The following is a 72,089-nucleotide window of genomic DNA, read 5'->3' on the forward strand; positions in this document are numbered from 1 at the left end:
ATAATAAAATTGCAGACAAGGGGACATGGAAAAGGAAGATATTTTTTATTTTATAGCTTTGGGTACTGTTATAATACTGATTATACTCTGCTATATGCCGTTTTTGCTACCCCGATTTAAGCTCCGAGCAGACCATGCTACCAGCCCTACCCAGATTCCCATGGATCCACAGATAAAAAGCAACACCATACACATACACACATACACACATACAAACACACATACACACATACACACACACCAGTTAATCTTAAAATGCCTTTGCTAACTCAATGACTGAGCACTCCTAAACCTCCACTGCCATCCCACGCATAATGGGACAGAGTGGCTATTGGCTACTCCAACTGAAAACTCACATGGCTGGTTGGCTTTATCTCCTGACACTATTGTCTCTTTCTCACCCCCTAACTGCCACCCCATCCTCTCTACTCTTCCTGCATTGTCCTCCCAGGCAACTCTAAGTGTCCTGCCCCATCCTCAGTCATTGGTCATTAGTATCTATTGATCGATCAAGAACCAATTAGGGAACAGGACATTAACATCAGAACCACCCTCTACAATACTCCATAAATAATTTTAAATTAAGATTTTTAAATATATTTTTATTAGGTTTCTGGTTCTCTCTCTCTCTCTCTCTCTCTCTCTCTCTCGCTGGCATTTTTGTTGACATGGCACTTGGGGAGTTGATTGCATTTATCCATATGCAAATTTTATTATTTACATTATATTGCAATGTACACTATACATATAATATACAAAATATATCCTTTAGAACAGTTATGCATAAGACATGCATAATGGATTTATACTCTGAAGCTGTGATGTAATTAACTAGGAACTCATTATCCTAGGAATGTTTGGTGACAGTTTGCAGCACAAAGCTATTGTGCCACACACAATTGTCAGAGTGTCCTAGAAACCAGGTACTGCCACATTAACAAGGTTACTGGCACACAAGTACCACTTAGCATCAGTGCATAGTTGTAAGGAATTGAGGTTTTCCCCAGGCCGCCTTAATATAACTGGATTAATCACAGCTCAGATGAAAAGGACAGGAAGTGTGGTCTCCATAGAAACCCTGCTGTAATCTGTATAGTAAAGTGCTAAGACATCTGAGGACTTTAGAAGTGCAGCTCTTTCTGAATTTCCAGAGCCTATCTATACTCTTCTTTAAGCTGGCCTCCTCCTCAGTTGTCAGGGTTGCTCCACCACATTTGAGATTCCATTTTGTTCCAGGCTGAAGAGCTTGCTGAGGGAGATGTCATCCTTTATTCCATAGAGACCCTTAATCATTCTGGAAATGGTACATAAATCTAGATTCTTCATCATACTCTTGACCAAATCTGCCACATTAGTCAGGGTTTTCTAGAGTTACAAAACTTAAGGATGAATCTCTGAATCTATATATATGTATATATGATTATGCAAATAATCCATTATATATCCATATATAAAGGAAATTTATTGGAATGACTTACAGGCTGCAGTCTAACCAATCCAACAGTAGCTATCTATGACTGGAAAGTCCAAGAATCTAGTAGTTGTTCAGTCCCACAAAGCTGGGGGTTTCAGCAAGCCTTCTGTATATTCTAGAATCCCAAAGAAGTGGGTTCCAATGCCAGTGAAGGAATGGATGTGCTTAGCAAGGCAAGAGCAAGCAGACAAAGTATAAGAGCTTCCTTCTTCCACATCCTTATATAGACTTCCAGCAGAAAGTGTAGCCCAGATTAAATGTATGTCTTCCTGAATCAAGATCTTGATCAAAGCCTGTCTTCCTACCTTAAAGATCTGGACTAGACGTGAATTCACCTGCTTCAAATCAAGCAGAAATCTCAGGGGCGCCCTTCATTTCTGGGTTCTGGTTCATCCCAGATGAAGTCAAGTTGACAACCAAGACTAGCCATCGCATCTACTGTTTCAGTTTGACCACTTCACGGACACTGTCAACCACCTGTTTGCGAACCTCTTTCCACTGCTCCTTATTTGTGTCAGTGCCAAGTTCTTGGTTAAATTGTTCTGGGAGTAACATTTGTGTCAGTCCACACAAACACACTAAAGTCTCCGCACTCTCTAAGTCCCATCCATAACAGCTTGGCAGGTGAACTCCCAGCCTTTCTCCCCATCAAGTGATGGAACTGAGATAAATCCAAACTGCACCCACTTCTAATAGCTTGGTTTGGGGAAAAGCCACTTGTCTTTTACGCTGTGTAGGTCAAGATATCCAATGAGTTTAACCCAACAAGCAACTTTCAGTTCAGTTCGTACTTCAGATCTTAAAGGAGCTCACATCGCTCTGGACCAAATAGAGCTGGCTCCCTCTCTCTCTTGCTGCTGGGCTCCAGCTGTGGTAATTACCAGTTTAGAGTTCTCAGGCACACTTCAGTCTTTGCCAGGTGTTCTAGGGGTGTTCTGGTGATCGAAGGGAAAGACTGCTATGTTAGTGGTCCACCATCTTGCCCTCAGTTTGTTTTCCAGGATATCAAGTTCATCTGCCAGGTCCTTCGTCGTGCATGCCATCAGTATCTTCAGCCATAAACTGTGTGCCAGACACACCCATTGTGCACTTGGGTCCTTTGGTTTCTATGTCCACAATGGTGAGGGTTGGTGCTGTTGGAATGGCTGGCACTATCAGTATGTTTTGTTTTCTTTATTCGTCCTTTATACAATACATCCCAACTGCAACATTCCTTCTCTCTCCTCTCAGTTTCCACACACAGACCTCCCTTCACACCCAGATCCACTGTTCCTCTCTATTTCCCTTCAGAAAAGAGCAGGCCTTTCTGTGATATCAACTGGACATAGCATAACAAGATGCAATGGTTACAGGCACAAGCCCACTAGAAGAGGCAACCCAGGATGATGAAAAGGGTGTCATGAGCAGGCAAGAGTCAGAGACACTTCTACTGGTAGGAGTCCCACAAGAACACCAAGCTACCCAACCATAGCATGATGCTAGCTCCAGTTATGATAATGACCAGCAAAAACTGTAGTATGATTGAGAACTCTAAGGTGGTCATTTAGCACAAATATTTTTTTCTTTTTTTAATATTTTTATTTTCTATATTCTTTGTTTACATTCCAAATGATTTCCCCTTTCCCGGATCCCCCTCCCCATATGTCCCGTAAACCTTCTTTTCTCCATCCCTTCTCCAATCACCTCCCTCTTTTTTCTCTGTCCTTATATTCCCTTCCAATGCTAGATCAATCCTTTCCAGGATCAGGACCCTCTCCATACTTCTTCATGGGAGTCATTTGTTATGCAATTTGTGCCTTGGGTATTCAGGGCTTCTGGGCTAATTAATATGCACTTATCAGAGATTGCATTCCATGTGTATTCTTTTGTGATTGGGTTACCTCGCTTAGGATGATATTTCCCAGATCAAACCATTTGCCTAAAAATTTTGTGAATTCATTGTTTCTAATTGCTGAGTAGTATTCCATTGTGTAAATATACCACATTTTCTGTATCCATTCCTCCTTTGAGGGGCAACTGGGTTCTTTCCAGCTTCTGGCTATTATAAATAAGGCTGCTATGAACATAATGGAGCATGTGTCTTTATTGCATGCCGGGGAATCCTTTGGGTATATGCCCATGAGAGGTATAGCAGGGTCCTCTGGAAGTCTCATGTCCAGTTTTCTGAGGAACCTCCAGACTGATTTCCACAGTGGTTGTACCATCTCATTTAGCACAAATATTAAATAGGTACTTTTGAAATGGAAACTTCTAGTTCTTTGGAAAGTTAGTTATTCCAAATGATGTTTTGCTGGGGCACACAGGTGAAGGGATGTCTTCCTAAAGCAAACACATGAAAGACTGTTTTCCTGAAGCAGACCCAAGTGAGAGGATGTTTGGGTATAGCAGACATGTGACAGGATGATTGACAAAGATGCATAAATATGACCCCACAGACAGTGGAAGACAAGTGCTGAGCCTTGTTGATTTGCTCTGCCCTGATATTCTTCACTAAAGACACACATGTATTGGTTCAATTTACAAGTTGTTGAGCTCAACTTGTGATAATACCACCATTGTGAGAAACTCGCCCAAAAACTGCTCTCAAGGCTCCTGTAGCAGCTTGCTGCTTCTGCAGTCTCACCTCAGGCTGGCTGGTGAGCCTGGCAGCTTCTTCAGGATTGAATTATAGTTGCCAGTCTGTGTCTTACATCTGCTTGCTGAAAGGACTGGATTGTAGCTGCTGGTTCATGCCTGCTGTCTGCCTGCCTAGAGGACTGGTCTGTGGCTGCTGAATTCTATTTTGTGTTTGCTATGGGACTGAACTACTGCCCAAGAAAATCAAACTTGCCCCAAAGAACTGTTGCTCCTGTAGGTATAAAATTTTTGCAACCTACTTTTAATAAGGATTCAACCTCTCCTATAGCCCACCACCCAGCAGAGGTAGTGGAAGAGAAAAGTTTTCAAGATATGGGGGAAATGGACCTGTTCAGCAATAGCCTTCTGATAAGAGTTCATTAGAAGAAAAATAAGGCACAGTAGAGATGACTCAGTGGGTTAAAAGTGTTTGCCATGAAGCCTGATGACATGAGTTTAAAACCTGAAACCCATATAAAGGTGGCAAAAGAGAATCAACCCCACAAAGTTGTCCTCTGACATCTACATATGCACCATGACACACAGGAACCCTTCACACAACAGTAATAAATATTTTTTTTAAAAAAATGACAAGATATGGTGCTTTGCATAAAGAAATCAGCCACTGATCTAAATGTGTAATAGCATTTTAAGTATATTTTTAAATGTAAGTATATTTGGATTTCTAAATGTATTATATTAAGAGTATTTTGAATTAAGGAATGCAGCAGGAGAAAGAGACCACTGGCATAGAAGACTCAGCTTGATTCTATGCTTTGTGTTTTAAGAGGACTCTGGGAAGCAGTGTAATAGTCCTATTTTTCAAATCCCCTGTTGATATAAAAACAAAATTGCGTATCCAGTCCGTTAGTCTATGTCTTTTTATTGGGGAATTGAGTCCATTGATGTTAAGAGATATTAAAGAATAGTGATTATTATTTCCTGTCATTTTTTATGTTATCTTTTATATTTGATTGGTTATCTTCTTTTGGATTTGATGAAAGAAGGTTACTATCTTGTATTTTCCAGGGTGAAGTTTCCCTCCTTGTATTGGTGTTTTCCTCCTATTATCCTTTGTAGAGCTGGGTTTGTAGTAAGATATTGGGTAAACTTGGTTTTGTCATGGAATATCTTGGTTTCTCCATCTATGGACAGAGCAATAGTGTTAAAAACTGCATGGTATTGGCACAGAGACAGGCAAGTAGACCAATGGAATAGAATTGAAGACCCAGAAATGAATCCACACACCTATGGTCACTTGATCTTCGACAAAGGAGTAGAAAACATCCAGTGGAAAAAAGATAGTTGAACAAATGGTGCTGGTTCAACTGGAGGTCAGCATGCATGAGAATGTGAATTGATCCATTCTTATCTCCTTGTACTAAGCTCAACTCCAAGTGGATCAAAGTCCTCCACATAAAACCAGATACACTGAAACTAATAGAAAAGAAACTGGGGAAAACCCTTGAGGACATGGGCACGGGGGAAAAGTTCCTGAACAGAACACCAATAGCTTATGCTCTAAGATCAAGAATTGACAAATGGGATCTCATAAAATTACAAAGTTTCTATAAGGCAAAGGACACTGTCAAAAGGACAAAACAGCAACCAACAAATTGGGAAAAGATCTTCACCAACCCTACATCCGATAGAGGGCTAATATCCAATATATACAAAGAACTCAAGAAGTTAGACTCCAGGGAACCAAATAACCCTATTAAAAAATGGAGTACAGATCTAAACAAAGAATTTTCACCTGAAGAAATTCAGATGGCCGAGAAGCACCTTAAGAAATGCTCAACATCATTAGTCATTAGGGAAATGCAAATCAAAAGAACCCTGAGATTTCACCTCACACCAGTCAGAATGGCTAAGGTTAAAAACTCAGGAGACAGCAGGTGCTGGCGAGGATGTGGAGAAAGAGGAACACTCCTTCACTGCTGGTGGGATTGTAAGATGATACAACCACTATCATCAGTCTGACGGTTCCTAAGAAAACTGTACATGACACTTCCAGAGGACTCTGCTATACCTCTCCTGGGCATATACCCAGAGGATTCCCCAGCATGCAATAAGGACACATGCTCCACTATGTTCATAGCAGCCTTATTTATAATAGTCAGAAGCTGGAAAGAACCCAGATATCCCTCAGTGGAGGAATGGATACAGAAAATGTGGTATATATACACAATGGAGTACTATTCAGCAATTAAAAACAATGAATTCATGAATTTTTTAGGCAAATGTTTGGAACTGGAAAATATCATCCTAAGCGAGGTAACCCGATCACAAAAGAATACACATCATTGATAAGTTGATATTAATTAGCCCTGAAATTCTGAATACTGAAGATACAATTAGCACATCAAATGATTCCCATGAAGAAGGAAGAAGAGGGCCCTAATCCTGGAAAGGCTTGATCCAGCATTGTAGGGGAGTACCAGGACAGAGAAAAGGGAGGGGGAAAGATAGGAGAATGGATGGAGAGAAGAGGACTTATGGGACATATGGGGAGTGGGGAACTGGGAAAGGGGAAAGCTTTTGGAATGTAAACAAAGAATATTGAAAATAAAAATATAAAACACACACACACACACACACACACACACACACACAAAAACCAAAAAACAAAATTGCACTTCTCCCAGATTCCTTCTAGAACATTCTCATTGCCAATTCATACAAAAAGAGAAAGAGGAGAAAATGTCTTTATTTAATTGTTTTTTAATTTATAATATATTTCAGCATTTCCCCCTCCCCTTTCTTCATCCAAATCCTCACATATATTTCTTCATGCACACTTTCAAATTCATGGCCTCTTTCTTCATTAATTGTTACATGTGTATATGTGTGTGTACGTGTGTGTGTGTACGTGTGTGTGTATGTGTGTGTGTGTGTGTTCCTAAATACATTAAGTACAACCTGCTCAGTCTGTATACTGTTCCTTGTATGTCTATGCTTTCAGGGCTGACCATTTGGTATTAGATAACCAGTTGATATGCTCCTCCCTGAGGAAGACTATTTCTACAGCTCTCAGCATTCCTCAGCTGCCTGGAGCTCTTTGTGTAGGGTTGAGGCCTCATGGGTTCCTCATACCACAGCCATCCGCATCAGCATGTCTTTTGGTGGCCTCCTTGCTCAGCTCAGTTTTAGGCAGTCAGGTTGGCGAAACACTGTGGGTGTAGCCTCTGACATTCTTAAGAGATACAACCTCACAGCAAACTCTCTGGTCCTCTGGCTCTTAAATCTTTCCAGTCTCTCTTCCGCTCAGCCCTGCTCCCTGAGCCTCAGGTGGAGGAGTTGTATTGGTGATGTGTCTGTCAGTTGGTACCGGGCTCTGCCTTTTGATTGGTTGTGGTTTTTTGGTTGCAAAAAGCAGTTTCCTTGATGAGAGGTATACATTCTAAATATATTTGAAGACAGTTAGGGAGTATGCTGATTTAGGATAGTAGGGGTAGTGGTAGGTTTTAAGAGGAGAAAGTATGAATGATTGCTTGAATCTTCTGATCTTCTCTAACTTATAGAACCTCAGCAGCCAACATTTCAAAGAAGCCAATAACCCAAATGTCATCTGTTCTGAGATAAGAAGGACATTGTTACCAATATACTGGTAACATTTAATTCTTCAGGTTGTCAAGAGACTAAAACCTGAGCATATCAAGAGCTTAAGGTACTGTCAAGTTCTTTATTTCTTCAAACAATGTGTAACTTATGAATTTATATATATATATTCATGGATTATATAATATATACTATATAATATATGTAATCAGTTAACATGAAGAACTTAATTAGGAATATATATATATATAGTCATTATGAAGATATCAATTCAGAGGATTACACTTCTTCATGTAATAAGAAAACCCAACTGAAATATCTTACATAATAAAGCTATTTGTTGTCAGTCATGTCAAGAGTTTGAGGAAAGGCACTTTCAGAGCTGCTCCAGCCTTCAGCTCAGTTTCTTCAAGATTCAGCTGCTTTCTGTGCCCTCCTCCCCTGGCCTCAGCCCAGTCTTACCATCAGGACAATCCTGCTCATAATCTAGAAGCCCCTTGAAGACATGGCAATCTAAGATTTTAAAAAAAAGACGTTATTTCTGAATCTCTCTTTTAAGAGCAAAGAGAAACTTTCCCAGAGGTCCTTGGTGCACACTCACGGCCTTATTGGTTGGAATTGTGTCCTGTGTCTATGCTGGTATCAGTCAATCATGGACGAGAGGTTTACCATTGCTCTAGCTTACACCTACCATTATCCACTCTTTGGATTTCCTGGAAAGCATAAGTGGGAAAATCATACAATCAGAGTTCGGTTTGTTGCCAAGTTAGAGGATATAGTTTTTGATTTGAGTGTCTAAGCAATTTCCTAAGAGGCATGATGATAAAATACACTTTGACACTTTAAAAACTTGTAAATTTAATCAGTAGTTTTCAAATTTCCCAAGCCTTTTCATAATACCTAGCTCATCTAATATATCAAAAGACAAAACAGCGTTTGTGTTTTTCAGATAAAAGGTTGTCCGTTTACTTATCCACCTGTTTGTTCACTCAGATAAAAGTTTTGAGCATCTAAGTATTATACTCAAGACATAATATACTGTGAAGAATTCAGTAATCGCTAGGTTTTAATATCAAGTATTATTATTAGAGAAATGTTGAACTCTTAAAAACAATGAAATTGTTTTCATTTTGTTATGTAAAAGTGATTTTCAAATTAAATCCACACCAGAAAACCCACATGAATATTTCTAGCCTAAATTCACAAGTAATCCACTATTTATTTTTTTTAAAAAGTGACATAATTTTTAACTAGTGAAGATAATGTGTACAAGAAACTGTAGGCTTATTCAAATAATCCCAACTGAAAAATCTCAAAAATATACACGTATATATAAGAGCTACAATATGAAAAAATAAAACAGTTGTAGTGTGGGATATAAAAAGTTTGAGGCATCTGCACAGAAGTGCCTTCCTCTAATCCTTTCATATAGCAGTGAGTAAACACTAGAGACGATCTGCTGTCATCCCACCAGAAGGTTCAAGGGTCAAGCCAAGAATTAGCCCCAAACTTAGTATTCTATGGGGCACAATAACTCATAATTTCTCCCTGAGCTCTAAACCTGGAAGTTTGTTCTTGTATTACTAACCTGACCACACATGATAAACAACCCACTGAAAGAGGGCAGAGTTGAGGGGCAAGCAAGATTAAAACAAACAAAAAACAAAAAAAACCAAAAACCAAAACAAAAAAACAGGAGAGAAGTGCTCGCAGTAGTCAGGGCCACTTTCTTCCTGTTTTGTTCTCAGTGGTTTTCATCCTAGGTCACATCCTTTTGAGAATGAGAATGTGCCTCTCTCTGTAAAGCTCAGTAACCAAATGACAGAAAGATTGCAGTAGGCCCCGCACGAAGATAAGTACTCTCCGGTCACAAAGTCCTAAGAGGAGGCTGAGCAGACTTTAGTCTTTCTTATGCCCTCTTTAAAAGCCCTTGGGAAGGGAACCGAGTGAGTAACCGACAGAGCACCCCTACATGCTACGATAAGAAAAGTCTTGGAGGGCCTGAGGCTGTTCACCCAGACTCTAACTTGAACGCATGTGCAAAGCCAGGATACACCATTCTGAAAGAGGTGTGTCTGATATTATAGGCTGTTGGCATTTTAAATCTTAGGCATCTGACCTTTTGGTAGCGGGTTCCTATTCTTGGCTGCACAAATAAAGCTAAATCTTACATTGGACCCTATTTTTAAAATGCCCAGATGGAAAGGATGGGTGTGTGGCTCAGAGTGCCCCCATAGGCTGCACTGTTTCCAGAAAGAACTCTTTGTACCTTGGTTGGTAACCAACAGCTGTAGACAAACAGGGTGGAACAGTGATAAGGGATGACAAAGGTCAGGTCAGTGTCTTTCTGATCTGTGAAAAACTGACTTTAACAACTATCTGTGAAACACTAAGCTTTAGTTTGCACGTCCAGTGGGCAGCAGCAGGGGTTGGGGGTGAGGGTGTGCTCTCCTGGTCACCTATAAATAGTAGCTAAATTTAGATTGAAAAAGTCCTGGAAAGTGGTAGGAGGCCAGTCCCGAGACAGCTGCTTCTGGTCTCTGCTCCACCCACTCCACACTGGAGTGAAGGGTGGTCCATGTGGAAGGATTCACAGGGCAATCAATCTTGTTCATTACCTTGGACACAGGCCATACTTTCCCACCACCCTGCCTACTATGAGTAAAAATTTATTTTGTTTCCTTGGAGACTGCATGGATGTGTTGGTTGGATGAAAGAGAAAAGTGCAAAGAAAATGTAACAGTAATCACTGGGCTTTTAGCACTAATTTCCTGAGGACTCTGTCATCTTGAAAGAAATTTTCATCCCCTTTGCTGTAAGTTTCCTGTTTCTTCTCACCAGGATGGCTCTCTCTTGAGTGAAGACTATCCCTCATTCTCTGCTGATCTATGCCTTTTTTAAAATAAAGTTACTTGGACACTCACCACTCCCAAGACGTCTTTACACACACCCAGACTGATCCCTTCTAGATGGTGGCTGGCATTCAAAGACAAGCTCAAAGCTTAAAAATGGTGCCTTGGTTCTATCTCGTAGGTCAGCAAACCACAGCTTACAGGCCAAGTCTAGCCACAGTCTGACACTGCACAGGCCAGGAGCTTAAGAATGGATTGTCTATGTACATATGGCTAGGGTGACGGTGCAGCAATCCAAGGAATCGTAATATCTGACAAGAAAATTAAAGGAGAATCAAATACCAATATCCATAAATAAAGATTTGCTGAAATACAGCTAATCTCACTTATGTCTACAGTGGCAGACCGCAGTAGCTACAAGAAAATATGCAGTCACCAACCCTGATGTATGTACTACACATCCCTTTACAAAAAATAATAAGTTCAATTTCTGGTCAAAGAACATAAAGAAATTAAGCAAGAAATAACCTCAAAGAAAAAAAAAAACAAAGTAACAGTAGCTACATAATGCCTAAGTCCTATGGTCAGGACCAAGCAGCTCCCCTAAGGTGAATAGGGGATGGGGGTGAAGGGTTGTAAAATATACTCTGATTGGTCCGTGCAGAGAGAGGGACAACAGTGTTTCTCCTGTACCCAGTCCACTTTTCAGAGCTGGGGAAATGGCCATCAAAACGTTGTTGGATGAATGAAGGAGAAGACAGGACAGAAAGGCACAAGGCAAATGAAACACAAGTCGCACCCTGCTTGGAATGAAAAAGCATCCCCATGACAACCTCCAGCTAGCCTTGCTTCCTATAATCCATCTCACTGGTTCCCAGACGTTAGCAAAACCCTCACTTGGGAAGCCAATGTATCAAATGCTCAGTGTGTGCACAAGAAGTTGTAAATAAAAATGTCTGTATGAATCTGGTTAACTTTGCTGATGCTAATTCAGACCCACCTTCCTGACCCTCTTCCTCATTCACCAAATATACATCAATTTAGTCTGGACACTAAACTCAGATGTGGAAATTATCAAGGGAAAGGAAATCAAATGTAAAGTTCATAAATAAACCTCCCTTGTTCATCTCCCTCCCTCCCTCCCTCCCTCCCTTTCCCTCCCTCCCTCTCTCCCTCCCCCTCTCTCTGCTTGCAGGTGACACCCACACATATCCTTCAGCGTTGGCAGAGATGCTCACTCAGATAGCGACTGGAGTTCATGCTGCATATTCACATCTCATGTGTCACCGTCACCACGTAAAACCACAACTATAGGAAAACAGAGCTGTTTGCTGCTCTTCTGTCTCAACTGACATTTCCACCCAGCTCACAGCCTACCCTTTGGAGACAGAGGAGATTATCTGTCATTGATACCTTTGCATAATGAAGTATAAGTGAAATCTAAGCTACCCTGTACAACTTTTTATCCCCTTGAGTTTGTTTGTGGCCCTTCCGATCCTATCCAAGTTTAAACGGGCAAATGAAATAGGGCATGACCTTTGGGAAGCACATACTCTGGTCCTTGATTTTGCCCCAAGAATGAGGTCAGCTCAGAAAGTCTGACATATTCCTGGATACACAGACTTTAAATGTAAGTGGTTTCAAGCATTGGGTCCGATGTCAATCCTGAAATGAGCAAAAGGCACTTAAGCTAGTGTTTTACATTCTGTTCTGGACAGTAGTCTACAGTTTTAAGAACCATAAACCTATGACGAAAGAAAGAAAGAAAGAAAGAAAGAAAGAAAGAAAGAAAGAAAGAAAGAAAGAAAGAAAGAAAGAAAGAAAGAAAGAAAGAAAGAAAGAAAGAAAGAAAGAAAGAAAGAAAGAAAGGAGAGAGAAACCCCCACACACCCTACTTTCAGGATGCCAGAAGGGAAAAGGTAAGGAGATCCAGTCCCTCAGATGTATTCCTGAAGAACCAAGATACTAAGTACCATTGCCAGCACACCAATGGAGCCTCAGTTGAGCAGAACATAGAGCACACTACCAGCAAGTTTCTAAGGTGGTTCCCAGACCATCTGTAGCTGCCTTTTACTGTGAGGGGTCAGATTTCTCTTGCAATGAACCCAGGAGTTTCTTTAATCTGTCTCAACTATCTATCATCTCTGTTCCTGATAGAATGAGAGATGACAGAAGATTCTGCTTGAATAGGAATGTGGGTCTAGGGAGGTGACCCAGTCAGTAAGGGACTTGTCACACAAGCACAAGGATCTAAGTTTGGATCCATCCCAAACACTAATATAAAGAGCCAGGCTTTGTGGGGCTTGCCTGACATACTAGGGCTGGGAAGGTGGAGGCGGGAGCTTACTGCAGCTCACTGGCATGAGCTCTACATTAAGGGAGCAAGTTTCTCTCAAAGGTACTGTGCAGAATGATAGACAAAATATCCAACATCAGCATGTACATGCTCACACATGCGCTTATGCACACACACACACATACACACACACCACACATGTGTACACACACACACACACATTATTTTCCCCCACTGAAAAGGAAACTAACCTAGGCTGGGGATGCAGCTCAGTTGTTTGTCTACTTGCCTATATGAAGCCCTGAGATGAATCTCCAACAAAGTGCACTAAGGGCTGTTATTTGTTGACTGTAAATTTGCATTTTTGTGTGGTTAACGCATAATAGAGGGGCCTGTCTGGTGATATCATAAAATTTGCCTTGTTTCACCTTGAGGATGAGTTTGAAGGTACTTGAACTTTTTAATGGGTTATACAATTTTCCATTAGTACAATAAACACATCCTTACCAAGATCTATGGAGAGGTTTTTACATCTATCAATCTAGTACCTTTCCAGTTGATCTGATTTTCCTGTTGAAACATCCAGGAGACTAGCTGATTCCAGACTTTCTTAAGTAGTATCCTGGATGTGAGCTCATCTTTTGCAAGCTTTCAGTACATTTGCTAAACTTAACAAGTCTCATTTCAAGGAAACAGAGTCATTTAGAAATGAATCCATGGTGCACCTTTTCTACTCCAGGTCATCTTCAAAGGAAAACTTGAGGCCAAATAGAAACAGCCACATGGATTATGAAGTATCAGACAAGCTCTTGTGTCTGTGGTTCCAGGGTCTACTGCACATACAGGACTCTCTTGCCCCCTACTCCCCACCTCCACCCCTCTCTGGTGATGTGTGTGTTAAACACTAGTCTGGTATAAATTTTCAGCCTGCTTCAAATGCCACGAGTTTTATTTGTTTGTTCTTCTCTTATGCTGAAACTGTTGCAAGCCTTTCAAGCACCCACTTACGCCATGAGCAAGACAGGTAAAGAGACTGACATTTTCTGTCCAGATCATTGTTTGAGATCTATTTGGATCAGAACCAACAAAACATTTCTAGACTTCGCTGGGATAAAATCACTCCATAGAAAAGATCACCAATTTAGCTGTAGGGTGAGTTTTAAACTACAAAAGCCATATTTTCAGAAACCATAAGCTAAAGATAGGTTTAAAGCATTGACAAAACACTTCCCCCAGAAAACATGGGTTTTAAATGAAAAATCTCAGTGCCAGGCATGGAATATGTCCCTACAAATTATTAGTCAGGGAGACTGCTGAGGCCCACAGGGCAGCATAAGCTGCTGCTGCTACTGCTGCTGCTGCTGCTGCTGCTGCTGCTGCTGCTGCTGCTGCTGTTCCTGGCTGCCCACCTTAACTACATGGTAAAGGCCTATTGCTGAAGATACGGCAGACTTTGTTTACAGAACAGAGAAGTCAAGGTAGAACAGACCTGAGAATTTCTTTCCTGCTGGTAAACTTTCATAGAATTGAGAGGTGCTTTTCAGGCCACTGAGGGGTAGGCTGGAGATATAATCAATCTCACCTAGAACCTGACCCTGAAGGCTACAATATCAACCTGACAGAAAAGATTCGTCCACAGATGCAACAGTGGCAGGAAGGTTATGGGGTAACCAACCACTTTCTGATTAGATTTGAGCCCTACTCCATAGGCGGGTATTGATACCTGATATTGTGAACCTGGTCAAAAGTCCGTGGCTCATGGCTTATAGGTCATAGGTCATAATAGGGAACCCACTACTATTGTTTTACCGAATGGACAGGTAAGACTTCCTACTAAATATTTCTTTTTATATCCATAGATAAGTGCTGCTCTCAGCCTTGGCCTTGGTGCTTCTTTACTGCACTGGAAAGAAACTGGTCAAATGGGTGAGAATAAGTGACTTTTGTGTGTTCAAGCCCAAATGGGGGTCTATAGGAAGCAAGCTTTCCAACAAAGTCCAGGGGACATCATGGAAGAGGGAAATGAAAGAAAGTAGGAGCCAGAGAGTGTGGTGTGCTGTGAAGTGCTGTCTTCTAGACATGGCACAGCCATTACACTGTGGACTCACAGGAGCCGTGGATATCTGTACAAGACCTGTACAAGGTCAAGCTACCAAGACTGGACCACATTCCAGAAAGTGGCACTAACTGGATTATGTGGGTTATCAAAAAGAAAAGAAAAGGAAAGGAAAGGAAAGGAAAGGAAAGGAAAGGAAAGGAAAGGAAAGGAAAGGAAAGGAAAGGAAAGAAAAGAAAAGAAAAGAAAAGAAAAGAAAAGAAAAGAAAAGAAAAGAAAAGAACGAGAAAAGGGAGGACCTGAAAGTGAGAGGGGGACTGTGTTGAGGACTGTCCCGGGGACATGGTGACCAGGAGCTGGGTATGAGTGTTATCAGATAAATCGAACATATACATGAAATTGTCAACAAATACATCATTTTTATTTATTTTATGTGTATTTGTTTTGCCTAAATGTATGTCCGTTGAACCACATGAGTTTTTGGTGTCCATAGAGACCAAAAGGGAGCATCAAATGTGGGTGCTGGGAAACAAACCCTGGAAGACCTCTGGAAGAATAGCCCATGTCATGCTCTTAACCACTGAGCCAATACACATATTTTAAAAAGGATCCAAAAAATAAAAACAAAAAGGATATCAACAATCTATTAAGAGAGAATTTGAGAACTTTAAATGGAAAAATCAACTTATTCCTAGTTGGTTGTTTTTAGAATAACATTTTTTAGAATGACTAACTGTATTAATCTTTCAGGATACACAGAAGTTTCTAAGCTGTAAATGAAGTTGTATAAATTAGATGTCCTTCTACCAGAGTTCTCTGTGTCTGCTTTATCTCTTGTGTCTCTCATAAGAAGTGGAAAACAGAAGTGATCTTGCTTTCCTTCTCAGAGTGTGAGCAGATCATTTAGATTCACCATTAATTCATAAACCCATGTGAAATCCATCTATTCAGTGAATAAATATTTATTGCATGCTAAGCATTATTCTAGACATTGGGGATACAATAATAAAATCAAAGCAAATGGAGTTCTTTTTCTTTGGATATCCAGTGTAGATTAGGGAAAAAAGAGAGAGACAATAAACCAATAAATAAGAAGGCCATCTAGTAATAGAGTTATAGAGAAAATAAAATAAGGCATGGAGACAGGTGGTAGAGGCAATTAACCAGAGTTGAAAGTGACATTTGGGCAAATATGTCAAGGAAGTAAGAGCAAACTAGATATCTAGTTAGATATCTAGGGAATAACACTATAGACACACACACACACAAACCAGTATGAATTGTATGTATTAAATCCTGGTACAGGAACAAGCTTTTGATATTTGCATAAACATAATGGTACAAGAGAGATTCAAGCTTCAACTAACTTTGTAGATAGCATAAACTTACATGTCCCAAAAGAACCCACACCTCTGTGTTTTACTAGGGTTAATGGTGGTTATATGGACATGAACATTGTGATTTCTGATCCATCTCACGTAGTTGAATTTAACATTTTCAGGTGAGTATATAAGTCACATATAGTTCCTGCATAGCAGTACAGAAAGCTGGGGTGAAAGATCAGATATCCATTTACCATCAGTATGCCTATTAAAGTAGCCATGCAGATTAGTGGCTCACTTAGTTGACTGAATGATTGAAGGCTCAATCAAGTTATATCTGTCCCCCAGCAGTCACATCACAGAGAGCACACTGGGTAAATCCAGACTGAAATCTCCAAGAGATAAAACATTGGCCTACTGATAAACTGCTACTGGTGCCTAGCAAACCACACACAGCTTGTATTTCTTCCAAAGAAACATGTTTGAAAATCTGCAGAGAGATAGAGACAGAGAGACACAGAGAGAGGAACCCAAAGGTGTAAAAATGCTTGTCATACACTTTTTCAAATAGCGAAATCTCTCCCGATTCACTGTGAATGAATTCCTGTCCCAAGGAAAACAGTAAAGCATGAGTTTAAATACAAGTGCACGCTAGTGTGGTAATTCCATCATTGGATGTAGCTATAAGGTACACCAGGTCTCTTTAAAATTGTCATGCTCAGCCCCAAATGGGTGAGCTCACAAATTACAGACACACCTTTAATTCTAAGACTCTTACAATAATAGCAGCAAATGACATAGTTTTCTTCATGCACACTACATCTGAAACTGCAAAAGCTTTACTCTAAACCAGTGTTTTTAACCCATCTGTTGGTTCATACCGATAGCGGAAGGCTTCTGACACTTATGCTTTGGTTCTGTTCAGAGGAGACATGAAAGCTCTCAGGTGTGATTCATCTCCAGTAAACCTCCTTTTCCATTTAGAAAACAACGTTATTGATTGACAAAAAGACCACATCTTTCCATTTAAAAAAGAATTTGTTATTTTCTATTGCCCTTTCAATAAATTCTCGAGCTGTGTCATTTTCAAATATAATTTTATAACTTAGATTCAAGAACTCTGTGTCAGAGGCTGGCTGCTCCCACAAGTGCCAGGGCCACAGTCTTTATCACACAAGTACGGCTAATCTTGGTCTTCTCCGCTTTAATTAAAGGCACAGAATAGAAATCTGTGTAGAATTAAAAGATTCTATCTCTTCCTACTTCTCAGATTTAAAAAAAAAAAATACAAGTTTAAAAGACCTCTTTATACACCAAACAGTGGGGGGAGGGGAATGCCTCATGTTTGATTATAAGATAAACTTATTTCCAATTAGCTGGAAAATTATTGAAGCTGAGAGATTCTCATGAGTTTGGGCTTAAATTTATGCTACAAGCTGATCATAATTGTGCACTCCTTGTAATCCCAACACTTGGTAGGCAGAGGTGGGAGGATCACAGTAAGTTTCATTATGTCCATTTTACAGATGAGGAATCATAGTCTTGGATGAACAGTGACTTGCCTAAGGCCATTTAACTAGTAATGAGATTGTTTTTTTAAAAAACCAGGTCTTCATGCCTTTAAATCTCAGAATAATTAAAAGCACTATACAAATGGTGAAGACAGCTGTACAGCCATTCTTCAAGGTCCCCAGATACGTTCCAGTTGACCGAAACTGGAAGAAAAAAAAAGTCCACCTTCATTCCAGTATCAGGTCTTGCAGGTTCTTGAGAACTTTGAAGTCATCCCTAAAGACACACTCCAAAATAATTCTTCATGTCAATGAATCCCCGTGGAATGAAGCAGCTTAGCCCACAAAGTTCTGGAGTCCTGGGTCCTAGAACATATAAAATCCCTCTAAAGTTTAGAGTCTAGAGGAACTTATTCTGGGGCTCCCTATGGTGCCTTCTGGAAAATACCTACCTCTTTCGTACATGGCAAGAATTATGTCATTTCCTTCCTCAGAGGAAGCTCCCTGGAAGGCATCCTTGCCACCTTAACAAATACTAACACTACCCTTTTTGTTCACAGTATCATGACTGGCACTATATAGACACAATTTCTGATATCCACAAAGGACAACACATGGCCCAACTGTGGAAAGTTGAAACTTAAATGGTTTGACTACAAAAGGCTACTAAACAGATAATTCTTCATAGCATTCATGTGTGTGTGTGTATGTGTGTGTGTGTCTGTCTGTCTGTCTGTCTGTGTATATATATATATATATATAAGTATATATATGTATACATATATGTTTGTGTGTGTTTATTTTACATAAAGTGACCTTACTTCCTCTCACATTCTTCTTGGTGTGGGAAGGCTATTTAGTTCTGAAATCATGGTGTGACTATTAATAATACTGAATTCCCATGACAGGGAATGAGGAAACAGTCCCTGGGGGTGCTTTGAAGCTATCCCATGGGTCAATGTGATTAAAAATGGTCAGAAATCATTAATCTACATCTTTTTAAACTAACAGGAAAACACTGTTTAGGAGCTAAGTGGCTCATTTCATGAGTGAAAAGTGTTTTAATTATTTTTCAAATAGTTAAGTACTATACTATAACCTACTCCCACCCCAAACACCAACTTAGCCAAAGAGAAGGTTTTCCTATCCTTTCTTCTCTGTCCAAAACATCTTTGGCTATCACATCACATGACTGAAATGTGCTGGTAAGTGAGAAAGGGCGGGGCTCATCCAGGAGCCTGCAAATTGACTTTCCAGGGCTGAATGAATTCTCTCACTTTTTGATTTCTCTACTCTGACTTCCCCCAATCAAGTCAATAAATATATTAAGCTTGAGTTTGGGGCAATCCACACAGACTTTATCCTGCCATAGAAGCTTCTTTCATTCATTCCAGAGTCTCAAGATGATCATGATGTTAGATCTAGACACTCTAAAATAGTTGGCATTGGTGACCCAGTACAGGTCCAAAGTGGCCGGCTGAAGATGAGGCTGTCCTTTCCTATCCAGAGCAGTGATGGTGAGCAGGTAGACGGGTACCAGCCGGCGGGCTTCTGGATAGGGGTCCCTGTCAGGGGCGGTATGCAGCAAAGTCTCTCGCAGGGGCATAGGGCTGGTAATGTTTGCGCGTGGGCCCAAGCCTCCGGGGAGTCATGTTCATGTAGTCACTTTGAAGGAGCCTGTTCCTTCTGCTATTTGTCTGGAGGGGGGGAAGAAAAAAGAAAAAGATCAATATGGAAGGACTTAGAGATATTATTGGAGGGGTTCTAAGACTTTGGGGATAATTATTCAGATCATTAGCTCTCAAAGTTGTTGTCTGATCCAAAGGCCAAGAGCATATTTCAGAACATTTTCACTATTGATATTTAAACATATTATAAAGCCCTTCATTTCTGCACAGGTTAAAGTTTGCCACTTTAATTATTCATTAAGTAAGCTGTTTTTCTATAATTAAACAACAATGAAAACAAAAAACCAAACCACCACCAACAAAGAAAACTTTCCAATCCTTCAGGATCTTAAAATATAATTATAAATTTATATTAGCAATTCTATAAGTTTAGGTTATCAGAATCCAAATGAATGAGGGTTTATAGTTTTAACATCCATATCCCTATTTTCTATATGAATGTTTCTGCAAAAACAATAACACCCACTACTGTTCTCCCAGGCTAAGTAACCTCTGGAAGAAATTCTACCAGAAAGAGGAACGGTACTGAACCTGGAACTAGAGTTAAACTCACTTGGCATCTTGACCACGTTTTTTTTTTTGATAGTGGTCCAGGGGGATCATTGCCAGATCAATGTGATAGTATAGTTTGCATAATTGACAAAAGCAAAAAGCCATGTAGATGGTAGAGTCAGGATTCTCTGTTATGATAAAAGCAATCCCTACTTCTAAGCAGAAAATCCAGATGTGATGAATATGTACAACAGGTGTGAGACACAGGGATTCCTGAATAGATAATGAATGGAGATGACAGGCCTGGCCTCCTTTCCACTCCCACATGCCCAAGGCCCCAAAGTAAGCAAAGACGGCTGGGGATGCTACCCAGGCAAGCATTTTCTGTACTAACACTAACCTTTAGGGTCTCCTTTGCCAACCCCCAAAATGCTAACCCTTGCCAGTGGATACCCCAATGAAACTATCTTCATAGAGCTGGAAAGAGCAATTCTCAAATTCATCCGGAATAACAAAAAACCCAGGATAGCTAAAACTATTCTCAACAGTAAAAGAACTTCAGGGAGATTCAGTATCCCAGACCTCAAACTTTACTACAGAGCAATAGTGATAAAAAACTGCATGGTATTGGTACAATGTCAGGTAAGCAGATCAATGGAATAGGATTGAAAACCCAGAAATGAACCCACACACCTATGGTCACTTGATCTTCGACAAAGGAGCTGAAAGCATCCAGTGGAAAAAAGATAGTCTTTTCAACAAATGGTGCTGGTTCAATTGGAGGTCAGCATGCAGAAGAATGCGAATTGATCCATTCTTATCTCCTTGTACTAATCTCAACTCCAAATGGATCAAGGACCTCCACATAAAACCTGACACATTGAAACTAATAGAAAAGAAACTGGGGAAGACCCATGAGGACATGGGCACAGGGGAAAAGTTCCTGAATAGAGCACCAATAGCTTATGCTCTAAGATCAAGAATTGACAAATGGGACCTCATAAAACTACAAAGTTTCTGTAAGGCAAAGACACTGTCAAAAGGACAAAACATCAACCAACAGACTGGGAAAGGATCTTCACCAACCCTAAATCTGACAGAGGACTAATATCTAATATATACAAAGAACTCAAGAAGGTAGAACCCAGAGAACCAAATAACCCCATTAAAAAGTGGGGTACTGAGATAAACAAAGAATTTTCACATGAAGAACTTCGAAGGGCTGAGAAACACCTTAAGAAATGTTCAACATCATTAATCATTAGGGAAAGGCAAATCAAAACAACCCTGAGATTTCACCTCACACCAGTCAGAATGGCTAAGGTCAAAAACTCAGGAGACAGCAGGTACTGGTGAGGATGTGGAGAAATAGGAACACTCCTCCACTGCTGGTGGGATTGTAAGATGGTGCAACCACTTTGGAAATCAGTCTGGAGGTTCCTCAGAAAACTGGGCATGACACTTCCGGAGGACCCTGATATACCACTTCTGGGTATATACCCAGAGGATTCCCCAGCATGCAATAAGGACACATGCTCCGCTATGTTCATAGCAGCCCTATTTGTAGTAGCCAGAAGCTGGAAAGAACCCAGGTGTCCTTCAACGGAGGAATGGATACAAAACAAATGTGGTATATTTACACAATGGAGTACTGTTCAGCCATTAGAAAAAATGAATTCATGAAATTCTTAGACAAATGGATGGAGCTGGAGAACATCATACTAAGTGAGGTAACCCAGTCTCAAAAGATCAATCATAGTATGCACTCACTGATAAGTGGATATTAACCTAGAAACTGGGAATACCCAAGAAATAATCCACATATTAAATGATGTCCAAAAGAACGGAGGAGTGGCCCCTGGTTCTGGAAAGATTCAGTGCAAGAGTATAGGGGAATACCAGAACAGGGAAGTGGGAAGGAGTAGATGGAGGAACAGGGGGAGGAAGAGGGCTTATGGGACTTGTGGGGAGTGGGGACCCAGAAAAGGGGAAATCATTTGAAATGTAAATAAAGAATACATGGGGGGGGGAAGAAGGGTGTTGTGACTCTGAGGTTCTCCAAGTTACACACAAAGATAATGATAATCTGTTACAATCAACTCCCATGCTTACTCCAACACTATTATCAGACAGTGGGTTCAGCTGACTCTTTACCAATGGGATGGAAATATCTGGGATTCCAGTCCAGAGCCTATAGTGCTCATGTACACTCACAATGTGAATGCACAGAATACCTCCTGTGTCTGTGTATCTGTGTCCCTCACCAACCAATGCCTGTTAAAGATGTGTGACTTCAAGGCCACTCTATCCTTTGCCCTTCCTTCTACCTCTGGCTTGTTTCCTAGACAAAGAAGCAACACACAGGGTGCACATAAGCAATGTACTGAAATGGTCAAGAATGTAGCAGATTTAAAGACAGACGCTTCCTAAATACACATTATCTAGACATTGTGGGACACACTGGCAAAAAGCATGTTAAAAACAAAACAAAAACAAACAAAACAAAACAACAACAACAAAAAAAACCCCTCCTCTAAGCTAGAAAAGGGAACCAGTGTGACAGCTCAGCTGAGTGAACCAAGAATAAAGAATGACAGGTCATAGTCTGTGGCAACCTGACCAAGAAAAACCTTTTCTTTACTCAAATCATCAGGTCAAGCACAGAGACAGAAACTCAGCCTGGAACTTCCTACAGTAGCACGGCATAGATTCTCAGGACGCTCTGGAAACCAGTTAACTTTCACCAAGGCCACACTGCTGGCCAGTCAAAAATAGGATCCCAGAAAGTGGTTAAGCCCTAGGGATCCCTAAATGCCTAGTTCACCAAGATGCTTCTTGACCAAATAACAGAAAAAGATGAGATCATGATAAAGGTGCCATTGTTCTGTGAGGTGCAAAGTATTTTTATATCCCCATTTGCTCAGAGAGTACAAAGACCTGGATATGAGGGCCAAATAAGTGACATTCTTGTTAGATAACCTGGTTTGACTCCCAAAAGCCACAGATGAGCAGTACCGAGGCTGTGTAGTCACAGTGAGCATAGGAGATAAGTCAAAAACAGTTTTCCCAAGGCAGAGAGGACGAACCTTACCAGAAATTGTGGGGCTGCTGAAGAAAAGCACAAAACATCTCTGATGCGTGACTTGAAAGGTGAATTGTTTTAACTCACTGAAAGTGAGAAGCTGCCTTTGGGGTGATTTCAGTCACTCAGCACATTGGTGCCTCATTTTAGAAGCTGACTTCCTTGTTATATATTTACCATAAGTTTTAAAGCCGTGCCTGTGGGATCACTGAAAGCCAAAGCAGTTTCCCAAAGTACTTCCCACGAAGCTAGTAAATTCCTTGACCTAGGTCCATATATGACAAGGGAGCCTTCTTGGAAGAGTACCCAGAGGGCTATTGCACCTGGTCTTTAGATGAGGAAATTCAAGTTCTCACTTAGAGACTTGGAAAGCAAGAAAGTCTGTGCCTGATGATTAGAAAAACCAAGCTAAGGATTCTCAAATCATTGGCAGCCCCTGTACATCCAGAAGATAGCAGGAGTGCAGACTCCAAAGTCCAGAAGAATGAAAGTTCTCAGCTAATATCAGAGCCAGAACTTGGGGCAACAGTTTCTATACTAAAGCCTATGACACCATACCTATATTGGACAACTCTTGGAATTCCCAAGATGAAAAAATTCTCATGAGCAACAAGCTAACACTATGTTTCCCACTATGTAAAAAATCATAGATTAGTCAAAAGGCAGCCTGACAAATGTCCACCTGCCCTCAAGGCCTGTGAACTACAAGAATGTGTGGGGGAATAATAGAGAGACAACTTTGGATAAGAAAATAAAGAATTTAAATCTATGGGGAGAAGATACAACTTCATGACTTAGAGCTACATCTGTCCTGTCCCCTCACTAATGCAATAGTAAATAAGATGACATCACAAGGCATGACTTCCAGAAGTCCCTGACCATACGTCATCTCTTTAAACATATGAATTATGCTTTCAAATGGGTATTATATTTCAAACAGGCTTAGTTAGGTCCTTATTTGGGTTGTATGGCGGTTACCTATTTAGCAATGCAATAAGCATTCACTAAGTCCTAAGTGTACTTCATAGTAGATGGTGGAGAATAGCAAGAAAAGGAGTCTTTTCTTCTTGTGCAGCACACATTTCTCATTGAAGAAATTACCTGTATATTCACCCAACTTCTGGAAAAAAAGTAAGAGGCATGCGGAATCAATTCATAAGGCATTCTGTTCCTCATACACAAAGAGGTTTCTAAGAAAAGAATCCTTGCTAAGGTGGTACCATCTTAACAGTGAATGTGCTCATCAAAATGTGTTCAAAGAATATAAGAAAGATAGCTTAGTGATTAACAGCACAGGCCTCTCTTCCAGGGAACCGGTTCAACTCCCAGCACCCACAAGGTAGCTCACAAATATCTGTAACTCCAGTTTTAGAAAATCTGATGACCTCTTCTGGTTTCCAGTGGGTCCCAGACACACAAATGGTGCACAGACATACCCGCAAGCAAACACGCACATATGTTAAAATTTAAGATTTTAAAATATGCTCCAAAGCCAGGCATGGTGACCTATAATTTCAGCCCTCAAGAGGTTGAAGCAGGAAGATTCACATGAGTCAAGGTCAATTTGGATTGCATAGGAAGTTCCAGACCAATCTGGTCCACATGGTGAGACATTGTCTCAGAAAAATAAAACAAACAAAAAGTGTTCAAGCTTGGATCAAAAATTGAACATTGAAAATAGGTAAATATAAATATAAATATAAATATAAATATAAATATAAATATAAATATAAATAAGTATATATATATATATAACTTATTGCAGAAACATCTGCAGAGATTAGTAAGCTCTATTCACTGGGGAGGGCTCTGAACAGTCTCTCTCCCCTCACCCTTTCATAATGACAGCATCCAAGATGACCTCACACAGTGCAATTGCTTCAGAAGAGACAGAAAACAGGACTGACATAAACAGACCTGCTTTCTTCTGGTTTGAATGCACAATTTCAGCAGCCTACTTTCTCCTGATTTTTGACCCCAAGCCAAAGCATTGACTTCAGTTGCCTAATTCTGATGAGGATTAGAATTCATACTTTATGTATGTATTTAAGCTGCTTTATGTGCAATTGTTATGTTGCAAAATTAAGACTAAGAATGTTAATTCTCCATAATTGCCCATCCTAATCTTCCCATTTAGTTCTAATTCTGCCTGGCCACTTGGTGCGTTCTGGAAAACAGAATTCACATCAGATCACTACTACATATAAGTTGGACAGACTGAAAAACATCACCTGCTTTAACATTGTAGAAAAAAATACAGGCCAGATTCTTAATATAGTCAGAGTGCAGATGCAGAGAAGTTACATAAAAGCAGTGTTGCTCCTCTTACCCAGATAATACAGAGAGCCACAGTCACTAGCAAGCCATAAAAAAGCAGGACTCCAGCAACCACGACCAGTACCCAGAACAGCTTAGGAGATGCCGGAGCATGACAAAGATGTTTCTCTGAAAAACATAACAGAATGGGTTAAAGGACACAGAAACAGCAGCTGAGTACATTTCTGCTCTGCACATCAGAGAAGAATTTGAAAGTCCAAAACATACAGAATACAACCAGCTTAGATGATCAAGTCTTGTTATTTGGGACTTACTCAACCCCACTGCTGATACTTTGTCAGTCTACAAGACTAAGGTTACAAACACTGCTTTATAGCGCTACCCTGGTGGCAGTCACCAGACCTTGTTAGCATTGCATAATGCTAATGACAACTTTCAGTGACTTTAACCTGACCCCTAGCCCCTTTCCCCCATCAGGAGCTAATTTATCTAAACCCCAAACTCTTTGAAATGAGTAATGTTTTCAAACCCTAAGAAAAATCATTAGCTTAATATGGCAGTCAGAAAACTAGCCTGGAAAAATTTTAAAAGATAAATATCTGGCTAAAGCTCCAATGGATTATCTGATACTGAATGAGTCAGATTACATATTTGATATGAGAAAGGAAATGGGGAAAAAACTCCATGCAGTTCTATTGAAAATTACAGCTAAGCAGAATACTTCATAGTTCGTTGAGATGTGTAGACTTTGGGTCTGATTAATTTGGATACATGAATTTTTTTTATTTCCAAGTTCTTTATAATAAAGTTGTAATAAAATGCATAAATAAAAAGAATATTAACAACTCTCTAATCCATGAAGTTTTACTCCTGGCTACACATTAGAATTATCTGACAGAGTGTGAAAACATTTTCTAGTGCCCCTTCCTCAAGCAATATTGGTTAAGTCAGAAGCTCAAAGTTGAGTACAGGCATTTCTCAATTAGCCTACTTAGGTTCCATGATGTACAAATACAAACAGGGTTGAAATCTGGCAAGGACAGAACCCCTGACATCTTTTCCAGTTCTCCTTAATGTGTATATATATGTATATATTTTGGCTCCCAAAATAGTATATCTTTTTTTATCCTTTAACTTAATCCAATCAAAATATTTTGCCTGAGAATTATCGATATTAGGAATCTTAATTTGTGTATTAATTGCCTCTGTTTTTTGCCAGAACATAAATGCTACTCTGTCGTGTTAATATAATAATTCTTTTCTTGTTTGGTATTTAAGTTTTCTCAAGTACACCTTTGTTTTGGCACAAGAGAAAATGCATTATTGTAATTGTGCTAAAGTGAATATAAGATGGAGCATGTATTTTCTCATCTATCATTCTCATATACACAAAACCTACCCAACCTGCCTCAGTTCTTCCTGTTAATGCCAGTAGCTGTATTTGAGTTTGAGAACCCTATTATTTTTCTTCCCAGTGTTTACACAGAACATAATCTCATCATAAATATAATGTGCTTATTGCTGCTGATTCATGAGCACTGCCTAATTATATTGAGTTTGGGGCTACTAAAAAGTTGGATAGCTTACCCAAGATCATAAATTGCATGTCCCCCAAATTCCTAATCCAGCAACCTTTTTATGTTTTGGAAAATGGAAAGAAACTTAGTAGTGGAAGAACATGGATCACAGAAAAAGAGAATTAATTTGGTATACAACCCATTCTTCCTGAGTCCTGATGCATCAGACTGTGTTTCATTGTAGAGGATTCTATGCTCAATTTTATACTTGATCTTAACCAAAAAAAAAAAAAAGTCAATTTTTAATGACAAACTTATTCTGGGCATGATGTACTTGAATCCAGAATAATCTCATAGGTTCTATTCCCATAGACTCTAAAGTCTTCCCTCATCCTTCCATATCACCTCAGTGAGGAAAGGTAGATATTCCAGATAAGCTGGAGTAAAAGGAAACAGGTTTATGAGATTTGCCTTTGAGTCTAAGATCATGTGCAAGTGCCTCAGCTTCATTCATCCCAACCCTGCTTTCAGCACTGCACAACCGCCCTTTAGGTTACAGGAGTACAGTGTTACCTTTTATGTGAATAATAGTTCCATTGCTTTTCTCGTTGTCTAGATAAGGCGGAGGATACATGACCTCAATTTTGCAGAAGTAAATATCTGTATGATTAGCGTGCAGATTCCAGAGACGGAACGTCACTGTTTCGTTGTCGAAATTTCCATCACAGTTGAACCCCACATTTGATCGAAACTGGGCCTGATAGGTAAAATTCCCATTCCCGACACAGACTTCCACATCACTGTTCACGCCCTTGTAAAGAGATGCCCGGAACTCCTTTGCAAGAAGGTTGTAGGAATACCTGCAGCTGAGGCTGACTTCGTTGCTATCTACCACAAGCAGGGGGGATTGCTTCACCAAAATCTTGTTTTCTGAGGGGGGAAAACATTTAGTTAGGAGCATAAGAATAATAATTCCATTGCCCTGAGATCAAAGTGAATTGATTAGCCAACTGAACAGATCTCCAACAAAGTTAGTCCCTTGGCAGATAAAGATATATTAATAGTTCTTCTTGGAATGATGATTACACTGAAAGTTTTCAAGTTTATATTTCATTGATACTGGCATCCTTTTCTGAATGGGAAAACGGGAGAGTGCTTCCACCTGGATGGCAAAATGTGAGCTTCTGTGAGCACTGAGTACCCCAGCTAAGCACTAGAAATGTTTTAGTTGAGTTGAGATTCCTATGATGTTAATCAGGCCTTGGGTTGACTTCCTGAAGAAGTGATTGGCTTGGAGGCAGCTTGAAAGCCTGACACAGATGTCCAAATGATTTTTTTTCAACTCTGCAACAGATTTTTGTAAAAGTATTTCAAAGTCTCAAAACATTCTTGCTTTGCTTATTGACCAAACCAAGATTGGGGTCAAGGGGTAAGGACAGAGCTTGGCACCACAATTTGTAGCTTCAAGTGCTGCCTTAAATTCCTCTTCCAGAGCAAATTCAGATAAGAGCCTCCCAAGAAACCTGCATGCTTATTCCCTCGAATCAAGAAGAATTTTCTATCTTTATGCAACAATCAAAACTCTGGATGCCACCTAATTTAATTTCTCCCCTTAAAGGCAGAGAAAATGAAACTATGCTCTCAGTTCCTTTGGGGGAGGGGAAACAGTGCTCATATTGTTTCCAGTGCATCTCCATTTCCAGAACACAGAAGTACAGAAATAGATTCCTTTTTAAAAAGAAAGTATTACATTTTAAGTGTGTGTGTGTGTGTGTGTGTGTGTGTGAGTGTGAGTGTGAGTGTGTGTGTGTGTGTGTGTGTGTGTGTATGCAAGTGGAAGTCAGAGGTCAAGTTGCAGGAGAGTTCTCTCCCTCCACCCACGGATCAGGCTTGGTAACAGGTGCCTACCGTGTCTTTAGCTCTCTATATTTTTTTCTAAACAAACAAAACAAAACAGAAACAAAACCAGGGATTCACTGACTGTCTTGGGACTTACTACATAGACTAGGCTGGCCTAGAACTCACTAATTCACCTGCCTTTGCCTCCTGAGTGCTGGAATAAAAAGTGTGGGACACCATTCCTGTACCTTTGTTTAAAGAGAAAAAAATGACTGAATGAGGTCTAGAAACATGAATGGTTCATCTACAGTCATTGAGCAAATGGTGAACAAAATCAGAACTGAAACCAAAGGCCACAGCACCTAAATAGCTGACCGCTTAGGCATGGCGAGTCAACTTCGCAGATCAAAGACATAAAGGATGTAGGTATCCTCTATCTGACACATGACCTCAATTTTTCAGAAGTAAACAAATCTGCTGTCTATGGAAAAATTTAAAAAATAAATAAATAAAATAAAAATCAATTTTTGCTGGGGGAGCTTGCTAATAACTACCTATTTATAGTTTTTGTTGTGAGGCTACTGTGGAGCAATCTCTTCTGCCTGCCATTTCTAATTTTTAAAAGGTTATTTGTACCCACACCCAAGAGCTAGTTAGACTCAGAAGTTGTTAAAAATGAAATTTATCATTTAACCTGGGATTAAATCCATGTACACAGGTGTTTTGTTTGGTTTTGGTTTTGATTTTGGTTTGTTTGTTTGATGTATGTTTTCTTTCTTTTTTCTTTCTTTCTTTGCTTTAATAGAAGGTAAGTACACAGAACTAAATCTGTAATAGCTTTTGTCACCTATATAATTATCAGTATTTCTATACATATAGAACTTAAAAAGAAAACACATATCCACATCCTCTTACTCCCAGAAATTCTGATATGTTTGGTATAAGTTAAGATGTGGTTAGTGTTGATATTTGGGTTGGAATAACTTTACTGAAATGTAATTTACATATCATAAAGTTCACGTCTTTTTTTTAATTTTTTTTATTCAATATAATTTATTTACATTTCAAATGATTTCCCCTTTTCTAGCCCCCCACTCCCCGAAAGTCCCATAAGCCCCCTTCTCTTCCCCTGTCCTCCCACCCACCCCTTCCCACTTCCCCGTTCTGGTTTTGCCGAATACTGTTTCACTGAGTCTTTCCAGAACCAGGGGCCACTCCTCCTTTCTTCTTGTACCTCATTTGATGTGTGGATTATGTTTTGGGTATTCCAGTTTTCTAGGTTAATAACCACTTATTAGTGAGTGCATACCATGATTCACCTTTTGAGTCTGGGTTACCTCACTTAGTATGATGTTCTCTAGCTCCATCCATTTGCCTAAGAATTTCATGAATTCATTGTTTCTAATGGCTGAATAGTACTCCATTGTGTAGATGTACCACTTTTTTTGCATCCACTCTTCTGTCAAGGGATACCTGGGTTCTTTCCAGCATCTGGCAATTATAAATAGGGCTGCTATGAACATAGTAGAGCATGTATCCTTATTACATGGTGGGGAATCCTCTGGGTATATGCCCAGGAGTGGTATAGCAGGATCTTCTGGAAGTGAGGTGCCCAGTTTTCGGAGGAACCGCCAGACTGATTTCCAGAGTGGTTGTACCAATTTGCAACCCCACCAGCAGTGGAGGAGTATTCCTCTTTCTCCACACCCTCTCCAACACCTGCTGTCTCCTGAATTTTTAATCTTAGCCATTCTGACTGGTGTAAGATGAAATCTTAGGGTTGTTTTGATTTGCATTTCCCTAATGACTAATGAAGTTGAGCATTTTTTAAGATGCTCAACATATCATAAAGTTCACGTCTTTTTAAAAATACAATTAAGGGGTCTTTTTTTAATGCAATGGGAGTTGTAAATGGACCATAACTGTTTATAAAGTATTTTCATTACACAAAAAGGAAACTTCATGCTCATTAGCCATCATTTCCCATCATACTCTCCCTCCAGCCCCTGGCCACTTCTCTCCTTCTTGCCTCTATTCAGGACACTATATATGCTTGGAATCACAGTCTGTGCAGACTTTTGTATCTGGCACCTTTCACAGAGCAATTTTCTAGTTTCATGTGTGTTGCAATAAAGTATCAGAATTTTAGTTTATGACTATTCTGTTGTGCAGCTATAGTACATTTTGTTTTTACACTCAACATTTTTTGCCCATTATAAACAATGCTACTATGAAGATCTGTGTAGGGTAGAGAGGGAGGAAATAGAGGGGACAGGACAAGCCCCAGCATCCAAACGCCAATGTCCATTTAGTAACTCCTGTCTGATTCAGCAGATGACATCTTCCCAAGACTCACACATGAGAGTTAAAATTGATTTCCCACATGAATTCCTTGGGCAGTTCCCAGTCTAGTAAGGAAGAAGAATATATAAATAGCTAGTTTTGATTCAGTAGACAATAGTCTGCAAGTTGTGGGACCAGTTGACTTCCTAGACATAAAGACTGCTGGTCTGTGAGCTAAAGGATGATGCCTACATTGATTAACAAATGTTGACCGAGATCTCCTGCCAGTGATGGAGACCTAGAGAAGGCCTTTAAGCCAAAAAGCAGATGATGTGCACACCTTTTCATTTATTCAGATCACTCTAACCTAAGTGGAAGCAGTACTTTGGAAGATACAAGAGTGAGGGCATGGAGAGTGGGCAAGACTCGTCAGTCTTCTGGATCAGAGCTGAGAAAGACTAAACTGGCTTAGAAGTAATGGATGAAGTGTTTACAGGCTAACGATTACCCAACTTGACAGTGATTTAGGTGTGGTTAAAGAGAAAAGGAAGCATTTAAAATGACTTCCTCAGCCAAACAGAATACGACACAAATAGCTATTTTTCTTTTTACTCATTTCTACTTCGTTACCAGAATAGACAGATCCAAAAACAAAGGCAAGTTTGGACATCTGGGTATAAAGAAGACATGTTTTCAGCATTAGAGGTCATGACACAGGGTGGAAACTTTCAGAGGAAGAGACTGCAGTCATTCTCTGAAACGGTTTTTCTTCACAAGGAGTAATATAGTAACTCAAAGGTAGCTTTTCTTCTTCTCATCATAGGGCCTCTAAGTTCAAGTCTCAACATGGCTGAGGTTGTCTGATTTCTCCTGAGCCCGTTTGACCCCACCATTACAAACCAGGCATGTTCTCAACGAGAACTCCACAGGCCCTGTCTGTAAGCTGCTTTTGTGCTAGAGATGCAACCAACCACAGAAAACCCAAGGAAAGGGGAAATACTTCGTTTTGTGATTGTGCCAAATTTTGTTGGGAAGAGTTTGAAAACTGAAAAGGAGATGGATAATTTATCTGTTGATGTTCACATTTCTCTCTTCTGTGTCGACAGATAATTTTTAGATTAGCTGATGCTTCGAGAGGGATGCTGTATTCGAGGTAATTTCTTGTTTTGTGCTCCTATGTGGCTAACAGCTTCCTAGCTTAGGATTCCAGTTGATAAAACCTCCTTTTAAATGTTAATACAGCTGTTGGTGGTGTCTTACACCTTTAATCCCAGCACTTGGGAGTTGGATTTCTGAGCTTGAGGCCAGCCTGATCTACAGAGCAAGTTCCAGGTCAGCCAGGGCTACACAGAGAAACCCTGTCTTGAAAAAAAAATGTTAATGCAATTTCTAGATTTCCACCCCACCTTAATTTATTGCATGTGAAAAGCTATCTGACAGGACCTGAGAAGCTACATCTCCTCTGGAGACACACTAAATAAAATAGGTTTATTTATGGTATGAAAGAAAGATTACAGTTAACCTAAATGATAAATACCATGTGTGCTCACTGTGGTTTCTAGTGCATATGATACTTCTAGCTCCTTTTAATTTCCCTTAAAAATGGAGCCTGTGTGAGGAGACACACCCCTACCCTAGAGCAGTTTAGAGCAAAGACACAGATAAACCAAAGCATATGACAATGGTCAGCATGGCTATGGATTTTGGTTTGTTCTTTTGAGTTTCTTGGAATCCGTGTTATTTCAAATAATTTAAGGGAATACTATAAAATTTAAGGACATACCTAGACTTGAGAACAGTGGTTCTCAACCTGTGGATTATGACTACCTTGAAAGTCAAATATGAGATATCCTGCATCTCAGATATTTACATTGCAATTCTTAACAGTAGCAAAATTATACTTATGACACAGCAACAAAATAATTTGATGGTTGGGGGTCACCACAACATGAGGAACTGTATTAAAGGGTCACAACATTAGCAATGTTGAGAAGCACTGGCTTGGAAGGAACTAGAGATGCATTTAACTTTCCTATACCGGCTTCTGTTTGAAGATGTGTTGTTTTCTAAATCATGCTAGGAATGATCTTTCTTTCCCTCTGCAAATATTTGATTCTATTTTCCTTCTTGTGAGTGGTTTACCTAGGTTACACCCTCAAGAAACAGCGTTACTCTCCCAACTGCCTTCACTCAGTACAGTACAAGACTGTCTTGGCTGGCATGTGTCTACTAATCGGCAGGTTGTTTTGATGATGAATTTGTGCTTTGCTTTTCAAAGCCTTTCCTAGCAGCTAAACAAGCTAAAGCTGTGGAGACAGGAAGCAGCAACCTCAAGACTCTTTCCCTCACAAGTTTGTTCTACAATAGGTGACATGAAGACTAAGATCAGAGGTGAGAAGGCACCTATCTGCAGCCCATAGCAGTGCTGTGAGAGCCAGATTTCCCACTGATAGTCTGTGAAACTTGTGGTAGAGCTAGCTTCTGGAAGGTTGACAATTTATTGTGTTTCCAAGGCAATGGAATACTTACAAAAACAACTTCTTTCCTGCTCATCAATTCTAAGTGGGTCAATTACTACACTTAGGAACCAGACCAACCTCTGTATAGGTGCAATGGAAACTCATCTCTAAGGTGTAGCTCCCAACATCAAAGAACTTTGGCCTTAAAAGGATGCACACAACACACACACACACACACACACACACACACACACACACACACATCCCAGTTAAGCTAAATTGTATATTTACAAAGAATATGAAGCATAAAATACAATGTAGGGAACATAGTGACTTAAATCATGAAGCTGTAAAACAATTTTAAAGAGTCTAAGTTCAGTACAAATAAGCAACCTTTGAGACTTGAACCCAAACCTTCCAACAGATCTTGGTCTATTCCTTCCCCTCTGACACACTGCATCAACATTCTAACCTAATTTCAGTGGGTGGTTTTAGGTCCTCTAGAGGCTGGACTTAATGAAAGAGCTAGTACTGGGAGTTTCACATGAGAATCAAGGAGATTACTATTTAGGAGTCAGTAAGTTGAATGGTAAGAGGACTAGACCAAATCAAATTTCATTTTCTCCATCATTTTAGTGGAGTAACTGTATAGAAAGAAGAAAGAAAGAAAGAAAGAAAGAAAGAAAGAAAGAAAGAAAGAAAGAAAGAAAGAAAGAAAGAAAGAAAGAAAGAACTGAATTGGAAGGAACCTGAAGATTATCTACAGCCAATCCCTTGATGAGGCTACTGAAAACAAAAACAATAAATTACTTTTTTTTTCAAACAAGGTCAGACAAAATACTAAAGAGCCAATGTGTAATTTATTTGTGTAGGTGTAAGGTCTGATGCTTTCAATAATGAAGGAACAGAATTTTAAAAAAAAGAATAACTTTGTTCTTTCGACAAGACTAAGTCAGTTTTGTGCTCATATTTAAAGGAAATATGTTTCTAACTAGCTCTTCCTTGGCTGTGATTTTCCTTTCCATAGTCTCTGTTACCTGTTGTCAACCACAAACCCAAATCATTTCATGGGAAATTTCATGAACAATTCATAAATTTTGAATTGGCATCACTCTGAGTAGGATGATGAGGTCTAATATTATTCACATAAGATGTGAATTGCCTTTATTCAGTGGTTCTACAACGCATGGGCTACCATCACAATTACAAGTTAGTGGTGAAATGGCTCTCTGAGCTATCAGATCAACCACTGAAGTTATCTCACTGGTTTTGTTCAAATGACCTTTATTTTACTTAATGATGGCCTGCAGTGTATGAACAGTGATTCTGCCAAAACTTCTCTACTTAATAAAGAAAGAAAAAAATCAAATGCTGAGGTACTTAGTCAAATGCTGAGGTACTTAGGATGCACACTAAGGAGGGAAAGTCACACTAGTTTGCTGCTACACCTCTGTCTACAGAAGTTGCAGACAGTAGGCTTGGCAAAGATGGGAAAGACATTCATTTACAGAATTTTACTATCCAGGGTTTCAAGTGTCTACAGAGGATCTTAGAACATCTGCTCCACGGATAATGAGGGATAACTATACACAAAGAATTTGCACACAATTTGAGAGACCTATAGGTCATGGATGAATCTCAGATGAGACCTATAGACACTATTATCATATAAACTGTCTCTCATAAAGAATTTCTATTTCACAAGTAGTGGTTATCCATTGCAGCTCTTCTATTTCAGTTTAGCCCCATGTACAAAAAGATGTCAGTCAGCTCATAAAGATACTTTTCAGTCCAACTTTTAATGGGTGAATCCTTAACTAAAAAAAAATTACATTTTAAATCATGTTTAAATTTATAATATTCTATCTTTCCTTTTTATGTCATAAGCATCATAGTGAAATAAAATACGCCACTAAGGCTAGTGTGACTCAAGACTGAAGCATATACTGTCATGCTAAAAAAAGATATTAGAAAGATATAATACATACTTAATTAGAAATTGATTTTTCTTCTAGAAATTCTAATGGATTCTATTTATTCTCATCACAACATTTCTCTACATTTGAAAAAATGAAGTTCTAGCTTCCTAATTCTGGTGTTTTCTTTTGAAAATTCCAAGTGGACAGAATTTGATGTGTTAGTAACATATTAGGTAGGGGCGGGCCTATGTTTGGCTATATTGCACTCTTTTTTTGTCTTTTCTTTTTTTGTATTGTACTCTTGTATATGTAGCCAGTTTTGGAGACAGCATTGGTTGCCCTGGCAAAAAATGCCTGGGTCCTGACCACAGATCTGATTAAGTTACTACAACTTTCCTCTGAGCGTATTTCCTGTTTGGGACTAGGATATCCTTCACCTTCTAGCCCCCTAGCCACTTGTTTCCTTTCAGACTCTATGAGATACAGGTCCTCTGATGAGCCAACCTAGTACTTGTTCTGGAGCCTGTAAGTCAAACTAGGAGCTCAACATCCTGTGGCTCCAGTAACTAGTTTCAGAGTCATTTTCTCTCATTTTTCCATCAACTGTTTTCTTGCAATTCTCCTCATTATTAAAAGAAAGCAAGGTATAAGTAAAATCTTTTTTTAAAAATGAATTTGAACAATGTGATATACAGGCATGTATGTTGTCTCCTTCTGGATTCCAACTGAAAATACATGGCCTGTTCAGTCACTGGCACCAGTAGACAGGCTTCTTCATAAAAGATACACCATTCAAGCTGTGAGAGAGTAGGACCCAGCAGGAGCAGGGGACACCTGCGGCATACAGCAGCACAGCTGTGACCACTGTTAGATCTGAAGACAGGAGTTGCCAGAATCAGAAAGAAACAGAAGAGTAGCAGAGGCCATGTGACAAAACATGACTATAGCTGATTAAAATAAAACCAAGCCAACAGGCTAACCAGCATATTGTCCAAGACATATTGACATATTGTCTAAGACTATATGTCATAGCTATCAACTATATCAAGCACACTAAATCTTATTAATAGAATATAAGATTTCAAAACAAAACAAATATCATTCAACTCAAACAATTACAAATTGATTATAGGTGCCAATGAAAACAGAAATAGAAGCCTGATAAATAAATTTACTAAATGAGTTACTTTGGACCATTACTGGTCTAAGGCAAACCCTTAACTCTGATCTATATTATGACCTACAGTGCTTTGGATGACCACAGACTCTGAAAATCATATTAAAAAATTTAAAGGCAAGTTAAATTTTCAAAAAAAAAATCTATGGCCATTTTCTTTCATTTTCCATTAACTGCTTTCATGAAATTCTCATTTTTTATAAGAAATAAAGAATAAAGTCTCTCCCCACCCCATGGCTTTGAACAGTATACTATACATGCACAATAATGTAGATGACACTTGTCTTTGTTGCTTTAAAATAGTCCTGCCCTATATGCAACCATCAGAAAGTCACTCAGAGGTCAAAAAGTTTGGTTGCAAAAAAATCCCATCCGAGAACTGAGACATAAAGCATTCATTTCTAGGAGAGAAAAATTATTAGAATAATTAATTGTACACGCTCAAAACAATTTTTTTTTTGTTAGAAAATTGTTCTCTGTGATTCTGAATTCTTCCATGACCAAATCATTAATTCCACAAGTAAATAATGAGCTCTGGTTATTAGGTTCTTTTTGGATGGGAAGGTGTAAAAGAAACCCTACTGGGTACACAGTTATATTCCAAACCTATGGATGGTGCATCAACTCTATAGAGTCGTTGACAGTTGCAAGAAAAAGTTCACACATGGAATGACTCTGGAGCCTCCTATACAGAACAGCTGACTGTTTTAGACCTGTTTTAGAGTAAGGAAATGATCTTACTCAAGGGTTTATCAGAAAGTAGCAAGGAATTTTATTTATTTAAGGAAGAAATAGGTAATATGTTCACACCAATCATGCGGAGCCTTTGATGCCAAGAGAAGGCACTTGGATTTTTCCAGGGCTCTTTATATCTAAGATGAGAATGGAGCCCCACCTTCCCCTACTCCCCCCGGGAGAGGTCGCACAGTAGTATGAAGGAAGGATAAGGACAAACGAGAGCAGTGAGGCTGTTGCCATAACAGATGTGAGCTGGTGAGGCCTGAGCTGCAAAAGAATGAGCAAAGTATCAGTGAGCATGAGTGGACACTCATCCACGTCCCAGTGCCGACTAAGAGCAAGCACAGAGGCACCACTGACAGTGCAAGTTAATAAATGATCTCTGTCTGGAGAAAAGAAACTGATGGATTGGTTCATAAATGTTAGACTTAAGGGGTGGATAAGGCCTTCTACAGAGAAGATCAGGAGGAGACAAAAGGATAGGGCTGGAATTTTAAGAAGCCACAGGAGACTGAAATATCCTTAGGTCACCTGTGTTGAGGGTGAATGGTAATTTTAAGATGTCTAGAAAGCCATTGCCCACTCCTGTGTAATCCAGCCCCACCTCTTAGAGATGCCACTGTGAAACTCTTAAACACACAACCTCATAAACCTGAGAACAATGCCATCTACCATTCTGAGGATGACTAGGGTCCTCCCATTTTCTAGAAGTAGGACACTATGTCAGAGCAATTTGATTAAACAGAAGTGGTATCACAGTAAATACCACTGAGCCATTCAAAAATGTCAAACTGCATTATTCTAGGACCCAAAGAGTAGGTACCTTTAGTAACTTTCAACATAAATATAATGACCATAATTCAATTTTCAAATATGGAAAACACATTTATTAAAGAATTATTTACATGAGTATAATATTTTTAATCACTTCACTATACAAACTCCCAAATAAGATTACACAAATAAATTAAGTTACAGTGACTCCTTCAATCTGGCTACCCTGATATATTGTTTTCTATGTGTGCATTTTAATATAATGACCAGATCTTGGGGATCCCAAATCTTCATCATCTGAGCTCCCATTCAAAACATGTAAAAAAGACAGCAAAACATTTCTCTTATCTGTTCTACTTTCTGTAAATATTAAACATTTGAAGAGACTGCTCAGGGTTCCTGTGACATACACAGACTCTTCTGGGTAGGTGTCAGCACCTGGAATTTTGGAAATAATGACTGTTTTAGACCTGAACTTTACAGTGGAAAATAAGTATCAACAAAGGCAATATTGATTCCCCAAACCCTGCAGCCATTTAGAAGCACATAAGCATCTAAGATTCTAAACAACAGATCTAAGAGATTTCATATACATATACATATATGTGTGTATGCATATGTATATATATATACACACATCTATGTATGTATCTATGTATCTATGTGTATGTATATGTATGTGTGTGTATGTGTGTATATGTATGTATGTATAAAATACATTCTCGAATCCAATCCCTTCATGTGCCAAATGAGTAAGTTGATACACAGATAATATATGTCATGGTGTGACAAACTAAAACCCCTAACCACATCTCCCCATCTTGAGAAATCCTTAGATTTACGTTTTGAGTTGGGAGTGAAATAGAAAGTTTTTTTTTAAAAAAAAAATAATAATAATAAAGCAAACCAGTCTTGGTCTTCCAAAGATCAAGCAGCTACATCCTTATTCTAAAACCAAAACAAACCAAACAAACCAAAACCCCACAGAGAGATGCTAAGATTAACATCCCTAACTGGAAACTGGAAGCTTCCAGTTGGTTTGAACCTTGTGGCCCTGTTATCTCGGCCAGGAGCTGAGGTCAAGCCCACACACACTATGCACTTAGAGATTTGTCTTCTCTCTAATTTTCATGTCTCTCAAGAAGACTTCCCAACCTCCCTCTGAAGTCTGGGCTCTGTCTCCAGTGCTCACTCCAACTGCCTCCTAACCAGAGGAATTTCCTGGATTCTATTCAACTCAGTTTTCCTGATCCTTTTAACTAGTCTGCCATTAACATGCCTTCTGCTTCATTCCACAGATAACATTTCTAAATGATTTCTTCGGAATCACTTCAACTGCTTCATGAGACCCTGAAAATCAAGTTCCAGCACTGTTATCAGTTTTAAGCCCTTTGCTTTAACCTGGTCTGGTCGAATCCTACCTCCCTAGATGTACACGTCTGACTGACAAGAACATGGAACCATATTTGCAGTTTTGTTTCCTTACTAATTTCCTTCCTTCTCAGGTAACATAATCTTGGTCAGAACATGGGCCCTAGCTGTGGGATGCTAGGCAATATGTAAAAATGTGCAACTAGTTGTACCTGCTTAGTATTTCCATTTTCCCATCTATGAATTATGATATAATTATTATAATTTCTTAATGGGCTTTAGGGGGAGATTGAATGCCTTAAACAATGGAAAAGCAAGTAGAACAATATCTACAACATAAGTGCAAACTAAATATTAGCTGGCAATTTTCATCAATAGCACCACCCATTAGCATCCTACCTACCAGCAGCATCCATTTCAATTCCCAACTCTTCGTAAAGACTTACCATCCTACAAGAATTTGTTGTTGGGAGTGGGAAGTTAAGGCAAAGTGTCACACTCTAGCCAGGCTGGCATAAAATGTACTGTGTAACCCAGACTAGCCCACAACTCCTGGTAATCCTCCTGCCTCCAATTCCTGAGTACTGGGATTTGGGACTACAGCATGAGCTCCACACCAGCTCCGACATTAATTTTGACAGAGTGCTTGTTTGATACTTCTTCATTTCTGAAACATTGCAAGTTTATTTTCTTTTTGAACAAATATTTGATTAACTCCTATATGCTTCCAGCATTTGTGCTCAACACCTGGTTTAAATGAGCAACTGAGACAAGAGCCTCTTCCCAAGGAGCTAATCGTCTGGTATGCAAAACAGATGTTATCAATTCTTAATCACAATTTTGAGAACTCTGAAGAAGTCCCATGTTTTGATATTCAAGGTCTCAAAGAAGACCTTCAAGTGATAAGTAAAAGGGTATCCAAGACTATAAGGGTAGTGCATGCAAAGTCATTGAAGCATCATTTAGCACCATGAGGTAAGGTAGGGAAATGCCCAACTGTCATCATGTGGCTGTTTTCAGATGTTGTATTCTATTACAAAGCTTCTCAACTAAATCGCTGAGTCCATGAAAACAAGAAAACTCAACTAATGATGCAAGCAGGTCTGGTTTGCTTCTTGTCCTTGCCTTCTGTTTCCTCAGTGCCAGAACCGGTATCATTGTTAGGATGAGGAGCATGTCAATAAATCAGATGTCTACATGAACAGGTAGATGATGAAGAGATTTAAGTGTTTTGATCCTACATTATAGGGCCGATTATGAGCCAACAACATGATTCAGAAGCTGTGGAAAGGATTTCAAGATTAAATTAGAAACTAATGTGAACCATAAGCAATTCTGAATGACATCGTTAACCTGGTTACCTTGCCAACCAGCATCCTAGAGATAACGATGATGGTGGCAAGATGACAGTAATCATGATGTGGAGATAAAAGAGCTAGAAGTTAAGCAAAAAACTCTCCACCACTTCGAAGTGTCTCTTACTCATGAAGAACACAAATACAATTTGCATAATGGTACAAAGACAAAACCATGGTACCAATGACATTAGCAATGAATCACTAAGGTCAGAGAAAACACTCCCTTCCTGAGTCTCTGCTAAGAAACTGGAGACTTCTTGATCCCACCCAGCAAACCTCTCTTCTATAGCTTAGAGTTGGTAAACTTAGAGTCACAAGCAAAAAACAAAAAAGAAAACCTACTTTGTGAATGCTTTCCCCTGAGGCCTTAATCCCCACCCCACCCCCACCTCCTATCCCCCACTCCCCTCTGCCACCTGCTCCCCCAGCTTCAGGGACTAATTGCTGCTCACCATCTCCTGCTAAAAGCTCTGGGCATGTTGAGCATTTGTTGTTTTGACCTTCTTCTTTGAATGGTTAACTAGTTGATTAGGTAGGTGGGTCGGTGATGGCGGCACTAAAACCACATCACCGCTCAAAGAGAGTCCAAAGAAAGCCTCACTGACTTAGAGAACCAGACACCCCTCCAGTGAGTCACAAAAGCCCCCAGGTGTCATTTCTCTCCAAATTTGACTAAATTCTCAACAGAAAAGTTCCAACATCTATGAATAAATTTCTTAAGGAAAGAGGCAAACTATAATTTAGTTGAGAGGAGAGAAGAAAGGGATTTATCCCTGCCAACTGCCTGCTTTGAGGTAACTGCTTTCTGGGAGTTCCATGCCTCTAGTCTCAGACAAGTGAACCCTGTTGTCCCCAACAATGTTTGTGCAAGTAATCAAAAAGAACAATGACCTTAGACAAATGAAATGAAACTTGCTTCTGGGAATTTAGTGGCATAGTATTTTTTTTTCCAACTTGGTCAAGGTCAGCATACTGTCAACAAGAAATACTTGAAGGAAGATAACCACACATGGCAATCACAGTAATTACAGGGAATTTCTTCACTCATGAAAATAGAAAGGGGAAGACATTAAAAAGAAGAGTCCAGAGCTAAAGGAAGGGAGGCGATGAGAGCCCTTCCCCCATAGCAGAAGTTTGCACGCCTGCTCTTCACAGTAACGATCGCAGATTCATTTCTTCTGATCTGCCTATGGCGATGACTCATTCTACTTCTTGGAACTGATAAATCAATATTAATTTTAAAAGTCCTTGCTATTAAAGTCTCTGCTAGATGAGTTGCCTTTAAAAGAGGGTGGTTGAGAGGTAGCTAAAAAGATAAGTGTATTAATTCAGAGCATGGAAGTGAACCAAATTCTTAGCAAATTCCGTATTTTGGAAGTACCAATCAAACATACTTCAAATGACAGAATGCCTGGTGAGTTTTTAACAGTCAGAAAAGCTGGCTGCAGTGCATCAGAATCAGGGCAAATACGGTGGTCTGCTGATTACGTTACAACCTCAGTACTCATCTTTTTTTTAAAATCTTACTTTGCAAGCCCAGCCTGGGAGCGACACTTAACCATGAGAAGCCAATTATTTCTTTCTGTGCGTCTACCACAGAGAAAGTCATTTGTCAAAGACTGAGCAAGAATAAAGTTTTTAATTACTCTGCTTTGCAGATATAGCTTTTTATTAAATGCCAATCATTTTTTCTATGCCTCTCTATGGAAAAGGAGTTGGGGGGGAGGGGAAATACAGACTAATTGGAGAACTCATTCATGCTCAACCGGGCCACTTTGACATGCTCTATCCACTGTGATTTGGGGAGAAATTAAAAGAACTGCTCTCATGGAAAAGTAAACAGGTATTTCCTGAGTTTGGTCTCTAGACTACATGGTCAGTTTGCTGAAAAATTAACAAAAGGCTAGAAAATATATATAACCAATGACGTATGTTATCTACCCCCTCCTACTATCAGCCACAAATGATTATGCTCTCGGGAACCTGCAGCTATGAGCTGGACTCACACTCCAAAACCCAACAGAATCCTGTCTTTTAAGATCTCCAGAACACTATTATACAACATGCATACAAAATGCATAACTTTAGAGAGGAAATATCTAAAACACAGCTTCCTAACCCTTCCTTCATCATACTTCTTTAACTGAGCCATAATAAACCTTCTTCTGTAACACACAAGACATGAGAATCAGGTTACACTTAAGTATCGTCAAGTAAGTGTATTCATGTATGCTGTGAGCCAATGAGTCAAAATTATTCAATTAATGAATCTAAAGGCCTGCCCCTAACACACAGGCAGTTACATGTCTCATGTAGCCCAGGTTAGCTTCATACTTGTTATGTAGCCAAGGATAAATTTGATCATTCTGATCCTCCTGCCTCCACTAGATTATAGGAATGTGCTATCATGCCTGGTTTATGCTGTGCTAGGATCAAAGCCAGGGTTTCATGTATGTTAGACAAGTATTATGCCAACTGTACTACATCCCCAGCCAAGACAATAACATTTGACCAGGGAATTTCCTTGTGGGAGGTGGACATGAAGAGAGAAATGAGAAGCACACAAAAGACTTTACATCCTTCTCCATGGGGCACACATCTTTGCATTTGCCATTATCTTCCTTTTCTTTAACTTCTTTCTCTTCAGCTTTCTACTTCTACCCCATCCTACTTCGTCAATGGCCATTTGGCATCAAATCCTAAGAGACAGTAGGAAAATGAATTGGTGTCTATGAAGCAAAACCTGTCTCAAGGTAAATAAAACCAACGATCTGCAAGTGCGTGAACTTGCCAGCTTCTCTTTTAGCTATCTCCTTGTAAAGGTTCTAAAAGGGGAAAAGTACAAAGCTTTGAGCCCAACCCAAAGAGTTGCAAAAGAAAATACATGAGTTTATAACAAATGGTTGTACACAGAGGACATCAGAAAAGCATTTTGCGTAAAATCACTAATGTTGAATAACTTTCAATAAGGGCAAGGCTTTATTATCTAGTAAACGAAGATGTCTTAAGTATCCCTTTAAAAGAAAGTTAGGATCCCTTAAACATGATATACAGAAACCTTTTAACGATTGTTTAGCTGTGAATGTGTATTACCAGATACAGAGACCTGCATCCTCTGAAGAAATTATTGAATTTCTCTTCTATAGATGCTTTCCTTTCAATGGTCTCTTCATTTGAAATGGAGTTTATACAATAAATAGCTCTTACTTGTGAGAACCAAAGGATGTTCATAGTAAGAGTTTTCTAGTTGATAAATATATAGTCTTCTTGCCATTGCTATTGGGGATTTGAAGGATTTTAACCTAAATAAATATATTTCAACAAATAGTAAAAGGAAACATACTAGCATCTGTACCAGCATTTGTGCTTACTACAGGATTCTTCTTGGCACTACCCTGAATTCAAGTAGATGTAGTACTTACATGAATGCCATGCTTAAGAGCCAAGCATGAACTAAGACCTTCACAATGACCATTTCAGTTTATTTCACAATGAAATCGAGGTGGTACTCATTTAGGGTCCCATTTTACAGAGATTTAGATTGTTTAAATACTGGTCCAAAGTCCACTTGAGAATTGAGATATGAGCACAGGCAAACTAATTCAAAACCTTCAGAACTTACCTACTTACTTACTTATCACAGTTTTCTAGGATGTAAAAAGTAAAATCCTGACCTGGGCAGTGGTGTCACACGCCTTTAATCCTGGCACTCAGGAGGCAGAGACAGGTGAATCTCTGAATTTAAGGACAGCCTGGTCTACAAAATGAGTTCCAGGTCAGTCAAGGCTACACAAAGAAACCCTATCTCAGAAAAAAAGAATAAATAAATAAATAAAATTCTGAATGCAAAAGTTCTTGGGACTAGTTATTAAATAAAATATTATTTCTAAGCTTTATGAGAATTAGCTAGTTTGTAAATAGTAGCTTGTCAAATTAGTGCAAAACTTTAAATGTGTTCAAATTTCACAGATCACTATAGTTTTGAAATAAACCATGCTGGTCACAAGAACACAAATTAAAAAAAAAAACTTACAGAAGAAATGAGATCAAAATTGTTTACCTGTTACTTGAACTGAGGAGAAGAAGTTGAGAGCCAAGAACAGCACCCCGAGTGTCATTGTCATGACGAGGGTCAGGACTGCAGCCCCTCCTCTGTGAGCACGGCAGAGTGTGGTGTGAATTGAAGTTGCAACTGCCAAGGTCTATGACTCTCTGCCATCCAGGGCCACTTTACAGGGCACATGATCAAGGGACTCAAACCACAAGGCTTCGTGACTTTCACACAGGATATTACATTGTTTTTGATGACTTGACTTTTACTTCTTTTAGCGACCAGTCCCTGTGTGTGTGTGTGTGTGTGTGTGTGTGTGTGCACTGAAGAGTGTCAACCGCCAGATAATGTGCTCAGGAGAGTTAATGCTGATGAGTATCAGCACTGTGAAATATGGGTGCTTGGGATCCAGCAACAACAAAAGCAGACAAAGAGGCATTCTAAGGAAGAGAGAAAAACCTCTCACAGAAGAGAAACTCTCACAGACAAGTCCAAAACACAAGGCTGTGTGGGAAGTTGGGAGATTTCTATGTAAGTTTTTAAATTCTACATAAATGTTATGAAATTGATGTTTGGAATAGTCTTAAGGTAATCCTATGGAATGCATGTACAACTCACTTCTACCAATTTTGAAAACAACTTCCAAGTACACACTTGGCAAGCACCCAGACATCTGAGCAGCTGCAGGAATTTCCAGAGCAAAGAGGAAGTCACGAAAACACCATATTTTCTTAGGGAAACAGGAGACAAACAAAATACTCCATGTTCCCTATGTCCCTCAAAGAACCATTCAAGAAGCAGACCATTGAAAGATGCAGTGCAGAGACATCCCAGGGCCTCTGGAACCAGCTCTCCACACCTCTCCCCGCCTCCCTGGCCTTCTGTAGACAGGGCTAGCCCACCAGCATGGCCAGCTCCACATTCCTCTCCTGGAGCCTTCCTTGCTCGCCCTGGTCAGCGTCTGTACTCAGCAGCTTCCCTGATATTCTGGGTTTTATATACGCTATAAACATCCTAGTTTGTGGTCATGTGTATCTCATACACATTAGCTTTCTCAAAATGTTCTTGGTGATTTGCTTTCCTTTCCTGATAATCTGAGCTTTGGGAAACCAGCCTCATTTGTGATTTTGTATTTATTTTAAAGAATGATTTATATTGTTTTCTATTCTGACTACAAAAGTATGAGCTATATTGCATATGTCAAAAATTTAGTAAAAGAAATATAAGCATAAAGTCAAGGTTGACCTATATTCTTACCAAATTGTAAAAATACTTAGCATTTGGACCATTACTTTGCATGTTGTTTTGTTTGTAGTTTTCAATAGAAATGTTATCATTTGTTAATTTCTAAAGCATCCACTTGTGATATAAGTATTTTTGTTAAGTTTTAGCTCGTATATAAAATTTAACTATTAAAAGTATTAATCAAACACCATATGATGTTTTATAGCCATATATTTTTAAATGTTTAAATCAGATTGAGCATTGCTTCTTCACATATTTATTATCACTGTGTGTGTATGCGCACGCATACAGGGGTTTGTGCCTGCGTATGTGAAAGCCAGAGATAGATGCCAGGTGTCTTCTAAAGTCACTCTTCACCCTATTTGTTAAGAAAAAGTCACTCACTGAACCTGGATTTCACAGTTGCCTAGATTGGTTATAGAGCAAGCCCAGGAATCTACCTATCTTGTCCCTTCCTCCATCATAGCACTGGTGTATAAACCCATGCCATACTTTACATGGGACCTAGAGAGCTGACTTCAGGTCACCAGGCTTACATGGAAAATGTTTTAAGAATTAGCCATCTTCCAGCCCTATTTATTAATTTTTATGATCAAAATATTTAAACTTTTTCTAGCTATACGTGTGTGTGTGTGTGTGTGTGTGTGTGTGTGTTTTCCCACTCTATCCTGTAGTAACATACTAAAATGTCTTGCTTTTATTAATACCTGTGGCTTAATACCCATTAATCAACTTTCCTCTCCTCTTCTTTCCCCAGCCTTTGGTTACCACTTTTCTACTCTCAGTTATCTTTAAACAGGGTCTCTATATGTAGCCCAGGCTGACCTCAAACTTGTAATCCTCTTGACACAACCTAATGAATGCTAGTATTATAGATGTGAACTATAATACCTGATTCTACTCTCCGGTTCTAAGCAATCAATGTTTTTGTTTTGTTTTATTTTGTTTTGTGTGTTTCATCTTCAATTGGATTAAATTATGTGATACTTGTCTTTCTATGGCTGACTTATCTCTCAACAGCAGTATACAGAATAAAAAAAGATTTTCACAAAATCCATATCTGACAGAAGGCAAACATCCAAAATATTTAAAGAACTCAAGAAACTAGACATCAACAAACTAAATAATTTAATTTTAAAGTGGGGTACAGGTCTAAACAGAGAATTCTCAACAGAGGAATTTCAAATGGGTGGGAAATACTTAGAAATGTTCAATATCCTTTGCCATCCATGAAATGCTAATCAAAACAACTCTGAGATTTTCTGCTATACCTGTCAGAATGGCTAAGATCAAACACACAAGTGACAGCTCATGCTAGCTAAGGTGTTTAACAAGGGGGAACATTCCTACGTTGCTGGTGGGAGTGCAAACTTGTATAAGCACTTTGGAAATCAATATGGCAATTTCTCAGAAAATTGGGAATCTACCTAGCTCAAGACTCAGCCATACCACTCCCGAGCATGTAACTAAGGGACACTCCTCCATTCTACCACAAGGGCACTTGCTCAACTGTGTTCATACAACTATATTAGTAATAACCAGAACCTGGAAACAACTTAGATGTCCCTCAACCAAATTATAGATTTTTTTAAATGTGGCACATATTCACAATGGGCTATACTCAGTTGTTAAAAAAATAACATCACAAAATTTGCAGGCAAATGAAAGGAACTAGTAATTATCATCCTGTGTGAGGGAACCCACACCCCGGGAAGGCAAACATGGTATATACTCACTTATAAGTGGATATTATTAGCTAAAAGTAAAATACAATCATGCCACAATCCACAGACCCAGAGAGGCTAAGTAACAAAGAGTGCTTAATGGAGGGGAGGGACGACACAGAATATTCCTGGAAAGGAGAAATAGAATGGATTTCCCAGATGAGGATGAGAACAGGAGGGATTGGGTGGTTGAGGGTGGATGGAATGAGAAAATACCGGGAGAGACAACTCGGAAAGGAGAGGGGCATTTGGGGAATGAGTTAGAAACCTAGTGCAATGGAAACTATATGGAATCTACAAGGGTTTCACTAGCAAAGACTCTTAGTAATGGGAGACACGGAAGCTACAGCCATCCTTAGCAATGAGGCAGGGCCTCTGGTGGAGGGATTTGGGGCATCAACCCAACCATACAACCTCTGACCTACCATGTCATGCCTGCATGATATGCTGGCACTGGAGCTAGCACAGTCATCATCAGAGAGACCAGAGAGACGTCATCCAATAACTGATGGGAAAGGATACAGATACCCACAGTCAAACATTAGGAGGAGCTCAGGGAGCTCTGCAAAGGAAGGGGAGTGGGAAAGATTGGAGGAGCCAGAGGGGTCAGGGGCACAAGAATGCAGCCCACAGAATCAACGGACTGGGACCCAAGTGAACTAACTCACAGAGATCAGGAATCCTGTATGGGTCTGACCTAGGTCCTCTGCATATATGTTATAGTTGTATTGCTCTATGTTCTTGTGGGATTCCTAACAGTGGGATCTAGGAATATCTCTGACTCTTTTGCTTGCTTTTGGGACCTTTTTCTTCCTACTGTGTTGCCCTGTCCAGCCTTAATGTGATGGCATGTGCCTGGTCTTATTTTAGCTTGTTATGCCATATTTGGTTGATGTCCCTGGAAGGCCTGCTCTTTTCTGAGGGGTGGGGGTGGAGTGAGGTCCAGGAGAAAGGGGAGAGAGTAGGGGAGTGTAGCTGGACACTTGACTACTTTATGGGTTTTTTTCTTCCACCCTTCTACACACCTTTCCTACTCTTTCAACTCATTAGCACTAGATAGGAGAGAAACAAGGATAGAGGTGAAAGGGGCTGATATTATCATTGGACTACTTCCTGCTGATTAGGGGCATTAGGGGCATTGAGTTCCTTGGGGTAAGTTTGATATTTGCAGTCAAGATACCTAATTATTTCTTCTTCTTCTTCTTCTTCTTCTTCTTCTTCTTCTTCTTCTTCTTCTTCTTCTTCTTCTTCTTCTTCTTCTTCTTCTTTCTTCCTTCTCCTCCTCCTCCTCCTTTTTCCTTTTTTGCACATAACTACTTTAAAAAATCACAACCAACAGCCTTACCTCTTGGGTCCATAGCATTTATATAACCTCTGAAAAGTCCCCAGAATTCCAAACATCACACACTCACAGAAATTAGCTTCAGCTGGCAAAGTCATGCCCCTACTAGAGCACAAGGCAAATCATAGTCAGCTGCTGTGGGCAGTCTGAAGCAGCCCCTATAACATAGGCCTGGGATTAAAATGAATACATAGTCTTAAAATATTTCAGTATTTTTTTTAAGAAACCAAAATTCTCACTGTAGGAGAGAGACTGAGAAGAGAAGGAGGGAAAACTGCAATTGAGATGTAATAGATGAGAGAAGAATAAATAAAAAGGAAAAATTCTAAAACAATAAGTTTATGTTGTAAATTATTTGTATGTGTACATGTGAGTGCAAATGCCCAAGGAATTGAGAAGGGGATGTCAGAGCCTTTGGAGCCCAAGTGGGTGCAGAGAATTGAAGCGAAAGCAGCAAGCACTCCTAACCACTGAGCAATCTCTCCAGCCTCTTGACTTACTTCTCTTAATGTAAAGACCGCCATTTCTGACCACACATCTGCATCTCCTTCTTTTTCATTGCAGAGTCTATTCAGACCGTGTGCTCCTCAACCATTCATGAATGAACAGACTCTTAGGTTACCCCCGTGTCTTGTCTGTTGTGAGTAGTGGTGAGGTGTACATTGGACTGGAGATAGCGCCTCTACTTCTGATTGAATTTCCCTTGGATGTACTCTCCCATTAGCAGAACAGTCGAATCATGTGGTGACTCCTTTCCCCAACCAACATTTCAAATCCTCACCAACAGTTACCACTCTTCTTTTCAGCAATATCTGTTCTCACTCTACAGATAAGATACCTCACTAATAATGCTTTGATTTGCATTTTCCTGATAATTAATGATGTTGAGCATTTTCCTGTATTTGTTGTCTATTTGTGATGGCATCTTTTGAGAAATGTCTATCAAAGCTAAAAACTCAATTTTACTTGAGTTATTTACAATTTATCCATTGGGTTTCAGAGTTCTTTATATATTTGAGATGTCAACCCTTTATCAGATAGATATTTTGCAAATATTTTATTTTTTAATGTTTTCAGTCCTTTAAAGATTTATTAAACCGGTATACTACATCTATTATAAACAACTTATAACTTCTCATTCTTTTTTAAATATAATGTTTTTGCTTTTTTAAAAATTGGATATTTTATTTGCTTACATTTCAAATGTTGTCCCCTTTCCTTGTTTTTCCTCTGCAAATTCCCTATCCCATCCCCCCTCCCCCTGCTTCTATACGGGTGCTCCCCCACCCACCCATCCACCTACCCACCCACTCCCACCTTACTGCCCTAGCATTCCTCTACACTGGGGCATCAAGCCTTCACAGGACCAAGGGCCTCTTCTCTCATTGATGCCAGATAAGACCCCTTCAGCTCCTTCAGTCCTTCCACTAGCTCCTCCATTGGGGTCCCTGTGCTCAGTTTCATGACTGACTGAGAGCATCCACATCTGTATTGGTCAGGATCTGGCAGAGCCTCTCAGGAGACAACTGTATCAGGCTCCTGTCAGTAGTGTGGAGACCACTTCTTGGTCTCCATAATCGTGTCTGGGTTTGATGTATGCATGTAGGATGAATCCCCAATTGAGGCAGTCTCTGGATGGCCTTTCCTTCCGTATCTGCTCCACTCTTTGTCCCTGTATTTACTTTAGACAGGACCAATTCTGGGTTAAAATTTTGGATGGCCCCATCCCTCAACTGGAGGGGCAGCAGCATGCCTAACCTCTAGATATGGTCTCCACAGGTTCTCCCTCCCCTTTGTAGGGTATTTCAGCTAATGTCATCCTGTGGGGTCTGGGAGGTTCTTGCTTTCCTAGCATCTGAGACTTTCTGTTTGCTACCCCTAGTTCCCCATACCCCATTGCTCTACACCTCTGTTCAATTTCTTGACACTCTGAACATCTTATCCATCTCCTCTCATACCTAATTCTGCCCCTCTTTTCCCCCTCCCACTCCTCTCTTTCTCCCAAGTTCCTCCTATTTTCTGCTTCCTTTGACTGTATTATTTGTCCTTCTAAGTAGGACTGAAGCATCCACTCTTTGGACTTCCTTCCTCTTGAGCTTCATGTGGTCCATGAGTTGTATGGTGGGTATTCCATAGTCTTTGCCTAATATCCACTTATCAGTAAGTACATACCATATGTGTTCTTTTGTGACTGAGTTACCTCTCTCAAGATGATATTTTCTAGATCCATCCATTTCCCTGCAAATTTTATAAAGTTACTGTTTTTAGCTGCTGAGTAGTACTCCATTGTGTAAATATACCACATTTTCTGTATCCATTCCTCTGTTGAGGGACATCTGGGTTGTTCTAAAAAGTCTTTCTTATTTCTTCCTTGACCAAGTTATAATTGAATAGAGCATCATTCAGCTTCCATGTGTATGTGGGCTTTTTGTTGTTTTTGTTGTTACTGAAGACCAGCCTTAGTCTATGGTGATCTGATATGGGATTATTTCAATCTTCTTGTATCTGTTGAGGCCTATTTTGTGACCAATTATATGGTCAGTTTCAGATAAGATACCATGAGGTGTTGAGAAGGTATATTCTTTTGTTTTAGGATGAAATGTTCTATAGATATCTGTTAAACCCATTTGGTTCATAACTTCTGTTAGTTTCACTGTGTCTCTGTTTAGTTTCTGTTACCATGATCCATCCATTGATGACAGTGGGGTGTTGAAGTCTCCTACTATTATTGTATGGGGTGCAATGTGTGCTTTGAGCTTTAGTAAAGTACCCTTGCATATGGAGCATAGATATTCAAAATTGAGGGCTCATCTTGGTAGATTTTTCCTTTGACCAGTATGAAGAGTCCTTCCTTATCTTTTTTGATAGTTTTTAGTTGAAAGTTGACTTTATTCACTATTAGAATGGCTACACCAACTTCTTTCTTGGGACCATTTGCTTGGAAAACTGTTTTCCAACCTTTTACTCTGAGATAGTGTCTGTCTTTGTTTCCTGTATGCAGCAAAATTCTGGGTCCTGTTTATGTATCCAGTCTGTTAGTCTATGTCTTTTTATTGGGGAATTGAATCCATTGATGTTAAGAGATATTGAGGAATAGTGACTGTTGCTTCTTGTTATCTTTTTTATGTTATTTTTATGATTGTATGGCTATCTTCTTTGGGGTTTGTTGAAAGAAAATTACTTTCTTGCTTTTTCTGGGCTATAGTTTCCCTCCTTGTGTTGGAATTGTCCATCTATTATCCTTTGTAGGGCTGGATTTATGGAACGATATTGTGTAAATTTGCTTATGTCATGGAATATTTTGGTTTCTCCATCTATGGTAATTGAGAGTTTTGCTGAGTATAGTAGTCTGGGCTGGTATTTGTGTTCTCTTAGGGTCTGTAAGACATCTACCCAGTATCTTCTAGCTTTCATAGTCTCTGGTGAGAAGTCTGGTATAATTCTGATAGGTCTGCCTTTATATGTTACTTGACTTTTTTTCCCTTACTGCTTTTAATATTCTTTCTCTGTTTTGTGCATTTGGTGTTTTGACTATTATGTGATGGGAGAAATTTCTCTTCTGGTCCAATCTATTTGGAGTTCTGTAGGCTTCTTGTATGTTCATGGGCATCTCTTTCTTTAGGTTAGGAAGGTTTTCTTCTATAATTTTGTTGAAGATATTTACTGGCCCTTTGAGTTGGGAATCTTCACCCTCTTCTATACTTATTATCCTTAGGTTTGGTCTTTTCATTGTGTCCTGGATTTCCTGGATGTTTAAGGTTAAGAGATTTTTGTATTTTGCATTTTCTTTGACTGTTGTGTCAATGCTTTCTATGGTATCTCCAGCACCTGAGATTCTCTCTTCTACCGCTTGTATTCTGTTGGGGATGCTTGTATCTATGACTCCTGTTCTCTTTCTTAGGTTTTCTATCTCCAGGGTTGTCTCCCTTTGTGATTTCTTTATTGTTTCTATTTCCACTTTTAGATCGTGGATGATTTTGTTCAATTCTCTCACCTGTTTGGATGTGTTTTCCTGTAATTCTTTAAGGAATTTTGGTGTTTCCTCTTTAAGGGCTTCTACCTGTTTACCTGTGTTCTCCTTTGTTTCTTTAAGGGAGCCCTTTTATGTCCTTCTTAAAGTCCTCTATCATCGGGCAGCGGCGGCAGCGGCGGCAGCGGCAGCAGCGGCAGCAGTGGCTGCTCCAGCTGAAGGGCCATCAGCAGTGGAACCAAGGCGTCACAGGGACCAGTTAGGCCCTGCGCCCACGACCACTGACCTTCGCTGACCAGCCGGGCAGCAAGCAGCTGCAGTTGTGCGGCGCCTTTCCTGCACGGAGGCCACTTCAGAACTCGGCCTCCCACCAGTCAGGAGAGAAGCATCCATCTTGGATCCGTACTCCAGGAATTGGACAGACTGAGGTACACAAACATAATCCGAGGCCAACACCGCGGTGGTCTGAGCCCGACGGGCGTTGGCCTGCACCCAGGCCCTGGGCGGGTCGGGGGGCCATCGGGGTGCCAACCCAACCAGGAGGTTTTTTGCCCAGGCCTGCGAGCGCGCCGCCGCCATTTTGCCTGCAGGACGACAGAGAGCTCAGGCGGGCAGACCTGTAACAGGCATAGCCTAAGGCTAACAAAGCGGGGGTCCAGGCCCCAAAAGGCACAGGACTGACCCCAAGAACTGGGCGGCTTGGTGGGCCATCTGTGAGTCAACCCGCCCAGGTGATTGTTAGCAAAGCAGACTCTCCCGGCGCTTTCAGGGAGCGCGGGCGCGCACGCCCGCCATCCTAGTCACCTGGCAAACCCAATTATCAGTCATAGCCCCAGGGGAACTTTGCTCGGACCTTGGCCTCCCAGGCTTTTGCCTGGACTCAGGGACTGGGCGGCCAGGCTAACTTTGTGTGCGACAGCCCGGTTGGCAGATCGGCTGCCCAGCTGAGTGAGCGGAACACAGGGGAGGTCACAGTAGCATACACGGTCGGCACTCCCTGGGAGTGCACACGGGCTCCATCTGCTCCACAGACACAATCTGGGGCAAGGCCTCAGGCAGAAGCCCCTAGCTCTACTCTCTCCGCTTCCGGATCCAGATCAGTCTGGGCGGCAGCATTACATCTCCAAGTCCTGCAAGTGGCTAGCTGGGCTTCCGGGCGGCCAGCTGGGAGAAGTCAGTGTGCTCCAGTGAATCCAGCGGGCCCCAGCGGGAGCCTTCGGGTGCCTGCTTTGGGATCTGAACAGCCTGGGCAGCAGCACACTGTCTACAAGCAGTGCAGGAGGTAAGCTGTGCACCAGAGGCCAACTGGGAAGGGGCAGCTTGCACTGGTGAGTCCAGCACTGACAAGATAAACTAACACCAGTGAGATCTAGATGGCAAAAGGCAAACGCAGGAACGTCACTAACAGAAATCAAGGCAATATGGCAACATCTGAACCCAATTCTCCTCTACCAACATGTCCTGGATACCCCATCACACCAGTAAAACAAGATTTGGATTTAAAATCACTGGTCATGATGCTGGTACAGGAACACATGAAGGTCATACATAAAGAAATTCAGGAGAAAATGGATCAAAAGTTAGAAGCCCTTGCAAGGGAAACACAAAAATCATTGAAAGAAATCCAGGAGAATACAAAAGCCAACAAGGAGGAAATGCAAAAAACACTTAAAGAAATACAGGAGAACTTTGCTCAACAGGCTGAGGTCATGAAAGACGAAACACAAAAATCTCTTAAAGAAATACAGGAGAACTTTGGTCAACAGGCTGAACTCATGAAAGAGGAAACACAAAAATCTCTTAAAGAATTACAGGAAAACACAAACATGCAAGTGAAGGAGCTAAGCAAAACCATCCAGGATCTAAAATCAGAAGTAGAAACAACTAAGAAAACTCAAAGGGAGACAACTTTGGAGATAGAAAGCCTTGGGAAGAAATCAGGGGACAGAGATACAAATATCAACAACAGAATACAAGAGATAGAAGAAAGAATCTCAGATGCTGAAGATTCCATAGAAACCATGGACTCAACAGTTAAAGAAAATGCAAAATGCAAAAAGCTTGTAACCCAAAATATCCAGGAAATCCAGGACACAATGAGAAGACCAAACCTAAGGATTATAGGCATAGATGAAAGTGAAGATTTACAACTTAAAGGGCCAGCAAATATCTTCAATAAAATTATGGAAGAAAACTTCCCTAACCTAAAGAGAGAGATGCCCATGAATATACAAGAAGCCTACAGAACTCCAAACAGACTGGACCAGAACAGAAATACTTCCCGTCACATAATAATCAAAACACCAAATGTTCTAAACAAAGAAAGAATACTAAAGGCAGTAAGAGAAAAAGGCCAAGTAACATATAAAGGAAGACCTATCAGAATCACAGCAGACTTTTCACCTGAGACTATGAAGGCTAGAAGGTCCTGAGCAGATCTCATGCAGACTCTAAGAGAACACAAATGCCAACCAAAACTACTATATCCAGCAAAACTCTCAATCACCATAGATGGAGAAACTAAGATATTTCATGACAAAACCAAGTTTACCCAATATCTATCCACAAACCCGGCCCTAAAAAGGATAATAGGAGGACAACACCAATACAAGGAGGGAAACTTCACCCTGGAAAAAGCAAGATAGTAACCTTTCATCAAACCCAAAAGAAGTTAAGCATTCAAATTTAAAAAATAACGTCAAAAATGATAGGAAGTAACAATCACTATTCCTTAATATCTCTTAACATCAATGGACTTAATGCCCCAATAAAAAGACACAGACTAACTGAATGGATACGTAAACAGGACCCTACATTTTGCTGCTTACAGGAAACACACCTCAGGGTCAAAGACAAACACTACCTTAGAGTAAAAGGCTGGAAGACAATTTTACAAGCAAATGGTCTCAGGAAACAAGCTGGAGTAGCCATTTTAATATCAGATAAAATTGACTTTCAACCCAAAGTCATCAAAAGAGACCCCGAGGGACACTTCTTGCTGGTCAAAGGAAAAATACAAAAAGAAGAACTGTCAATCCTGAACATCTATGCCCCAAATGCAAGGGCACCCTCTTTCGTAAAAGAAACTTTATTAAAACTCAAAGCACACATTGCACCTAACACAATAATTGTGGGTGACTTCAACACTGCACTTTCCTCAATGGACCGATCAGGAAAACAGAAACTAAACAGGGACACAATGAAACTAATTGAAGCTTTGGACCAATTAGATTTAACAGATATATATAGAACATTCTATCCTAAAACAAAAGAATATACCTTTTTCTCAGCACCTCATGGTACCTTCTCCAAAATCGACCATATAATTGGTCACAAGACAGACCTCAACAAATATAAGAAGATCGAACTAATCCCATGCCTCCTATCTGATCACTATGGAGTAAAAGTGGTCTTCAATAGCAACAGAAACAACAGAAAGCCCACATACACGTGGAAACTGAACAATACTCTACTCAATGATACCTTGGTCAAGGAAGAAATAAAGAAAGAAATTAAAGACTTTTTAGAACACAATGAAAATGAAAACACAACATACCCAAATCTATGGGACACAATGAAAGCAGTGCTAAGAGGAAAACTCATAGCCCTGAGTGCCTCCAAAAAGAAAATGGAGAGAGCATACATTACCAGCTTAATGACACACCTGAAAGCCCTGGAACAAAAAGAAGCTATTTCGCCCAGGAGGAGTAGAAGGCAGGAAATCATCAAACTCAGGGCCGAAATCAATCAAGTAGAAACAAAGAGAACCATACAAAAAATCAACAATACCAGGAGCTGGTTCTTTGAGAAAATCAACAAGATAGATAAACCCTTAGCCAGAATGACCAAAGGGCACAGAGAAAGTATCCAAATTAACAAACTTAGAAATGAAAAGGGAGATATAACAACGGAAACTGAGGAAATCCAAAAAATCATCAGATCCTACTACAAGAGCCTATACTCAACACAACTGGAGAATCTGGAGGAAATGGACAATTTCCTTGACAGATACCAAATACCAAAATTAAATCAGGACCAACTAGACCATCTAAACAGTCCCATAATGCCTAAAGAAATAGAAGGAGTCATAGAAAGTCTTCCAACCAAAAAAAGCACAGGACCAGATGGCTTCAGTGCAGAATTCTACCAGACCTTCAAAGAAGAGTTAACACCAATACTCTTCAAACTATTCCACAAAATAGAAACAGAAGGAACACTACCCAATTCCTTCTACGAAGCCACAATTACGCTGATACCAAAGCCACACAAAGATCCAACAAAGAAAGAGAACTTCAGACCAATTTCCCTTATGAACATCGATGCAAAAATACTCAATAAAATTCTTGCCAACCGAATCCAAGAACACATCAAAACGATCATCCACCATGATCAAGTAGGCTTTATCCCGGGAATGCAGGGTTGGTTCAATATACGGAAATCCATCAATACAATCCACTACATAAACAAACTCAAAGAACAAAACCACATGGTCATTTCATTGGATGCTGAAAAAGCATTTGACAAAATTCAGCATCCCTTCATGCTTAAAGTCTTGGAGAGAACAGGAATTCAAGGCCCATACCTAAACATAGTAAAAGCAATATACAGCAAACCGGTAGCCAGCATCAAACTAAATGGAGAGAAACTTGAAGCAATCCCACTGAAATCAGGGACCAGACAAGGCTGCCCCCTTTCTCCTTATCTTTTCAATATTGTACTTGAGGTACTAGCTCGGGCAATTCGACAACATAAGGAGGTCAAAGGGATACAAATTGGAAAGGAAGAAGTCAAACTATCATTATTTGCAGACGACATGATCGTCTACCTAAGTGACCCAAAGAACTCCACTAGAGAGCTCCTACAGCTGATAAACAACTTCAGCAAAGTGGCAGGTTATAAAGTCAACTCAAGCAAATCAGTGGCCTTCCTATACTCAAAGGATAAGCAGGCTGAGAAAGAAATTAGGGAAATGACCCCCTTCACAATAGCCACAAACAGTATAAAGTATCTTGGGGTGACTCTTACCAAACATGTGAAAGATCTGTATGACAAGAACTTCAAGACTCTGAAGAAGGAAATGGAAGAAGACCTCAAAAAATGGGAAAACCTCCCATGCTCATGGATCGGTAGAATCAATATAGTTAAAATGGCCATTTTGCCTAAAGCACTATACAGATTCAATGCAATACCCATCAAAATCCCAACTCAATTCTTCACAGAGTTAGAAAGAGCAATTATCAAATTCATCTGGAACAACAAAAAACCCAGGATAGCTAAAACTATTCTCAGCAACAAAAGGAAATCTGGGGGAATCAGTATCCCTGACCTCAAGCAATACTACAGAGCAATAGTGTTAAAAACTGCATGGTATTGGTACAGTGACAGGCAGGAGGATCAATGGAACAGGATTGAAGATCCAGAAATGAACCCACACACCTATGGCCACTTGATCCTCGACAAAGAGGCTGAAAACATCCAATGGAAAAAAGATAGCCTTTTCAACAAATGGTGCTGGTTCAACTGGAGGTCAGCATGCAGAAGAATGCGAATTGATCCATCCTTGTCTCCTTGTACTAAGCTCAAATCCAAATGGATCAAGGACCTCCACATAAAGCCAGACACTCTGAAGCTAATAGAAAAGAAATTGGGGAAGACCCTTGAGGACATCGGTACAGGGAGAAAGTTTCTGAACAGAACACCAATAGCGTATGCTCTAAGAGCAAGAATTGACAAATGGGACCTCATAAAATTACAAAGTTTCTGTAAGGCAAAGGACACCATCAAGAGGACAGATCGGCAACCAACAAATTGGGAAAAGATCTTCACCAATACTACATCAGATAGAGGGCTAATATCCAATATATATAAAGAACTCAAGAAGTTAGACTCCAAAAAACCAAACAACCCTATTAAAAAATGGGGTACAGAGTTAAACAAAGAATTCTCACCTGAAGAACTTCGGATGGCAGAGAAGCATCTTAAAAAATGCTCAACTTCATTAGTCATTAGGGAAATGCAAATCAAAACAACCCTAAGATTTCATCTTACACCAGTCAGAATGGCTAAGATTAAAAATTCAGGAGACAGCAGGTGTTGGAGAGGGTGCGGAGAAAGAGGAACACTCCTCCACTGCTGGTGGGGTTGCAAATTGGTACAACCACTCTGGAAAGCAGTCTGGCGGTTCCTCTGAAAACTGGGCACCTCACTTCCAGAAGATCCTGCTATACCACTCCTGGGCATATACCCAGAAGACTCCCCACCATGTAATAAGGATACATGTTCTACTATGTTCATAGCAGCCCTATTTGTAATTGCCAGATGCTGGAAAGAACCCAGGTATCCCTCAACAGAAGAGTGGATGCAAAAAATGTGGTATATCTATACAATGGAGTACTATTCAGCCATTAGAAACAATGAATTCATGAAATTCTTAGGCAAATGGATGGAGCTAGAGAATATCATACTAAGTGAGGTAACCCAGACTCAAAAGGTGAATCATGGTATGCACTCACTAATAAGTGGATATTAACCTAGAAAACTGGAATACCCAAAACATAATCCACACATCAAATGAGACACAAGAAGAAAGGAGGAGTGGCCCCTGGTTCTGGAAAGACTCAGTGAAACAGTATTCAGCAAAACTAGAACGGGGAAGTGGGAAGGGGTGGGTGGGAGGACAGGGGAAGAGAAGGGGGCTTGCGGGACTTTCGGGGAGTGGGGGGGCTAGAAGAGGGGAAATCATTTGAAATGTAAATAAATTATATCGAATAAAAAAAAAAAAAGTCCTCTATCATCATCATAAGATCATCATCATCATCATAAATCAGAGTCTTGCTTTTCCAGTGAGTTGGGGGTATCCAGGGCTCACTGTGGTAGGAGAACTAGGTTCTGATGATGCCAAGTAGCCTTGGTTTCTGCTGCTTATGTTCTTGCCCTGGCCTCTCTCCATCTGGTTATCTGTGGTGTTAGCTAGTCTTACTGTCTCTCAATGTGTCCCTCCTGTAAGCCTGTGTGTCAGCACTCCTGGGAGACCAGCTCTCTCCCCATGGGATTTGGGTATGGAGAGCTGTGGCACAGGGTTAATTCTGGGGAAATCCTGTCTCTGGCTGTTCCTTGGTTCCTGTGTTATAATGGCTCTGGGTGGGTCCCTCTTGGGCCAGGAATTTGAGCAGAAGTGGTGGTCTCACCTGTGTTCTCAGATGTGTCAGGACTCCTGGGAGACCAACTCTCTCCCAATAGGATTTGGGTATGGAGAGCTGTGGCACAGACAGGGTCAGCACAAGGTGCAAATCTTTACCTTTTTATTTTACTTATTCACTATATATTCCAATCACTGCTCCCCCTTCAAATCACCCCTCCCCTTCTCCTCTGAGAGGGTGGGGGTCCTTTGGATATCCCCCACTATCCTGGCACTTTAAGTCTCTGCGAAGCTAGGCATTTCCTCTCCCAGTGAGGTCAGACAAGGCAGCCTAGCTAGTAGAACTGACAACAGCTTTTGGAATAGCTTCTGCTCCAGTTGTTCAGGACCCACATGAAGATCAAGCTGCACATCTGCTCCATATGAGTGCGAGCCGTAGGTCCAGCCTGTGTATGTTCTTTGGTTGGTGGTTCAGACTCTGCGAGCCCCAAAGGTCCAGGTTAGTTGACTCTGTTGGTCTGACTGTGGAGTCCCTATTAGGGAGCTCCTTAGGGAACACAAACATTTTCTTGCATTCAGTAGATCATTGCTTTGCTTTGTTATTTCCTTAATGGCATTTAGGTTTAATATAGTGACGGTTACCTGTCTTTGCTTTTGGTTTTATGCTTCTGAAGTCTTCTTGCCTACTCTAAGATCCTGAAGCTTATTCTTTATAAATGTCATTTTAATTGGTGCATAATTTTTCATTCTGACCCCTTACATGGTTCTTCATGTTCTGAGAATGTTTCAATGAGCATCTTCAAAACCCCAATTATAAATCCCTCCTCACCAGATAAATAAGAAATCAATAAATTTTATTTAATGTCCTTGTAGACCTCCTTTGTCTATATTTCAATTGTTCCAAAGCATAGTCTTGGTGACCCTCCTATTTTAATGAATCTTTTAGGCCTTTAGAGCAGTTTTGTTTATAAAATAGATTTGCTACATTTATGAACTACACTTTCATGAGAAAGTCATTCCCTAATCCCAGGGAACAGCACTTCTAAACTTTAATTCAGTGTTTCTAGGTCTGGCCTTCCACCTAGTTAAAAGAGTCTGTTTTCCTCAAAGCTTGGTGTTTTCCCAGGAACAACTTAAAGATGGTAGAATGACCATTCCTAAGAGGAAACAGACACCAGATTACCCAAATCCTGAGGGAGAGGTGTTGAGGTTCAAGACAAAGATGTGTGTGTGTGTGTGTGTGTGTGTATGTGTGTGAAATGTATATATAAAATGTGTGTATTCTTGCATTCAGTAGATCATTTGTTTGCTTTGTTATTTCCTTAATGGCTTTTAAGTTTAATATATGACATTAACCTGTTTTTACTTTGTTTTTATACTTTTGAAGTCTTCTCTAAAATGTGTGTGTGTGTGTGTGTGTGCGTGTGTGTGTGTGTGTGTGTGTGTGTATTCTGTCACAGTTCTCTGTGGTTTATTTTAAAAAGATAAAAGTCAATTAATATTCTCAATCATTTTAAAGATAGTCAAATAGCATCCAGTTCATGTTATACATATGGTAATGCTTAACTGAACCAAGCTTGCATGGCAATGAAATGGTACAATTGATCCGATTTGACTCCTTTATTGCACATAAAGGAAGCAGACTCTCTGGGTAAAGTGACCTACACAGATTTAAAAGACAGCAATTAGGCATACTCAATTCTTAAAAAAAAAAAAGATTTAATTTTATTTATGTATGTATGTGATTGTGTGAGAGTACATATATGCTACATGGGTGCAGGTGCCTTCAGAGGCCAGAAGGGGGTGTCATCTTCCTCTGGAGCTGGAGTTTCAGGTGTAAGCTGACTAATGGAACCAAATTCTAATCCTCTGAAAGAACAACAAGAACTCTTAATCACTGAGCCCTCTCTCCAGGCCCCAGTGCACTTAATGTTTATCAATGGACCAGTACAATTTAATTTTATTTCTTTAGAATAAGAAGAAACACAAGCTTCATTGTTCCTTCCCCTTTCAAAGTATATATATATATATATATATATATATATATATATATATATACTGAAAAACATTCTATGACCTTATCATCCTGAACTCACAGGATCTCCTCAAAAAAAGGCAGATATTTTATTTGTCATTTCACATTTGCTCTTGAGATTCAGTGGCATTTATGTAATCCTAAGAAGTAGAAATAAAAGAAATGAAATAAGAAATCTTAAACCCATCAGTGCATAAAGGTATCCTGATTTGTGTCTGTAGTAGTAATATTTTAATAAATCCCACCCTGGGGTTACTAACCACCTCGATGGGTTATGTTCCCAATGAAAGACACACACAGAGACTTTATATTTAATATGCCTTAAGCAGCACTATAGCTGGACAACTGCCTAGCCTCCATACTGTTAGGATTTACCTCCCACCAACTCAGAGTCACTACTTACTAATTTCCATGTTCTATCTTGGCTGCTCTTGACCCAGTTGAGTAGCTCCCTGGGCTACATTCTCTTGGCCCCGTCACTTAAAGGCCCTGGTTCTCCCTCCTACATGTTCTCAAGGAATGGCCTCTCTTCTCTCTTCTCCTCCACACTCTCCTTAGGCATGGCGGAGCTGCCCTCTCTCTCTCTCCTTGTGGTCCCAATCTCTGGAACCTTAAACCTTACCTCTCTCTTCTTTCCAGATATTGGCTGCTGGTGTCTTTATTTACCAATCAGAATTAACTGGGCACAGGTTCCCAGAAGCAACTTGCTGACTCCAAATCTTGGAGGCCTGCACTTAGCATTAGAACAACAACAAAAGACCATCTGGACAGGAGAACAACACCGTAATCTATGTACCAATTACTTAACTCTCCCAGTGTCATCTGATAGTCAACCCTGAGGAAGATGGTACTACGCCCCCATTTGCAGAAGAGAAAGCTCATCTTAGTGAGGATTAAGAAGACTCAAGAAGGCGGCGGCGGCGGCGGCGGCGGTAGCAGTGGCTGCTCCAGCTGAAGGGCCATCAGCGGTGGAACCAAGGCGACACAGGGTCCAGTTAGGCCCTGCGCCCACGACCACTGACCTTCGCTGACCAGCCGGGCGGCAAGCAACTGCGGTTCTGTGGAGCCTTTCGCTGCACAGAAGCCACTTCAGAACTCGGCTTCCCGCCAGTCAGGAGAGACTCACCTCCATCTTGACCCCGGGCTCCAGAGATCGGTCAGACTGAGGTACACAAACATAATCCTAGGCCCAACACCGCAGGGGTCTGAGCCAGACGGGCGTTGGCCTGCACCCAGGCCCTGGGCTGTTCGAGTGGCCATCGGGGCGCCAACCCAGCCAGGAGTTTTTTTTGCCCCGGCCGGCGCACGCGCCGCCATTTTGCCTACAGGAGCCAGAGTGCTCGGGAGGGCAGAGACTGCTAACAAGCGTAGCCTGAGGCTAACAAAACGGGGGTCTAGGCCCCAAAAGGCACAGGACTGACCCCAAGAACTGGGCGGCTTGGTGGGCCATCTGTGTGTCAACCCGCCCAGGAGGTTATTAGCACAACAGACTCTCCCGGTGCTTTCGGGGAGCGCGGACACGCACGCCCGCCATTCGGGCCACCTGGCGGACCCAAATAACAGACATAGCCCCAGGGGAACTTTGCTCGGACCTTGGCCTCCCAGGCGTTTGCCTGGACTCAGGGCCCGGGCGACAAGGCTAACCTAGTGTGCGCCAGCCCGGTTGGGGAAATCGGCTGCCCAGCGGAGTGAGCGGAGCACAGGGGAGGTCACAGCAACATTCACCTTCGGAGCTCCCTGGGGGTGCACACGGGTTCCACCTGGTCCACAGACACAATCTGGGGCAAGGCCTCAGGCAGAAGCCCCCAGCTCAACTCTCTCCGCTTCAGATCAGCCTGGGTGGCCGCCACATCTCCAGGTCCCTCAAGAGGCTAGTGGGGGCTTCCGGGCGGCCAGCTGGGAGAAGTCGGTGTGCTCCAATAAATCCTGCGGGCCCCAGCGGGAGCCTTCAGGTGCCTGCTTCGGGATCTGAACAGCCTGGACAACAGCACCCTGTCTACAGGCAGTGCAGAGTGTAAGCTGTGCACCAGAGGCCAACGGGGAAGGGGCAGCTTGCACTGGTGAGTCCAGCACTGACAAGACCAAGTAACACCAGTGAGAGCTAGATGGCAAAAGGCAAACGCAGGAACGTCACTAACAGAAATCAAGGCAATATGGCAACATCTGAACCAAATTCTCCTCTACCAGCAAGTCCTGGATACCCCATCACACCTGTAAAACAAGATTTGGATTTAAAATCACTGGTCATGATGCTGGTACAGGAACACATGAAGGACATTCAGGAGAAAATGGATCAAAAGTTAGAAGCCCTTGCAAGGGAAACACAAAAATCATTGAAAGAAATCCAGGAGAATACAAAAGCCAACAAGGAGGAAATGCAAAAAACACTTAAAGAAATACAGGAGAACTTTCGTCAACAGGCTGAGGTCATGAAAGACGAAACACAAAAATCTCTTAAAGAAATACAGGAGAACTTTGGTCAACAGGCTGAGGTCATGAAAGAAAAAACACAAAAATCTCTTAAAGAATTACAGGAAAGCACAAACAAGCAAGTGAAGGAGCTAAGCAAAACCATCCAGGATCTAAAAACAGAAGTAGAAACAACTAAGAAAACTCAAAAGGAGACAACTTTGGAGATAGAAAGCCTTGGGAAGAAATCAGGGGACAGAGATGCAAATATCAACAACAGAATACAAGAAATAGAAGAAAGAATCTCAGATGCTGAAGATTCCATAGAAACCATGGACTCAACAGTTAAAGAAAATGCAAAATGCAAAAAGCTTGTAACCCAAAATATCCAGGAAATCCAGGACACAATGAGAAGACCAAACCTAAGGATTATAGGCATAGATGAGAGTGAAGATTTACAACTTAAAGGGCCAGCAAATATCTTCAATAAAATTATGGAAGAAAACTTCCCTAACCTAAAGAGAGAGATGCCCATGAATATACAAGAAGCCTACAGAACTCCAAACAGACTGGACCAGAACAGAAATACTTCCCGTCACATAATAATCAAAACACCAAATGTTCTAAACAAAGAAAGAATATTAAAGGCAGTAAGAGAAAAAGGCCAAGTAACATATAAAGGAAGACCTATCAGAATCACAGCAGACTTTTCACCTGAGACTATGAAGGCTAGAAGGTCCTGGGCAGATCTCATGCAGACTCTAAGAGAACACAAATGCCAACCAAAACTACTATATCCAGCAAAACTCTCAATCACCATAGATGGAGAAACTAAGATATTTCACGACAAAACCAAGTTCACCCAATATCTATCCACAAACCCAGCCCTAAAAAGGATAATAGGAGGACAACACCAATACAAGGAGGGAAACTTCACCCTGGAAAAAGCAAGATAGTAACCTTTCATCAAACCCAAAAGAAGTTAAGCAATCAAATTTAAAAAATAACGTCAAAAATGATAGGAAGTAACAATCACTATTCCTTAATATCTCTTAACATCAATGGACTCAATGCCCCAATAAAAAGACACAGACTAACTGAATGGATACGTAAACAGGACCCTACATTTTGCTGCTTACAGGAAACACACCTCAGGGTCAAAGACAAACACTACCTTAGAGTAAAAGGCTGGAAGACAATTTTACAAGCAAATGGTCTCAGGAAACAAGCTGGAGTAGCCATTTTAATATCAGATAAAATTGACTTTCAACCCAAAGTCATCAAAAGAGACTCTGAGGGACACTTCTTGCTGGTCAAAGGAAAAATACAACAAGAAGAACTCTCAATCCTGAACATCTATGCTCCAAATGCAAGGGCACCCTCTTTCATAAAAGAAACTTTATTAAAACTCAAAGCACACATTGCACCTAACACAATAATTGTGGGTGACTTCAACACTGCACTTTCCTCAATGGACCGATCAGGAAAACAGAAACTAAACAAGGACACAATGAAACTAATTGAAGCTTTGGACCAATTAGATTTAACTGATATATATAGAACATTCTATCCTAAAACAAAAGAATATACCTTTTTTTCAGCACCTCATGGTACCTTCTCCAAAATCGACCATATAATTGGTCACAAGACAGACCTCAACAAATATAAGAAGATAGAACTAATCCCATGCCTCCTATCTGATCACTATGGAATAAAAGTGGTCTTCAATAGCAACAGAAACAACAGAAAACCCACATACACGTGGAAATTGAACAATACTCTACTCAATGACACCTTGGTCAAGGAAGAAATAAAGAAAGAAATTAAAGACTTTTTAGAACACAATGAAAATGAAAACACAACATACCCAAATCTATGGGACACAATGAAAGCAGTGCTAAGAGGAAAACTCATAGCCCTGAGTGCCTCCAAAAAGAAAATGGAGAGAGCATACATTACCAACTTAATGACACACCTGAAAGCCCTAGAACAAAAAGAAGCTATTTCACCCAGGAGGAGTAGAAGGCAGGAAATCATCAAACTCAGGGCCGAAATCAATCAAGTAGAAACAAAGAGAACCATACAAAAAATCAACAAAACCAGGAGCTGGTTCTTTGAGAAAATCAACAAGATAGATAAACCCTTAGCCAGACTGACCAAAGGGCACAGAGAAAGTATCCAAATTAACAAACTTAGAAATGAAAAGGGAGACATAACAACGGAAACTGAGGAAATCCAAAAAATCATCAGATCCTACTACAAGAGCCTGTACTCAACACAACTGGAGAATCTGGAGGAAATGGACAATTTCCTTGACAGATACCAAATACCAAAATTAAATCAGGACCAACTAGACCATCTAAACAGTCCCATAAAGCCTAAAGAAATAGAAGGAGTCATAGAAAGTCTTCCAACCAAAAAAAGCACAGGACCAGATGGTTTCAGTGCAGAATTCTACCAGACCTTCAAAGAAGAGTTAACACCAATACTCTTCAAACTATTCCACAAAATAGAAACAGAAGGAACACTACCCAATTCCTTCTACGAAGCCACAATTACGCTGATACCAAAGCCACACAAAGATCCAACAAAGAAAGAGAACTTCAGACCAATTCCCCTTATGAACATCGATGCAAAAATACTCAATAAAATTCTTGCCAACCGAATCCAAGAACACATCAAAACGATCATCCACCATGATCAAGTAGGCTTTATCCCGGGAATGCAGGGTTGGTTCAATATACGGAAATCCATCAATACAATCCACTACATAAACAAACTCAAAGAACAAAACCACATGGTCATTTCATTGGATGCTGAAAAAGCATTTGACAAAATTCAGCATCCTTTCATGCTTAAAGTCTTGGAGAGAACAGGAATTCAAGGCCCATACCTAAACATAGTAAAAGCAATATACAGCAAACCGGTAGCCAGCATCAAACTAAACGGAGAGAAACTTGAAGCAATCCCACTGAAATCAGGGACCAGACAAGGCTGCCCCCTTTCTCCTTATCTTTTCAATATTGTACTTGAGGTACTAGCTCGGGCAATTCGACAACATAAGGAGGTCAAAGGGATACAAATTGGAAAGGAGGAAGTCAAACTATCATTATTTGCAGACGACATGATCGTCTACCTAAGTGACCCAAAGAACTCCACTAGAGAGCTCCTACAGCTGATAAACAACTTCAGCAAAGTGGCAGGTTACAAAATCAACTCAAGCAAATCAGTGGCCTTCCTATACTCAAAGGATAAGCAGGCTGAGAAAGAAATTAGGGAAATGACCCCCTTCACAATAGCCACAAACAGTATAAAGTATCTTGGGGTGACTCTTACCAAACATGTGAAAGATCTGTATGACAAGAACTTCAAGACTCTGAAGAAGGAAATGGAAGAAGACCTCCAAAAATGGGAAAACCTCCCATGCTCATGGATCGGTAGAATCAATATAGTTAAAATGGCCATTTTGCCTAAAGCACTATACAGATTCAATGCAATACCCATCAAAATCCCAACTCAATTCTTCACAGAGTTAGAAAGAGCAATTATCAAATTCATCTGGAACAACAAAAAACCCAGGATAGCTAAAACTATTCTCAGCAACAAAAGAAAATCTGGGGGAATCAGTATCCCTGACCTCAAGCAATACTACAGAGCAATAGTGTTAAAAACTGCATGGTATTGGTACAGTGACAGACAGGAGGATCAATGGAACAGGATTGAAGATCCAGAAATGAACCCACACACCTATGGCCACTTGATCCTCGACAAAGAGGCTGAAAACATCCAATGGAAAAAAGATAGCCTTTTCAACAAATGGTGCTGGTTCAACTGGAGGTCAGCATGCAGAAGAATGCGAATTGATCCATCCTTGTCTCCTTGTACTAAGCTCAAATCCAAATGGATCAAGGACCTCCACATAAAGCCAGACACTCTGAAGCTAATAGAAAAGAAACTGGGGAAGACCCTTGAGGACATCGGTACAGGGAGAAAGTTTCTGAACAGAACACCAATAGCGTATGCTCTAAGAGCAAGAATTGACAAATGGGACCTCATAAGGTTACAGAGTTTCTGTAAGGCAAAGGACACCATCAAGAGGACAGATCGGCAACCAACAAATTGGGAAAAGATCTTCACCAATCCTACATCAGATAGAGGGCTAATATCCAATATATATAAAGAACTCAAGAAGTTAGACTCCAGAAAACCGAACAACCCTATTAAAAAATGGGGGTACAGAGTTAAACAAAGAATTCTCACCTGAAGAACTTCGGATGGCGGAGAAGCATCTTAAAAAATGCTCAACTTCATTAGTCATTAGGGAAATGCAAATCAAAACAACCCTAAGATTTCATCTTACACCAGTCAGAATGGCTAAGATTAAAAATTCAGGAGACAGCAGGTGTTGGAGAGGGTGCGGAGAAAGAGGAACACTCCTCCACTGCTGGTGGGGTTGCAAATTGGTACAACCACTCTGGAAAGCAGTCTGGCGGTTCCTCCGAAAACTGGGCACCTCACTTCCAGAAGATCCTGCTATACCACTCCTGGGCATATACCCAGAGGATTCCCCACCATGTAATAAGGATACATGCTCTACTATGTTCATAGCAGCCCTATTTATAATTGCCAGATGCTGGAAAGAACCCAGGTATCCCTCAACAGAAGAGTGGATACAAAAAATGTGGTATATCTACACAATGGAGTACTATTCAGCCATTAGAAACAATGAATTCATGAAATTCTTAGGCAAATGGATGGAGCTAGAGAACATCATACTAAGTGAGGTAACCCAGACTCAAAAGGTGAATCATGGTATGCACTCACTAATAAGTGGTTATTAACCTAGAAAGCTGGAATACCCAAAACATAATCCACACATCAAATCAGATACAAGAAGAAAGCAGGAGTGGTCCCTGGTTCTGGAAAGACTCAGTGAAACAGTATTTGGCAAAACCAGAACGGGGAACTGGGAAGGGGTGGGAGGGAGGACAGGGGAAGAGAAGGGGGCTTACGGGACTTTCGGGGAGTGGGGGGGGGGGCTAGAAAAGGGGAAATCATTTGAAATGTAAATAAATTATATCGAATAAAAAAAAAAAGAAAAAAAAAAAAAAGAAGACTCAAGAAACAGTGGGGCTAGGAGCTGAACCTAGACACTTCTAACTTTACTTACTATCATGTCCTCATTCTCCACGTGTTAACTTCCTCTAATATTGAAGTTTTCAGGATTAAAAAAGAGTCAAAATTTATAACATTCAGCTGACTTCTAACATAGTAACTCCAGTCACTGAGGTAGGAGAGAATGGTCCTGATAACACTTGAAGACTTCATTAAAATGTATAAGTATTTTGCTAAAATAATTCCAGATGCCATAAGTCTACACATTCTTGAAAATTGGGAACATATACATAGTAATGAAATAAATTACCTTAATTAATCAACTAATGTATTCAAATTCCAAGCACATCCTTTGCTAGAATATATATGTATATATATGTATATATATATATATATATATATATATATATATATATATATATATATATATATATATATATAGTGTGTGTGTGTGTGTGTGTGTGTGTGTGTGTGTGTGTTGTTTGGTTGGAGAAAGCATGCCTGAAGGAGTCCTGTTTACATGTAACTTGGAAGAATGTGTGTGATTTACTCAGACAGATTGGAGACAGACACACACACCTCATCTCCCTGCTAAGCCCTCTATCACACTATCACATTGTATGATACCACAAAGACAAAGTACCCACAGATTCGTGCATGGTGCTATTTGTCTAATGCCTCTCCAGCACCATGCAAGGACAAGGATAGAATCACATCTCTGTTCTTCACAACTATATCCCTATGTCTAGCACTCAGTGAATGCTCAGAAGATATAGGACTGAAGGTGAAAAAGGCATGAAACTCCCTACAACGCCAATATGGCTGCAATTGTGGACATCCCTGTCTGGTAGTCTGATCAACGAAGTCTTTACCCTGACTGTATTCTTAAACACCAGACACAGTGCAAAATATGCCTTATCTCTAGCTAGGACCTCAGCACCAGATTCTTGTCTGCTCCTCAACCCCTGTGATAAGCTTTAAACCAGTAAGCATCGCAGAGACCTGCTTTCTTCATAAATCATTTGTGTTATAGCCAAAACCAGAGTCACATCTAGCCACTCAGCCTCTCCTCTCCTCTGTGCATCCCTTATGGTTTTAGAAAATGGGATGTTTCCTCCACTGGACACATACTTAAGACTTAGTTTTCCAATTTGGATACAGAAAAGGAAAGATGCTGTGCTTGGGAATTCTGTTAACTAAAAGCACAGGATGTGAAGCCTCACATAATTAGGGGTTGCCTGCTCTGAGAGAGCTACAACCTCAATTCCTCTTATGTAAAACAGATGAAAATATCTTGCTCAGTATGTTGCTCATACTTCACACAGTATGAATCTCCTCCACCCTTAAGATAGAGATATATTTAATCTCCATTTCACATTGCTCGTAGAGGCTGAATAAATGCTTGTTGGATCAATCAGAACAGATCATCGAATGTACCTGTGGTCTATTTAGATGAATCCACTTTACTACACAGAGTGGGTCCCTCCAGCTAATTTCTTTGGAAATTAGAATTTATTTCTCATTATTAGACACTCTTGAAATTTGAACATATATAGGTATTAACTGCAAAGTAGCATTGAAAGCTTCCAAGAGTTACAGTTGTCAAGCTGCAAGTTACTAATAAAAAGGCTTGTCGCTAGCTACTGGCACACAGAGCAAGCCAAGAAGCAAAAAGTGTCTGGAGTCTAGCTAGATACTTACTATTCATTTATATTCCTAATTCTCCCCATGCCTCCTTCTTACAGAGGCTCAAATGCTTCCAGGATGGTTGTAGGGAAAAAAATGAAACAAGTGTCTTTGAGCTTTATAGTATTGTGACAGCTACTAACATTTTTTAAAGAATTTATTTAAAACAATAAACAACGATGAAGTTACAAGTCGTATGTATTATCCTGATCACACAGAATCAACACCTTATATAGAAAATTATGCTAAACCCAGAAGAAAGGAAAACCACGGAAAGGCTGCTACACTGATCATCTAATCCCACTGAGTAAGCAAGTATTAAAACTTTTGCAAGAACAATTTAGGAGGTTTTATCAACAATTATATGAAACAATATTGTGAATATTTTCTTAGAGCAATTACCTGAAGGAACTGAGTGGACTTTGGACACTTAGCAGGGAGGCTTCTCACTCTGAGTTATCAAAGCTGTAGCTAAGATTTGTTCGAGGCGTCCAGCTGCATGGCGCTAAGAACTAGGCGTGCTTTAAATCACTTAATCCTCGCTCCAACCCCAGGAGATGGGAGCATCATTATCCCCATTTCATGGTTAAGGAAACAAGAGCTCAGAGTGGTTAAGCCATGTGCCCACAATGTAACTCTAAGCAACTGCCTTTAATTTTTTTTTCATTCTGATGAATGTAACTCTAAGGCAGTGGTTCTCAACCTTCCTATG

General features: G+C 40.2%; 1 protein-coding gene and 1 pseudogene across 2 annotated transcripts; both read right to left on the reverse strand.

Moving 5' to 3' along the window:
- Positions 1-1,027: 1,027 nt before the first annotated feature.
- Positions 1,028-2,517, reverse strand: LOC127691900 (L-lactate dehydrogenase A chain-like; annotated as a pseudogene).
- A 12,737-nt stretch (positions 2,518-15,254) lies between these two features.
- Cd28 (CD28 molecule) lies at positions 15,255-44,911 on the reverse strand. Of its 2 annotated transcripts, XR_007979468.1 has the most exons (5): positions 44,723-44,911; positions 27,318-27,674; positions 25,280-25,395; positions 18,141-19,385; positions 15,255-18,054 (listed from the first exon to the last, which is right to left on the reverse strand). XR_007979468.1 is itself a non-coding variant. In XM_052192803.1 (4 exons), exons 1-4 carry the CDS (start codon positions 44,784-44,786, stop codon positions 19,257-19,259), a joined length of 666 nt encoding a protein of 221 aa, XP_052048763.1. In that variant the 5' UTR covers positions 44,787-44,911; the 3' UTR covers positions 15,255-19,256. The 2 variants fall into 2 exon arrangements, 1 of the variants encoding a protein (XP_052048763.1); XM_052192803.1 differs by having other exon boundaries at positions 15,255-19,385.
- Positions 44,912-72,089: the final 27,178 nt, after the last annotated feature.

This window comes from Apodemus sylvaticus, chromosome 9 (assembly GCF_947179515.1).
Source record: "Apodemus sylvaticus chromosome 9, mApoSyl1.1, whole genome shotgun sequence".
In the NCBI taxonomy this organism is placed as follows: Eukaryota; Metazoa; Chordata; class Mammalia; order Rodentia; family Muridae; genus Apodemus; species Apodemus sylvaticus.

What these genes read in the sequence shown, in the direction of transcription:
- Cd28 (XM_052192803.1), bottom strand. Translation starts at nt 44,786, where the DNA reads ATGACAATGACACTCGGGGTGCTGTTCTTGGCTCTCAACTTCTTCTCC. An exon ending in AACTATTATTCACATAAAAG is followed by an intron (nt 25,396 to 27,317) that starts GTAACACTGTAC and finishes TATGTTTTTCAG; the next exon opens with AGAAACATCTTTGTCATGCT. An exon ending in TGGCTCTCTGTATTATCTGG is followed by an intron (nt 19,386 to 25,279) that starts GTAAGAGGAGCA and finishes CCCCCCCTCCAG; the next exon opens with ACAAATAGCAGAAGGAACAG.